At 36.0% G+C, this 60,948-nt stretch overlaps 3 protein-coding genes across 18 annotated transcripts in view; 2 read left to right on the forward strand and 1 right to left on the reverse strand.

Annotated features, from left to right (window-relative positions):
- The window catches only part of LOC110443143, a 36,324-nt gene extending 17,225 nt beyond the window's left edge, over nt 1-19,099 (forward strand). Inside the window, exons 7-19 of one of the 2 annotated variants that reach the window (XM_021487170.1) lie at nt 218-345; nt 1,806-1,895; nt 3,109-3,198; nt 3,717-3,824; nt 4,891-5,104; nt 7,625-8,458; nt 10,868-10,996; nt 14,675-14,730; nt 15,854-15,873; nt 16,094-16,425; nt 17,034-17,166; nt 17,657-17,733; nt 18,338-19,099. In XM_021487170.1, coding sequence (XP_021342845.1) covers nt 218-345; nt 1,806-1,895; nt 3,109-3,198; nt 3,717-3,824; nt 4,891-5,104; nt 7,625-8,458; nt 10,868-10,996; nt 14,675-14,730; nt 15,854-15,873; nt 16,094-16,425; nt 17,034-17,166; nt 17,657-17,733; nt 18,338-18,369 — 2,243 coding nt within the window. In that variant the 3' untranslated portion in view covers nt 18,370-19,099. The remainder of the gene's footprint in view (nt 1-217; nt 346-1,805; nt 1,896-3,108; nt 3,199-3,716; nt 3,825-4,890; nt 5,105-7,624; nt 8,459-10,867; nt 10,997-14,674; nt 14,731-15,853; nt 15,874-16,093; nt 16,426-17,033; nt 17,167-17,656; nt 17,734-18,337) is intronic. The other variant, XM_021487171.1, reaches the window with a different exon arrangement.
- A 4,374-nt stretch (nt 19,100-23,473) lies between these two features.
- Nucleotides 23,474-26,245, reverse strand: LOC110443144. The gene is made up of 2 exons (XM_021487172.1): nt 26,054-26,245; nt 23,474-25,486 (listed from the first exon to the last, which is right to left on the reverse strand). The coding sequence occupies exon 2, from the start codon at nt 25,432-25,434 to the stop codon at nt 24,262-24,264; it is 1,173 nt and encodes a 390-aa protein (XP_021342847.1). The 5' UTR covers nt 25,435-25,486; nt 26,054-26,245; the 3' UTR covers nt 23,474-24,261.
- Nucleotides 26,246-26,456: 211 nt separating this feature from the next.
- On the forward strand, nt 26,457-58,211 carry LOC110443142 (katanin p60 ATPase-containing subunit A-like 2). 15 transcript variants are annotated; one of them, XM_021487152.1, is made up of 20 exons: nt 26,457-26,562; nt 27,133-27,203; nt 28,141-28,307; nt 28,832-28,840; nt 30,752-30,800; nt 31,414-31,428; nt 34,292-34,324; nt 38,513-38,669; nt 39,209-39,325; nt 41,095-41,172; nt 41,670-41,678; nt 42,917-42,994; nt 45,209-45,307; nt 45,518-45,581; nt 46,077-46,195; nt 46,881-46,978; nt 48,166-48,273; nt 49,159-49,327; nt 50,838-50,943; nt 51,841-58,211. In XM_021487152.1, exons 1-20 carry the CDS (start codon nt 26,497-26,499, stop codon nt 51,972-51,974), a joined length of 1,746 nt encoding a protein of 581 aa, XP_021342827.1. In that variant the 5' UTR covers nt 26,457-26,496; the 3' UTR covers nt 51,975-58,211. The 15 variants fall into 15 exon arrangements, with proteins under 15 accessions (XP_021342827.1, XP_021342828.1, XP_021342830.1 ...); XM_021487153.1 differs by having other exon boundaries at nt 30,755-30,800; XM_021487155.1 differs by lacking the exon at nt 41,670-41,678.
- The last annotated feature ends 2,737 nt before the right edge of the window (nt 58,212-60,948 follow it).

Here is a 60,948-nt window from a genome sequence, read left to right on the forward strand (position 1 = left end):
GACCATGATTTGGAGAAACGTTGAAGTCACTTTTAATTAAAGCCAAATACTGTTTTCTATGTTAACACTTTTTATTTATTTTTTATTTGATCGTTTTAAATAATTTAAGCGAGTAACAAGAATGTTGACTTGAGCACAGAATCCATACTTGAGCATGAAAATGGTTTCATGAATTACGGGCCCTGAATTCACATTGATACTGTTGACTTGTTTACAGGTGGCCATATAGATGTGGGCGGCCATGTTGCTAACTCACGTATAATCATCCTGTCTGATGCACAGTTTACAACAAATGACCCCTCTACATCCTTCACTGATGTCCTTGACCCCAGACATGCTGAACAGGTAAAGATGGCTCTCATCAATCTGTTATTTTCGGCTGGTTGATTTCTGATTTTCTGCTAAGGATGGTCTCTATCATGCAAATAAAGTGTGTGGTCATGCAATTATAATTGAATTTTGGACTAAAATATACACTTTTCTTTTTTAGGTTGGTTGGGGAGAGGGAGGGGGTTTGGCAGGGTGAATGGATTCTGCATAGAGTAAACTAAGGCAGCCATCTTGGATTTGATAGTTCCAGTTTGTTATTGCTATTTCTCAAAAAGTACTATACCTGACAGATCTTTCTCATATTTCTAATGTAGGTTCCCTATATTTACCATAGTTGTGCATGTTGTATTTTGAGATGGATTTGAAAAACAAGATGGCCACCAGGCAACCATTTTGGATGTTGACAGACCACTGATTAGTTTGTTTTGTTATTGTCATCATCTCCCAAGAAGTCCTAAACAGATCTTTCTCAATTTGCATATGTACATGTAGGTTCCCCTTAGTACATAGTTGCATGTGCATGCTTTATTTTGAGATGGATTTGAAGAACAAGATGGCCACCAGACAGCCATGTTGTATTTTAACAGATCAAGTTTGTTATTGCTATTTCTCAAGAATGCATAACAGGTCTTTCTCAAATTTCTTATGTAGGCTCCCCTTGGTCCATCATCATGTATGTTTCATTTTGGGACTGATCAGAAAAACGAGTTGGCCACCAGTAACACTTTTAAAGGTTTAAATATTAAAATTCTCCTTTAATACAAAAGAAAAATGAAGTACATATAACAGTTAATTTAATAGTTTAAATACCATACTATACTGATTTTGATGAGTTAAGAAATTAAAAAATACTGAAGTAATCTCAAATTAGCAGGGTTGACTTGTATTTTGACCGTCTTTGATCCTGGCTTCGTTGCCGAAAAGACACTGGTAAAACTTTGCGATACTCAAGTGTAAAAGATGAGGATTAATTAGGTTGCCTTACAAGCGTCAGCTGTAGGGAATTTCCCTTTAGCTTAGCGGTGGAGCATCGGGCTGGAGAGCCAAGGGTTGTGGGTTCGAGCCCCAGCGACGGCACTATCTTTAACACTATTCCTCGTCCTATTACAAATTGGTGCCATTGACCATCCCCGTTCAAGGTAGGAGAACCCTTGGCGGGGAGTCAAAGAACCTGGGTTGGTGTATGAAAAAAGGGGGGAATAGTGTAAAAGATGAGGATAAATTAGGTTGCCTTACAAGCGTCAGCTGTAGGGAATTTCCCTTCAGCTTAGGGGTAGAGCATCGGGCTGGAGAGCCAAGGGTCGCGGGTTCGAGCCCCAGCGACGACACTATCTTTATCAATATTCTTGTCCTATTACACCAGTATGCTGGTTGACTTAAGGAGCAACAATTCATGAAGTACACTGTATGTATAAAAGTTTTAATTTAATGTATTATCATCCTCTTGGATCTATGTCGTTATTGAACTCTTTCAGATGGCTAATGAGGTGTCCCATCTAGCGAATCAAGTGACTAGTTCATCAGGATACCAACTGTTCTTTATACCTGTTGGCAATGCCAATAGTGTAAGTGTTTATATCATATACAACTGTACGGACACGTGATGAATGTAAAATAATTTGAATGGAAAACACATTTGAAAAATAAAAGTTATCTATGACTACAAAAATAAGTACAAGATGTCAAAAGTAATAATAAAGGAATATAAAGTTCACTTATAGTTTTGTTTTTACGAAATACAAGGTAGACATAAATAGAAGAAAAATGATATTCAAAGGACTATTTATGGTTTGGGCCTTTTTTGGCCCCAAAATCCATCAAAATTAAAAATCTGCAATAGAACTTTCAAACGAATGTTTCTTTAATTTTGAATAATTCCCCAATACTGTTATGTAAACATTTATTTGTTTTTTCAATTTTGGCTGCCATGGTAACCAGGTCATATTTGCATAAATTATTGAAATTTGATTATTCAGTCAATTTTGACACTGGTTTTCACCTAGTTTTTCTCTTAGCTACCATAGAGTGCACTCTTGAACCAACTGTATATTTCTCCTAAAGATGTATTACAGGTGCCAACACATTATCCTTTGATATTAAGTTTGTTCAAGCATGCGCTCTATAGTTTCGAGGAGAAAAACTATGCAAAATATCACAATATTCACTGAATATTCAAATCTTTCTAATTTATGCAAATTTGCACTTGTTACCGTGGCAACGATAATTAGAAATATAAATTATATATTTTCATAATAGTATTTGGGAAGTATTCGAAATTAAAGAAACAGTCGACATTTCAAAGTTCATTTAAAGGTTTTGAATTTTGATGGATTCCGCCTGTGCATACGAATGCACTTATGTGCGTATGTTAACTCTATGTCATTGCTCTAGCGACTTCATTCCTCAACAAAATTTCATGAAACTTCATTCAAGTGTTTAGTATGTCAATTCCTTGAACAAGTACGCGTTTCGGGTTTCTATGTTGAATTTCAAGGTCACTGTTACTATTTTTAGAAACCTTGTCATTGCTCTTAGTGACTTCATTTCCTCTTACATATATGTGTCACGATGTGTGAATGCGAGGGGATTTGTATCACTTATGATGCCTTGTTTTTAAGACAATTTAGTAAAAATGTGCAGTGCAATACAAGTATTCTGAAAATTGTCTTGCTCATAATTTCATTAGCATTCTCAAAACTGGAAAATTCAAATTTCATGGGACATTTAGACTAGTGTACTTTTGGTATACCTAAATTTTCACTGGCTCATTTTTTGTAGATCATTATAGACGCTGTGATTGGAGTGACAAATGGACAAACATGTTCTCCTGGTGATGCTAAGTCGCTGAGCAAAGGATACCTACATCATGTAAGTTACTGTCAAGGGTGGGCTTTTTAGGGGTTCCGATTTTAACGATTTTTCACAGTACAATTTTTCAGCAAAATTTATAACCTGAATTACTAGAAGAAATTAAATTTGTCTCTACCATAGAAAAATGTGCATGGTCACTGTATGTGAAATCTACAGAAAAAATAGATAATTCAAAGGATGAATAGGATTTGAAGACACATTTTGTTATCCATCTTGTAGATGTGTTGTAACTGGATGGTATTCCCATCTATTTTTCATTTTCTGTCATGGGATGGAAAGATGTTTTGCAGAAATGCAATGGTTTGCTTTCTGTCAAATTCAGCTCATCAATTTTTATAAAAGGTCATTGACATTTCAGACATGTCAATGGGCCATGGTTTGATAGTAGAAAATTAAAGCGTAAGGGAAGATCAGGGCTTACCAAAATAATATAAGAACAGCTAGCTGTTATAGAATTGTAGTCAGAAGAAAGATTCAAATATTTCTGTTTTCAAATAATTTTGAGTATTTTACAGGTGATTGCAGGATGCGTTTTAACACAGTCACCAGGCATGGTGCCAGATCAAACCATGGTAGCGGCAATAGCTAAAGAAAAATACAGTGGGGTAGAGGATAAAGATATTGTAAGTCTGACCCACTGCTCTCTGTAGAGAAACTAGATCTGTTTGTCTATCTCCAACCTCACCCACCTCTCTGACTACACCTCTATCTCCAACCTCACCCACCTCTCTAACTACACCTCTATCTCCAACCTCACATACCTCTCTGACTACACCTCTATCTCCAACCTCATCCACCTCTCTGACTACACCTCTATCTCCAACCTCACACACCTCTCTGTCTACAACTCTATCTCCAACCTCACGCACCTCTCTAACTACACCTTTATCTCCAACCTCACCCACCTCTCTAACTACACCTCTATCTCCAACCTCACGCACCTCTCTATCTACATCTCAATCTCCAACCTCACCCACCTCTCTGACTACACCTCTATCTCCAACCCCACCCACCTCTCTGACTACACCTCTATCTCCAACCTCACCCACCTCTCTAACTACACCTCTATTTCCAACCTCATCCACCTCTCTATCTCCAACTCTATCTCCAACCTCACCCACCTCTCTGACTAGACTTCTATCTCCAACCACACCCACATCTCTAACTACACCTCTATCTCCAACCTCACGCACCTCTCTATCTACACCTCTATCTCCAACCTCACGCACCTCTCTATCTACACCTCTATCTCCAACCACACACACCTCTCTGACTACACCTCTATCTCCAACCACACCCACCTCTCTGTCTACACCTCTATCTCCAACCTCACACACCTCTCTGTCTACAACTCTATCTCCAACCTCACACACCTCTCTATAACTACACCTCTATCTCCAAACACACCCACCTCTCTAACTACACCTCTATCTCCAATCTCACGCATCTCTCTGTCTACACCTCTATCTTAAACCACACCCACCTCTCTGACTAAACTTTTATAACAAACCACACCCACCTCTCTGACTACACCTCTATCTCAAACCACACCCACCTCTCTAGCCTTACCTTTATTTCAAACCACAATCACTTCTCTTTACCTGTCCACATCCTGAATATCTTCAACTACCATACCCTCATCTTCTATTGTTGTAATAAATTGCATGGCACATTGATTTCTTGCTGCAGGAAGCTGTGATGGGACTAATATTGAAGCACCAGAATCCACAGAGCCAAGGCAAGGGTAGGGGTCAGGGAATGGGCCGGGGTCAGATGATGGGACAGATGCCGGTAATGGGTCGTGGTCAGGGAATGATGCCCACACAGCTACCTAGTCATGGAGGTCCCCCAGGCAGCCTTCCAGCAGGCCTATTTAATGACCCAGGTTCCTCTAGCACACAAGGTAATATCTAATGACCATATAATATTGAGGATAAATACCTCAAAGAACAGCAGATAATTTCGTACTGCCAAGAATAACACTTATCAACAAAGAACGTCAAAGAATGACAAAAGATGAACAAAGAAAAACAAAGATAGACTTAGAATAGCAAATGAGTTGTACTTTTACCAAAAACATTAAAAATACCTTTTATATACACTATAACAAGCAGGTTTATTATGCACTGTATTGTCCATAGTTTTGTTGGTAATAAACTGTATTATATATAGTATTATGTTTGTTTATGAAAGAATTGAACTAATGTTACGTCCTCAGATTGATACTTCATTTTCTTAAAACCAATGAAAGCTCTCAAAACTATCCAGCTACTCAGTCAGTCTTCTTATAATTAACAGAATTGTGCTATATTTAAATTTACGATGAGACATTAAAAATGCCTACTTGTCAGTTTTGGATCAGACATGGTAGTGATGGTACAAATGTTTGCCTGAAGGCCCTGAACAATTAAGTGTTGATGTTATTCTGAATGTTTGGGAATCCATAATGATCGCCATGGCCTCTAATTGGATGACATATTTTCGACTTTTCTCCAGTTCTTGTCAGATTTGGATCAGACTTGGTAAAACTGTTTGTCCTATGACCGTGCACAAGTGCTTTTTGTGTCGCCTGCAATGCGAGGCGACATATAGGTATAACTTTATCGGCGGCGTCGGTTGTGTCGTCCGAAACAAGGTTTTCATGCAATAACTTGAGTACTCTTGAGTTGATTAAACTCAAACTTGGTACACATATTCCATACCAATATAGCCCGGACAATTTCGCATTTCAGCAGTTAACGTGCATTTTTGGTGGAGTTATGCCCCTTTTATTGCCAAATATTGGAAACATAGCTAGGTAATTATTTAAAATCCTTTTTCTTCTGTAGGAATGGTCAAAGGGGAACAAATTTTGTATCATTGGTGTGTCTGACCCCCCAGGGGGCAGAGAGGTGGGGCCCAATAAGGGATAAAGAGGAATAGCTTTAATATCCTTTTTCTTCCATTGGAATGAAGGTATTTTAACCAAATTTGAACAGTAGCATCCTATGGGGAAGGGAAATCAATTTAGTGTAAGTGGTGGGTCTGACCCCCTGTGGCCAGAGGGATGAGGTCCAATAGGGGTAATTTAGTAAATTTAAAAAAAAAATCTTCTTCTGTAGAAATGACAGGGTTTTGTCCATATTTGGTGTAAAGCATCATTTGGTGAAGGGGACTTAATTTTGTACATAAAGGGTGGGTCTGACCCCCCTTGGGGCAGAGAGGTGGTGCCCAATAAGGGATATAGAGAAATAGCTTTACTATCCTTCTTCCTTTGTGATGAAGGTATTTTGACCAAATTTTAACAGTAACATCCAATGGGGAAAGGAAATTAATTGTGTATACCGCGGTAAATGGTGGGTTTGAACCCCCTGGGGGCAGAGGGGAGATGCCAAAAAGGGAAAATAGAAAAATATCTTTAAAATCCTTCTTCTGTAGAAATGACAGGATTTTGTCCATATTTGGTCTAAAGCATCCTTTGGTGAATTGTATCAATGGTGGGTCTGACCCTCTGGGGCAGAGGGGCTGGGCCCAATAGGGGGAAACATAGCAAATTCCTCAAAATCCTCCTTTTCCTGTAGGAATGACAGGATTTTGTCCAATTGCATATAAATATAACCCCTGTCTAACCATGTTAAACATGTTCACTACCAGCAACATCTGGCTATTTCAACTTTAATTTTGCTAACATTTCCAGGTGACCAATACAGGCCCTCTGGGCCTCTTGTTTTCTTTAGTTATACTTGTCAGATTTGAATCAGACTTTTGTCTCATGGCCCTGAACAGTGTTGTGTTATAGCTTGATTAGGAATCAAATATGGCCTTCCTAACATCTGATTAGCCGACACATTTTTACTTCTTCTCCAAATGTACTGCTCAGATTTGGCTTAGACTTGCTAGAGCTGTTTGTCTCATGGCTCAGAACAGGTGTGGCTATTTTGTTGCTTGATTTAGAAGCCAATATGGCTATCATAGCTTCTAAATGGCTGACACATTTTCAACTTATCCAGTTATTCCGGTCAGATTTGGATCAGACATGGTTCAAATGTTTGTCACATAGCCCTGAAGAGGTGTTTGTTATTTTTTCGTCTGCATTATTTAAGGTCACATGTACAGGTGGTCAAATAGGTTATAAACTTCAAACAACTTTTGGATAACCAAGAGGCCAAGGATGATAATATTGGGCTATTAACATGCTGATATGAACGGCTAGTAATTATAAGATTGTTCAAATAAATCACTTTGACGAACTTTCGAGGCAACAGGGATCAAATGTATTCAAACACTTCTAGATAACAGAGAGGCCTCAAAGCAGGGTGATGATATTTATTTTTCAACAGGTGAACGATTCAGGCCCGCTGGGCCTCTTGTTTGACTAATTGTTTATGATCATTTTTCAGTTTTAAGGATCATGTAGTTTAACAGTGTACAATTTTTAACACAGTGAAACCAACTACAACCCTTCCAGGAAACCATGACCAATTGCCATTCATGTCAAAACAATCTCCGTACAATACATCACCTGAATTTTCTGGCCTAGATAAGATGGGAAAACACTTACCAAGTGGGACTGGTGGTTCCGACTATAACCAATTACCAATGAAGACTGCAGAAACTGAAGGTACAGAATTACTGCTGGACCTTAACAGCAAGCTCCCGCCTGGTCTTCCTAGTGCTTTAATAGGAGGGGAGGGTGCAAGAAGAGCTCCTCAGGAGAGAACTCCCGCAGTCATTACAGCTGAAGTTATGAAGACAATGAAAATCCCACCGGAGCTGGAGGAGACTAGAAAGCGGACATGGACACTTTCTGAGGATATCCTTGAGGAGATGAAGAGGGATATGGTAGCTGGAAAAGATGATCCAAAGCCTTGGGATTCTCCGTGTCTTCAAGAATTTCTGCTGATCAGGAAAGACGGGACCAAGATTGAGCAGGATGGTGATGGAAACATTTTAGGTGACGATGAGGAGGCTGTAATACGACGGGAAGAGAAAGCAAAACAGAAATTATTGTTCGAGGAATTGAAAAAAGCTTGTGAGGGTCATCCTGAACTACCAACCCTGTTATCTTTGGATGAGGATGACATCGGAGACTTGACAGAGGAAAGGGTCAATGAGCTATTGGACGATTTTGGGGGAGGTCCACCAAAGATTGAGAACCTTCCCATCATGCCTGTTATTGGATTGAGAGTGAAGCCTGGTCCAGACTGGATGTGGAAATTCAACGGCGTTGGTATCTTTGAGAAGGGCACAGTCATCGGTATTGATGAGGAAGATAAAGGTTTGTATAAAATATTTATTTGAAATGACTTTTGTGTCTTCACTATATGATAAAAAGGCTGCCTTACATAAATGTACATGTAGTTTCACCCATGTCCATCTGTTCATTGTGCAATGTCATTTTGGTACGTAGCACCAAAGGTCAAGGTCGACACTACTGTGAGTAGAAAAATCTTGCCAGCATTTGCTTTAATTAATTTGTGGTTGGATTTCCATAAAACTTTTAACACCAGGTAATAAAACGAGGTTGCATGACGAGATTGCATCTCAAGAAAGTCAAGGTCACTGTTGCATGTACTTTCTTTATACAGAAAAATCTTGTAATTGATCTGGTGCCTTTAGTTGTGGTTAAATTCTATGAAACTAATTTTATATATTGCATCTTACATCTCTCACAGGTATTCTATCTTATATATATAGTTGTGTTGTATTATAAAACACCTTAGTACTAAGATTATAGGTTATTTTTGTGGGAATATATGTATGAAAACTTCGCAGATCAATATTAAAAACTTTCATTGTCTTCTTACTGGCATTTTTGCTTCTTATAATGATTGATGGGCATGACTTTGTGTAACTTTGATATTAGTACATGTAAAGTTGCGACGGATTCGTGTTATTTTGTTACATGATATATACATTTGTTACAGAGTGGTGATGTGTAACTTTGTTATAGGGTGGTGTGGTGTACTTTTGTTATAGGGTGGTGGTCTGTAACTTTGTTATAGAGTTGTGATGTGTAACTTTGTGATAGGGTGGTGATGTGGAACTTTGTTATAGAGAGGGGATGTGTAACTTTGTGATAGGGTGGTGATGTTTAACTTTGTTATAGGCTGGAGATGTGTAACTTTGTTATAAGGTGGTGATGTGTAAATTTGTTACAGAGTGGTGATGTGTAACTTTGTTATAGGGTGGTGATATGTAACTTTGTTATAGGGTGGTGATGTGTTACTTTGTTATAGGGTGGAGATGTGTAACTTTGTTATAGGGTGGAGATGTGTAACTTTGTTATAGGGTGGTGATGTGTAACTTTGTTATAGGGTGGTGATGTGTAACTTTGTTATGGGGTGGTGATGTGTAATTTTGTTATAGGGTGGTGATGTGTAACTTTGTTATAGGGTGGTGATGTGTAACTTTGTTATAGGGTGGTGATGTGTAACTTTGTTACAGGGTGGTGATGTGTAACTTTGTAATAGGGTGTTGATGTGTAACCTTGTTATAGGGTGGTGATGTGTAACTTTGTTACAGGGTGGTGATGTGTAACTTTGTTACAGAGTGGTGATGTGTTACTTTGTTATAGGGTGGTGATGTGTAACTTTGTTATAGGGTGGTGATGTGTATCTTTGCTATAGGGTGGAGATGTGTAACTTTGTTATAGGGTGGTGATGTGTAACTTTGTTACAGGGTGGTGATGTGTAACTTTGTTACAGAGTGGGGATGTGTGACCTTGTTATAGGGTGGTGATGTGTAACTTTGTTACAGGGGGGTGATGTGTAACTTTGTTACAGAGTGGTGATGTGTTACCTTGTTATAGGGTGGTGATGTGTAACTTTGTTACAGGGTGGGGATGTGTAACTTTGTTATAGGGTGGTGATGTGTATGTTTGCTATAGGGTGGAGATGTGTAACTTTGTTATAGGGTGGTGATGTGTATGTTTGCTATAGGGTGGAGATGTGTAACTTTGTTATAGGGTGGGGATGTGTAACTTTGTTATAGGGTGGTGATGTGTAACGTTGTTATAGGGTGGTGATGTGTATCTTTGCTATAGGGTGGAGATGTGTAACTTTGTTATAGGGTGGTGATGTGTAACTTTGTTACAGAGTGGTGATGTGTAACTTTGTTACAGAGTGGTGATGTGCGACTTTGTTATAGGGTGGTGATGTGTAACTTTGATACAGAGTGGTGATGTGTAACTTTGTTACAGAGTGGTGATGTGTAACTTTGTTCCAGAGTGGTGATGTGTAACTTTGTGATAGGGTGGTGATGTGTAACTTTGTTATAGGTTGGTGATGTGTAACTTTGTTATAGGTTGGTGATGGGTAACTTTGTTATAGGGTGGTGATGTGTAACTTTGTTGTAGGGTGGTGATGTGTAACTTTGTTATAGGATGGAGATGTGTAACTTTGTTATAGGGTGGTGGTGTGTAACTTTGTTATAGGGTGGTGATTGTAATTTTGTTATAGGGTGGTGATGTGTAACTTTGATACAGAGTGGTAATGTGTAACTTTGTTACAGAGTGGTGATGTGTAACTTTGTTATAGGGTGGTGATGTGTAACTTTGTTATAGGGTGTTTAATTTTGTTATAGGGTGGTGATGTGTAACTTTGTTATAGGGTGGTGATGTGTAATTTGTTATAAGTTGGTGATGTGTAACTTTGTTATAGGGTGGTGATGTGTTACTTTGTTATAGGGTGGATTCGTGTTAAGTGGGATGAACACAACGGCTTGGTGGAGGACTATCGCTGGGGGCTGGACTACGAATTTGATGTGGAGCCTATCGAAGGGGGCATGGAGGCTGTCTTATGGCCAGAGGGCAAAGGTCAGTACTGATATTCTTTTCGTATGACAAATCTTGCTTTGTGTTTTGCTGATTGTTTCCTTGCTATATGAAGATGATTGTCAAAGTGCACAGGTAAATCAACCTTCATTTAGTGGTTTAGTTTATATTTATGTTTAATTATTAACTTTTAGTGCTATTTTAAATGTGTATTACTGTTATATGTATGAATAGAAACTTTACTTAGTGCTGTATTAAATGTGTTTTACAGTTATATGTATGAATACAAACTTTTTATCCATTTTATATTTGATTTTAGTATCATATCTACAAAATAAGTTGACATTCTTAGTTGAAACGGGCTATAACTAAACTTCAAAGGATTTCCTATATAAACACCTTCCTTTCAATTCTCCAGAGTTGGTGTTCGGGGAATGAACCACTTATATATATAGACAATAGAGGATTAATCCCCTATTGTTAGCTCACCTGGCACGAAGTGCCAAGTGAGCTTATGCCGTGGCGCGGCGTCCGTCGTCCGTCCGTCGTCCGTCTGTCCGTCCGTCCGTCCGTCCGTCCTCGTCCATCAACTTTTCCTTTAAACAACTTCTACTGAAGAACGGACAGGCCTAGAGTCATGATATTTGGCTGAAAGCTTCGTTGGGAGGAGCCCTACAAAGTTTGAGAACGAAAATGACCTTGACCTGTTTTCAAGGTCACAGGGGTCAAATATGTCAAAAACTTCAAACGACTTCTTCTAAAGAACTAAAAGGTATAGAATCTTCATATTTGGCTGATGGCTTCCTGGGATAGAGCCCAACAAAGTTTGAGAATGAAAATGACCTTGACCTACTTTCAAGGTCACAGGGGTCAAATGTGTCAAACACTTCAAACGACTTCTTCTGAAGAACTGAAAGGTATAGAATCTTTATATTTGGCTGGTGGCTTCCTGGGATAGAGACCAACAAAGTTTGAGAATGAAAATTAGTTTGACCTACTTTCAAGGTCACAGGGGTCAAATATGTCAAAAACTTCAAACGACTTCTTCTGAAGAATTAAAAGGTATAGAATCTTCATATTTGGCTGATGGCTTCCTTGGATGGAGCCCAACAAAGTTTGAGAATGAAAATTACCTTGACCTTCTTTCAAGGTCACAGGGGTCAAATGTGTCAAACACTTCAAACGACTTCTTCTGAAGAACTGAAAGGTATATAATCTTTATATTTGGCTGGTGGCTTCCTGGGATAGAGCCCAACAAAGTTTGAGAATGAAAACTAGTTTGACCTACTTTCAAGGTCACAGGGGTCATATATGTCAAAAGCTTCAAATGACTTCTTCTGAAGAACTGAAAGGTATAGAATCTTTATTTTTGATTGATGGCTTCCTTGGATAGAGCCCGACAAAGTTTGAGAATGAAAATGACCTTGACCTTCTTTCAAGGTCACAGGAGTCAAATGTGTCAGACACTTCAAACGACTTCTTCTGAAGAACTGAAAGGTATATAATCTCTATATTTGGCTTGTAGCTTCCTAGGAAAGAGCCGAACAAAGTTTGAGAATGAAAATGACCTTGACCTTCTTTTAAGGTCACATGAGGCAGATATGTCAAACACTTTAAACGACTTCTTCTGAAGAACTGGTAGTTATAAAATCTTAATATTTGGCAGGTGGCTTCCTGGGAAAGAGCCAAACAAAGTTTGCGAATGAAAATGACCTTGACCTACTTTCAAGGTCACAGCGTTCAAATATGTCAAACAGTTCAAACAGCTTCTTCTGAAGAATTAAAAGGCATAAAATTATAATATTTGGCTGGTGACTTCCCGGGATAGAGCTCACCAAAGTTTGCAAATGAAAATGACCTCAACCTACTTTAGAGGTCACAGAGGTCAACAACATTTTAATGGATTTGTTCTTGAGAACTAAAAGGAATGGATTCATAAGATTTGGCTGGTAGCTTTTTGGAATAGAGCTAACCAATTTGAGAAGGAAAATGACATTGACCTACTTACAAGATCACAGGGAAAAGTATGTCAAGCAACTTCTGAAGAAGAATAAAAAAGCATAGAATCTTACAATAATTTTTTGCTGGTAGTTTCAACAGATGGAGCCAACAAAGTTTGCGAGGGAAATAGTTTTAGTGCAATATAATATTTAATGAGAATATTTTGCTATGACTGCTTAAATATTCAGGTGAGCGATACAGGCCCTCTTGGGCCTCTTGTTAAGAGCATATATAGATATTCAAACTGCTGGCAATGGGAAGCCATAGAAAATCATAGTTCGAGGGATGGTTGATATTAGGAGGAAATCCCATATGAAATAGAGGAAAATCTTCAAAAACCTTGGTCCGGATTATTTTTGGACACAAAAAAAGGGTGTTGCCCAGGCAAGTAGGATAATCAACCCCCCTGGGTCCGCCACTGGAGTATCATGAACAATTTTAACTCCAAGAAAGTTCTGAACTTAAATATTCTTTAACATTATATATTCCATCTCAGATGTTCTAGTAATAGATTTTCTGAGATTCATGTCATGTTTTAAATCAAGATGTGAGTTATTAGCATAGATTTTATAAATATTTTACTAATCAATTGACGTTTGAGGAAATATTGCCCTTCAGGATCCCAGCTGTCCCACTGCACAGTGAATTTTTTGTTTTGGATATAACTATAGCATGGTTGGCCACAACTTCGGGAGCCAAGGGTGTTCAATACGATACTCTCCTATTCAGTATTGTATTGAACACCCTTGGCTCGCAAAGTTGGGTTGGCCTGGACATAACCTGAGTTTCCTCTCGCTCTAACAGTAGACTTAGACATTTTGACAGATAGATGTCTGGTGTGGGGCCAGAGTGCACTGCTATATGAAAACTTGGTATTCTTTGACAATGGTTGGTATCGGGGAGTGAGTGATCAACAAAAAGATACAGTCTGGAAATCTTCTAAACAAAAAAAATATTCTGTTTTCGGTCCGGATCAGTACAGTTTGTTGATTAGTCACCCTGTGACCTACAAAAATGGTGTTCGCTCAGGTGGGACATTTTTAACGATTGAAAATTGAAGTCTCTGCTGACGGAATTTAGCAGCTGTTGGTGATAATAAGAGCTTATTGGATCAATAAATAATCCATTTATAGATATATGTGAGGTATGTGTTGTGTCATAGTAGATTTTTGTTGTCAACACCTCATAACTCTCCAATACCAAACGGTGTTGGAGAATTCCACATTTAATGTAGCAGTGCGCTCTGGCCCCACATGTACACCAGACATCTATCTGTCAAAAGGTCTAAGTCTGCTGGTGTCGGGCCAGAGGAAACTCGGGCTAGGCCAATTCTATTGACCAGGTTAACGTTATAGTGTAACAATCCCAAGACCAGGGTTCAAAAACTAACTTAACCGAGCAGATTGTTACACTCTGACTCTGCTGTTGATTATATTTTGTTTATTTGATCTGAAGTCTTTTATCATAAAGTCCCACAAGAAATTGATTTTCTTTTTAGAAATGATAAAGCTGTATAGTAATGCTGAAAAAAAGTTTTCAATGTTTAGGTAGTTTTAGGTTTTGGCAGTGGTTAGCAAATCCTTCAAATGAAGATAATATTTTAAGAAATGAGAAAGTGTATAAGTTCTGTGATTCTTGGGTCTGATCTAAAACAATAAGAAAACAGCACAGTTGAACAATCTGGGCGAAAAATTGATTTACTGTAATTTTCTTTTCTAGTGAGAATAATTAAAACCACAAAGGATATTGCAAATGAGTTTGGACCAAAACAAGTGGTATGTAGACTAAATACACAACTTGCTATAATGTGTGAGCTTTTCTAGGCATTAATTAGCTTTTAGAGTAAGGCCAAATACATATAATGTGTGTTTCATGTTTAGAAAAATATCATACTTCATATCAAATTTTACAATACATTTCAACACGTTACAATCATATTATAGTTTGTCAAGATTAGGGTCAGACTCCTAGAACAGGAAGAAAGTACATTTTGATGGATGGTTGTGAATTTTACATGGCTAATAACTTAATCAAAGTTACAAGAAGGTGATCACATTTTTAGGGTTGACATGAAAAACCTGAAACACACACATTTTTGTTTTTGCCTAAGTTGATCACTGTGTATCTACCAATGTAAGAATCGAACAAATTGTAAACATACACCCATGATAGCCTTTTATCATTTTACACTATTTATGACAGCCTGGATTGCGAGGTCCCTGCCCAAAGTAGCAACTTCATGATCTTCTTTACTGACAGTTTTAACCGGATAAAGATAAAGAGATTTGCAAATCTGTGTAAACCAGACATTGAGATTTACAAACTTGCGTAAATGAGCCATAGATATTTAAACCTGTGTAAACAGAATTCTCGAGATAAACAAACGTTTGTAAACCGTATTGACAAAGATATATAAGCTTGTGTAAACAGAACTCCTGAGATATACAGACCTGTGTACACCATATAGACACAAATATACAAACATGTGAAAACTGTATAGACACAGATAAACAAACTTTTGTAAACCATATAGACACAGTTATATAAGCTTGTGTAAACAAAACGCTTGAGGTATACAAACCTGTGTAAATGAGACATTGAGATTTACAAACTTGTGTAAAAAGTCATGAATACACAAACCTGTGTAAACTACATATACACAAATCTACAAACCTGTGTAATCAAACCTGTTTGAAATAAACAAACCTGTGTAAAGTAGACATTGATATTTACAAACCTAAAAAGGTAGGTTAATATCAGACCCTGAACATCTTTTGCTTAATCCTAGTCCATAAAACTTACCTCAAAATGAAATCTGTGGTCTTCACATAAATGTTAGCTGTCTCGTTTGCACATTATATTGCTCTTACAAATACCTTTTTATTGTTTTCTTTCCAGAAAGAAAAGCTCAGAGCATTGTAAGTTCTTTTAACCATTTTCAATTCAATTTGTGTGAAAGTGTGATTGAAATATTAAAATTTTGAGCATCAATTAATGTTGGTATTTCATTTCAAAATTTATTGAATTTCCTTAAATATCAAAATACATTTTGAGTACTCCAACAAACGAACAATGTCAGATATTATGCTAACTGCCAATTCTATTTTGAAATTTAAAATATTGTCTTATATGTTTTAGGGCAAAGGCCAGAAGGGAAGAAAGACGTAGGGCTGAAACATCTGGTGCTTCGTCTATCAAACCAACGTATAACCCTCCTTCTAACCCTCAGAATGTGAATGATCTCAACCTGCAGAACAATGCACGCAACATACAGGCAGGCTCCCAGCAAACAACAACCGCCACCGTACTCCCAGAAAGGGTTCCCAAGGCAACATCCACAGCAACGTCCACAACAACTGTAACTACGGCAACAACTTCTCAGAAAACAGCAGCCACAACTAAAGAGAGTTCCAAAGACAATGGGCCTTCACAAATAGACAGACCTGCAGCTGTTGAAAAATCAAATGGGAGTATGTACTATATAATTCAATAAATGGTTAAAACAAAAGTTTAAGTAAGCATTTCCATCAATAACAAATACAAGTTAAACAATTCATAATTTAGCTGTATATTGTAGTGAAGCGGAACTGGACTGCTTTGATCGTCATTGACCAGGTAGCTCATTTGGTAGAGTAAAAATCTAGAGTTTGGAGGGTCACAGGTTTGAATCCCTGTCTGGCCATTGCATTTCTCCTGTTAAAAAATTGGCGAGCTTGCAAACCCTTGTTTAAATCACTGGGTGAATGCTTGGCAAGGAGATACTGGGCCGTAAATAGTAAATAAATTCCAGAGAGAAGACCAAGAAAAAGGAGGGAAGATTAATATAACAGAACTAGACTGTAGAACACAATTGTTGGCGCAAGCTCAATTGGTAGAGCGGCTAAAGTTCTGAGGGTCCCAGCTGTTCAATCCTGGACAGGCCATTATATATATAATTACATTTCTCTTCCTTCTGTTACAAAAGTACCACAGTATGTTGACAAGATTATTCTTCAAAAAGGACCATGCAAGTCATAGTTGTTACAACACCGATATGCCCTGCACTGATGACAAGTTATGAACGCTGTTTCTTTTCCAGCTTGCTTTGTATGGCAGTATAATGAACAAGGAACCTGGAAGAATTACCAACTAGACATACAGAAACAACTGGAGGAGACCTACCTCAAACGCAAAGAGAAGGGCACTGTCATTGTCCAGATTGATGGACAGTTGTAAGTGTTGTTTTCCTGTACCACCACAGTAACACAGGGGACAGGCCTACTGATTTGATGTGTCTTTACAAGCTGAAAGTAGTTGACTGCGATGGTTGTGTATCATGATTACTACCTATCATACAGTACATTGTACTCACTTATTAAATGCTGTCGATGTGTAAATAGCTCAATTTGAGTGAGTTTCGCCAGAGTAATCGCTGATAGCAAACATTAATTTCAGTTTTCTGTACTCAAATTTTGTATTTGACAATCCAAAATGTGTTAAAGAAGAGTTTGATCTATTATTTTGTTTCATTGTAAAAAAAAAGATGTTTACGATAGTAGTAATGTAATTGCAGTGTATAACCCTTTCTCCACTATAGACCATAATGGACTTATCCAGATCAATACATGGTAGAGTTTATTAAAGTTACATGTACATAGGGGTGAAAGGGTATAAACAATACTATAAAGACCTGTACATGATGTTTGCCCTTTGTTTTGTCAGTGAACGGGTTGTATTCCAATGTATGGAACAAAGAAACAATGTCAACAAAAAGAAAATAAAGAAAGTCCGTCGAACCGGTAAGTCAGAGCACAATTTTGTTTGCTTTTATAACACACAACGAAAACTGGAGGCCATAAAAGGTCAATAAGGTAAGGACAATTGGTTGAAAACAAAGTGACTGCAATTCTCCTCTGCACTGAAAATGATTGAATAGACTTTGTAGATATGTGTACATTTATGATCACTGGTTATCTTGCATTTCTCACAATCTCGTTGCATTGGTCGTTTTCCCTAAATGTCAAAGTTCAATGCCAGACACCAACTTTATAGTCCTGTATAATGATTGTTTGGGTTCTAATGTGCACAAAAAAATATGGCATTATTATACTAAACCCTTGAATGAAATTGATATCGGGAGAATAAGACCGTTAATAATTTACGCAGTACATTGTAACTGTTGTGGTAGATTTTATTGGAGGGGTGAGACGGGGTTATTAAATCAGCCACTGAATGACAGTTCTAATTTTTCTGCATAATTGATGTATTTAAATGTCATGGCTCCAAAGAGTTTTGAGCTAAACTTCATTCTGAGGCAGAGGAAAAGTATAATTATATTATGTAGAATAATTGCACATAATGTATATTATTTATATACTTCTATAGACATATGATTTCTTGCAGTTACAGTGGCTGATGCAGAGAGTCTTCGGTAGCTCCAGGAAATGTGGGCCAAATAATGTACCAGCATTCCATGTTAAGACACCAAACAGAATATACAGAAGTGTGACTATCTATCTCTATGTCCCAAACTGGAATTGTATAAGAATAGTTTGGATGATATAGACTTTCATTATTTCCAATCCTGCTTGCTGAATCATTCTTTACAAAACTTGTATAACTCCAAAGAAGACAGCAATAACTGGAATCTTCTCCATTGAGAATTAATGTTTAAATGTTTTTTCATGGCGGATAGCACGGCACTAAGCAATTTTAGATTAACCTATTTGAAAGCAATTTATAAAAGTTTAAAGCAAGGGGAAGGAAAAAATAGCATTTGATTGACTTTACAACACTGTTTCAAACAACGTTAGATAGATCTACTGTTGTGAACAAAAAATGTCCTTTCCATTGGTTAGATCATGACGCTTAATTAATTAACATGAAGTTGTAAATATAGTTACCTATGTATTGGAAACATTTGTCAATATGGCCTTCATCCTTTGGACCGACATACTCTTTATAAGTGTCACTACAGATTTCTACCTTGGGAATCGTTTTTAGCTCGCCTATTCGAAGAATAGGGGGGCTAATGTAGTCACCCGGCATCAGCGTCCGGGAACCTTCAGAGGTTTAAGTTTTTTCCAAACAGTGTTGGATCATCACACACAATATACAGTTGTCTATTATGAGTTAAGGTGATTAATATCGAGTGTAAGCAATGTGCTGGACCATATGTTTATATTGTATGGCCCAAAAACAGCTTAATTGGACTTAGTTAAATTTCAGGTTAAAGTTTTTGGGCAAGTTTTTTTGTGAAGTGTTGGACAACGACCATCAATAGGCTGTTGTCTGTTATAAAGTTGAAGTATTTATATGGAGTGATAGCAATGTTCTGGACAATATTTTCATATTTTAGGGGCCAAAAACAGCTTCATTGGACTTGATTAATGTTTAGGGGTAAGCTTGAGGTTAAAGTTTTTGGTGTTGGACCACCACCATCAATAGGCTGTTGTCTATCATAAAGTTGAAGTATTTGTATTGAGTGTAAGCAATGTGTTGAACCATATTTTCATATTTTAGCGTCCAAAAACAGCTTTATTGCACTTTGTTAATTTCTTAACAATCACTTCACATAGATAATTCCACACATTTTACAGTCCTTGAAATATCCTGGTGGTAAGTGAGGTGGCAAATAAAGCGACAGGCACTATATCAACGTTTTACTATACATGTGTTTCTATTGATATTTGCAGTATTATAATAACATACATAGGCAAGCTATGCTGTTCTACGACAGCTCTTGTTAAATATGGCCTCTCCCCAATGAGAATTGTAAAATTTATAAAGAACAGGTTTCAAGATTGATATGTTTCTTTGGTATTGTAGTCATTGAGCTTCTCCGTTTGACATGGTTCCCAATATGAACACCTCTGTGAGGAACTGTTGTCAACGTAGACTTCTATCAGGGTAAACGTTGTCAATTTTGATCTCACTGTTGGGAACAATTTCCGATAAGAGTCCTTCCCTATAGAAGTTGACAACCTTTGTCAATATGCGCTATGTTGTGATAGGAGCTTGCCCAAGAGTGCTATTGTGTCCTCTACACTAGGTGCCGCTCGGGTGCATTTTGTAGAGAAGAATTCTTCTGCTACTCGCGGGTCAGGGTTTCCAATCAATGCTGCAACTCAAGTTGTCTGATTTATCGTAATTTAAACCCTCTGATTATGCTATCTGCGACAGGCAGCTTGACCCTCATCCAGCAAAGCCCAAGATGAGGGAGTCTCTTTGTAGGAAACAGCTGTCAATATATCAACTTCTGTGATCTCTATGATAATGGCATTCCATATCGACCTTTTCTTTGGGAACAGTTTCTAATATGAGCCTCATCTACCCTGGGAAAAGTTTTCAGTATGGTTCTCAACCTTGGGATATATAGCTTGGGTTGATATAAGGATGTCACAAATATATGGCTGGACCTCATCATTGGGAGTATTTGTGGGTATGGACGTTTCCTTGAGAACAATTCTTACAACTGGTCAATCATTGTTTTGGAGAACTTGCTATTGACATCCCATAGGTAGAGTTCTTGTAGTGTCTTAGCTGTTTGAAAAAGTCTTGAATGTGATCCAACTCCTGTGAGTTTCTGACATTGACCTTAGTTCTAAGTTGCTGTGTTTTTGTTAGATGAGATTTTAAATTGTTATATTTTATGCCATTATAAATGGATTTTGTAGTTTTTAGATTGTACTAATGGTGATTTTCCTTGAAAAGCCTTTCCTTTATTAACAATCATTTTATGTTAATTGAACTTTAATCATAATGCAATAAACATTTGTACCCTATTCTTAAGAAACCCAACTTGGGTTGCATGTACCAGTTATTATGTACCATCCATCACCTTTGGAATTTTTTCTGCATAAACAGATCAGGATAACATGTCTGCAACAAGCAGGTTTGTACTGTTCTCATGATCTGTTTTGTCTTTCAAAATATTCATAATAATTGATTGACATTTGACTGCATGATTGAAGTTCAACACAAACATGCTGTGTTGTCATTTTTTCTACGAATTAATGTACAGTATAGTTTTAACACTATTTATTACATACCTGGTACATGTATAAATAAAATTCATTTTCTAAAACATTTATATCTGTATTAAATTTGAATTGAAAAGAAACGTCTGTGTGCATTTTATTTTTCATTCAACTATAGTATTGAAATACAAGGTATGTGTCGGGCATAGCTATTTGACTGGATCAAATTAGTGTACTTGTACATGTTGCATCCACAAAGTGGTGTAATACAAACAAAGAAAGTAAGAGAGCATAGCCCCTAGAATTTTGAGAAAGCAGTCCTAGGAGTTCTATTAGCCGATAATTTGGAGGTGCCCACCTCGAAATTGGATGGCAAAATCCACATTTCACTTTTGCTACAATTTTTCTCACTAATTCATCATACTCTCCAGGCTGAAGGATCGAGGACAAACACAGTAATTTAGTTGAAGGTGGTGTAGAAGTCTTGAAAAGTTCAGAAAAATGTCTCTGACAGTGGAAAACAACAGATTTCAATGGCTTGCTTTTGCCCTTTAAATTTGGACGAGGTAAGCTAAACCAAATAGCAAATCTTGTATTGGTTGTTGATCAAGAAAAAAACAAGATAAAGAAAGATAAACTTTGTATAACAATTGAAATGAGACATTTTGAAAAGTTTTATCCAGTTATATATATTATTCACTCTTGTTGGCCAAGACATTATTGCAGGAGCTCTTACAGGAGGACATTGAGTAGCCAGGAAAACCCATATGGTTTAACTACATGTATATAGACAAATGGATTTAACAAAAGTGATGAAATTTTAAAACATTTTTTTTTTACTTTCTTTCAATGTTTATTCAATATATCATTCACATGTCTAAATGTACTTGCAATTCATACATGTAATTCAATCAAGCCAAGAATGACAAACTAGAGGCCCATGTACACATGCTATTGTTTCTTTAAATTTATATGAAATAGATGTGTCACCCTGGTAAAATACTAGCCGCTTCCTACCACCTCGGCTAGAGATAATTTCTCTTTGGCTCATTCGGTAGAGCATAAGACTAGTAAACCAGAGGTCCCGGGTTCCACTCCTAGCGGAGGCATTAATGCAATGCAATGTACAATAACATTTATGTGATAAACTTGTATGAATGTTCATTTTGCAGAACTAGGTTTTTAATACTTATCACTGAACTTGTCATCCTTAGCTTGTTAGCTATGTACTGCAATTCAAAAATGAGTATATGTTTAATTAATCTCAAAATGTAAGCACTTAAGCTTCTTTATCGGACAATAAATATATACATTAACATCATCAGGATTGTTTTTGCACTCAAGGAAATAAGATTTCATATATATGTACCAATATTCTCCCAATCGGGCCCTGCCCTTGTACCAGCAGGGGAACATGCTCTCTTCTGTTTGCTCAATCCTAATTAAACTTTTCATGGTTCAATGCGAAAATGCTTGAATTTATTAGTAGAACTTGGGCAGGGTGCACAAATTAACCATGTTCCCCATCAGAATCACTATAAAAGTCCTTAACTTCAACAACTTGGGTTATAAATATAAATTCCTAAAAGGAAATGTTTGACTGCACAAAACAACAAAACAATTTAGTTCTACTGTAATTGTCATCTAAATGAATTTGTAATGATCCTCAGCTTTGCCATGAAATGGGCTTCTACATCTAAAATGTCGCTGGAAATATTTAAAGGAAAATGTGCCAACAGAGTATACGTACTAAGGTGTGTTTTATGATACATTTTTTTACATAGATGGTTTTTGCGTTTGTTGATTTTGTAAATCATTTCTAATAATTTGATGAAAAACACAGTCGAGTTGACTGATTCAGTGATTGGTCATGACTGTATAACAAGTGAATGCACTCTCTGAAAATTCAATACAACCATACCATATTACATACAGGTAGCTATAGTGTACGTATAATTATACTGTTTCATACACCTAGATATAACCTGGCACTACCGTATAATATTACACATGTACTATATGTATAAATTGTCAACTAGAAACCATGTGAATGGCCGGTCTAGAACCAATATTCAATATAATACATATATGTGGTACAGTATCTTCACTGAAAGCCTATAGCGAGCCATAATAACAGAACACTGATGAAGGAAGGAGTGAAATAGATACGTATACATGTACATGAAAAAGGGAAGAACAAAGCTAATTACATCTTGTAATTAAAAGGAACAGATTATAGCCAGCTTATCATAAAAGCAGTAAAAAGAGAGCTAATGGCAAGTTTGCAGTGAAATATATATGTTTAAAAGGTGAACTCATACAATGTGTATCTCTAAAAAAAACACGGGCAAATTTAAACCAATACAAAAAATACAAAAAAAATACACCAAAGTTCATATATAGCTGAAAGTATAAATTTTGTATGTGTATGCGTTCATTATCATTTGCATGGTTTTTAAATCAAAATCTGTAAAAAAAAAAAATCATAACAATATTTAACTCATTCACCCCTGAAATGTCATCATGTAATATTCCAATCTTTGAATTGGAAAGGTGCAAATGTGTTTTCAGGGGTGAATGAGTTAATGAATAATATATATTGTATCATGACTACTGGCAATTGAAATATAAAACAACCAACAATTTACAACAACGGCACACATTGATAGGTCATTAAATCGCTCAATATAACAATTGATATTTTTTCAATCTTAAAAATGTTTGATGCATTGTTACAATGATACATTTATGTGTATGTCTATTGTAAAAACTGAAAAGTCCTTAATCATATATAACTAACAAAGATATTCAAGTCTAAAGTTACACGTAAATTCACTTTAAAGACTACAGCTATATAACTATTGCAGCTCTTAGTATATATAGTGCACCGAACAATCTCATGAGTTATGATCATGATCATAATGAAGGAAAACGGAATAAATAAGGCAAAGAAAAAGACACATGCAGTCCGTTGTTTTAATTATACAATACCAATACTTCCTACAATAACGACTCTGAGGTTAACCATGGTACATACAACTGCAATTTATTCTGCATCTAAGCTGTTTTTCCTTATATCAACAGGCTTCACAAAAGCTAGTGATACATGCTACCAAGGGTTATAATTCAAATATCTAGAGCTTCAAAATAATCTAGGGAGAACCTTGTATATATATATACGAGGAAATGAAAATTATAAGGTGATTCAAATTTCATTATTGTTTCCTGTATACGTAGTACATGCATGTACAATTTATTAACATGAAAATATATGTATACACTAGCAATAGAAGGCAGTGAATTGATTACTTGGCTAGCGTTGCTAAAACAATTATTGCACACAATAGGCTATAAAACATCTAGATCCCTCTGAAGGGCCAAGCCCCGGGATGATATTGCCATGGACACAGCCTGGTCAAGAAGGTCAGAACTGGACGCAGATACAGATGTTGCAACTGAAGTTGCAGCAAAAGTTGAGTTCTGATCAAGGATGATGTCCTGTGTGTCTGCCAAACAATTTGGCTGGAAGTGACCTTGAGAGAAAACCATGTCTGATAGGTGTGTTACATGGGAGAGAATTGGTGCTAATCTAGCACCGCACACTGCCTGGTGCTGAGAGATGATGTCCTGACTGTCTAAAGTCTGGTGTTGAGGGATGAGGCCCCGACTCTGTATGGCTTGGGATATTCCAGCATCCTCTACATTACATTTTCCATTGACAAAACTGTCATTATTATTGTCTGGAGAAACCCCCATGTCCTCCAGTGTCTTATTAATGGCGTTGTCTACCACTGCTTTAGCTATATGACTGTTTTGGCGCTTAGCTAGAAAACTGTCGAACTGCAATTCGTTTGAATTTGTTGATGTTGTTGAAGAACGAGGATTGTATGCTCTTCTGCTACTAATCGAAGATATATTTGAGGATAGTCCAACAAATGCACCTCTGCTATCTAAATTTGTGTCAATATCTGACTGATCCGTTGCATGTAATTCAGGTAAAGCAGAACTACTCTCCTTTGTTTGTGTGATCTGAAATGTCTGCAGGGAATTGTTGGATGCTGTCCTGTCACTTACTACCGGGTCAACACAAGCTAAAGTTCCTCTATACTTTGGAGATTCAAAGGTGCCAGCAGGATGTCCATTATACAACGATACATGACTGAAATCTCCACATCTCTGTCCTTTCTCACTTGAAGAAGTGTGGCCTTGTGAAGTGAAATCTGGGTTATTAACATGCTTGATTTCACTTTGGAATGAGGCATTGTTACCAGTTATCAACTTAAGTTTTGTTGAGGCTGCATCCTCCTGAAGCTTGCTGCATGTCACAATGTCCTGTTCTGTCCTGTCAAGACCAAGTTGTACCTCAGTTGTACAATACTTATGAATTTTAGCATCTTTGCTTGACTCGCCCTTTATCTGCCACTCATACCGCGCCTTTTTAAACAAACTAGTTTCATTTGCTTCTTCTTTCTGAGCTTTCCGTTTTGATTCATATGATGCTGAAGAATGTTTCATTTCCATCTTGAAAATCCAGATGGTTGATTCATACTGCTGTTCTCTCCATTTTTTTTAACTACAACAAAACAATAAAAATGCATGTAATTACCAACTGCACAAACAAATCTTGTGTTCAAATGTTATTTTTTAGGAAAAAAAAGAAATATTTTTTTAAATATTTTTCAGGAAAACTGTGAGCCCATATATAACAAATTTCCTGTACAGCTAGGCCTACCTGACTGCCTGATATGTAAATGTAATACACGAACCCAGCTAGCAGTCCGTAATCTTCAAATGATTCAAGGAGGATTGGATAACTAAAGAAGAGATGATATATCTGTATCTTTAGAAATACGTTGGAAAACCACTTCAATTGTTTTCCTCTTACAATCCATCAAATTACCTTCTCGGTGGATATCTAGAAATACAAATGTTGGTTGTTTTCCACCCAGAAGGTAATTTGAGGGATTGCAAGAGGAAACAAATAACGTTGTTTTCCAACATATTTCTACATATACATGTATCTACCTTTACTAGATCCAATAATTTTCGTATAGCTTCCTGTTCTTTTATGAGATATTTTTGTAAAATGCAAAAGACTAAACTGTCAATCACAGATTGGTCCGATGGATTCTGTACTTACCTCAATTTTATTGTGTTACTTTTTGACTAGCTTCTATAGCCTATTGCGTAATGGTTTGACCCACTCCTCGGATATTTCATAGGTAAATCTGAACTATCTGACAGAATTTACATTAAACATCACAACAACAGCATTCAGTTGCAGACCATTTTTTAGTGCTAATCAACGTCACCCAAATGCTTGCTGGGCTCCTTATCCGTCCGGTCAAAGTAAACGTTTTACAGTCATTAAGATTAGTAAATTTAATAATATTTTCCTTAGTTAAAGTTTATTTTGTTCTTCGCTAGCTCTAATAAAAAAATAGTTATCAAACAAATTATAAATCATAAATAAAATTGATTGTTCTAAAATGAAATCATTAACTTTAGACGAGACTCTCACGAGACTTGTCAGCCATATTTGTTTTCTCTAGCGACTGGACCAACATGTATGGGTAAAATGTTATGAATCCTCCGATGACGGAACTAAGTTATCAAGCTATCCGCACAGCCAACCAGGCTCGGGAGGCGGTGGGTATTTTAATTAATGAGCATGGTCATTTGTTATCTATATCACGCATGCCATAATTGTACTGCAAAGGACACGTTGTTACAGAAAAGCCGTTTTCAGATCTGATCATCACATACACAATAACTTCAAATTAGGCTGCCTCTATAGCCTACATGTTACTTAACACAGGAGAGCCCTATATTTAAAATACTGTCACGACACTTTGAGGTTTACAATAGTTGACAAACAGACATAATTCCAGAGAAGCGCTAGCGCTCTATTTTTTTTTTTAGGTTTGACATGGAATGTCTTGAGTGTCATTTAATTTAAATGAAAAAGGGAAGCAGATTTTTTTCCCCTGGATAAAGCCCTGGTATCTATAGGTAAAGGTCATAATTCATGTGTTTAAGATAAGAAAATAATTACATTAGTTTGAGTGATGAAAGGTTAAGAAAAATCTAATGATTGATAATTTAAATAATACAAAACTGTATAACAAGTATTTGTCATATATGAATCTAGTTACAATATGGCACTGTTAAGTTAAATTAATAAGTTTATTTCATTCAAAAGTTTAAATTTCATTCCAGGATGAGCTTAGGACTGATAGCAGAAAAAAGAACTTGCTTATTTTGGTCCTGAATTACATGCATGAGGAAGGGTAAGTATGTTAACTGTGATATATATATATTGCTTAACTCATTCACCACTGAAATTTCATAATGAAGTTCTATTCCGACCTTTGAAATGGAAGAGTTCAAATGTGTCTTCAGGGATGAATGAGTTAATAATCATGCAACGTTTGTGCAATACTTATATATATATAACCTTTACTTTTGAGACAAGTACTAAAAGCTTACAATGATTTCATTACCGATTTACTGAATTTAGTAGTGAAGTCGATGATGGATTATAGTTGAAAACTTATCAATTTTTCATTTTCAAATCTGATTTTTGTTATAAATCAAAAGTGCATACAAATACATGTACAGGAATAATGTAGATAAACAAGGAAAATGCTATTCAAGTTGATTACTGTAAGATTTGAAATACAAACCCTGCAAAATAAAATAGTTTTATAATTTTAGAATGTGAACAGTTTTTTGAATGTGACAAAATTTGCGAATATCAACAAAATGCTGATTCCTTGGGGACAGATTTCCTGACACAGGGAAATTCTCATGAACATTCAGAATCAGTTTTGACTATTGGGTTTTGAAAGACATGCTATTTGACCATTGGGTTTTGACCCAAAAATCTCAAGGGTAAAAACAAAGCAAAACATGGGGGCTAGGTGGTTACGCCCTTCACCACTGGGTAGCGACGCAGTTTCGAGACCTATGTGGGGCAGTTGCCAGGTTTAACTGGCTGTACTGGTCGGTGGTTTTTCTCCAGGACCTACAGCTTTCCTCCTGGCACGTTCTTAAATGACCATAGCTGTTAATAGGACATAAAACACAAACTAACCAAACCAAACTCAAGGAAATGTTATTTCACTTCTGAAATTGCTAATTTAATGGTAAGGTTCAATCGAAAGTGGGGAACATTAATTAGATTACTGATTGTTATGAATGTTTGGAATTTTCATCGTTTTATAGATACCTGGATTCTGCACAGAGTTTAGCCAAGGAGACAAACATAGACCTGAGTAAATATGAGGTCTGTGACAACATCGACCTGGAGACAATCCTCATGGAGTATGAGTCTTACTACTATGTCAAGTTTGCCAAGTATCCAAAGATCACCAAGAAACTCACTCAGAGTGGTAAGTAGAAAAATGGAGTTGGCCTAATACAATTTTACGATCAACCTTGCTTGTGAAAGTTGGTAAGAGTTAGGTAATTTGAATAGTTGATATATTAATAAGGGTGTATGGAGCAGCCTCTTTTTTATGCATGTTGTGAACTTAGTATAGATCTCACATAGATTTTTTCTGTTTCACATAAAATAGTTTTGTTCAAAAATTCTACAGTTCTGTAATAACCTTATAGCAGCCATATTGTGTAAAATGTTATATATCAATGACTTTTACACCGGCTTTTGTAGAAAAAGTGATTTGACTAATTATGATTGATAATGTACTGCTATATATGCTCACCATGGCTATATATTTGTATGCATGGTTCGGTTGAGCTTACATGTTCTTTCAAGCTTTAGAGTTTAAAATTATTATGCATTATGTGTGCTTGTAAGAAATGTACTGTTATATCCATAAGTCCCATGACACACTTACTGCTTTATTATTCCTAAGAGCCTTTCATATAACAGTTACATACATTCTTTTCACAGGACATCCAGGTAGACGTTTCATCATGTGAAACACTGTGTGCCCTGAGTTATCCCCCTTGGTCACTATTAACATGTTTATCCGATATACCAGAAATAATTCTTACAACGAAGAAATTTCAATATTTTTCAATTTGCTGATTTTTGTTTCTTTAATAGATATATGTTGTAACTTGATATTATAGTTAATCATTACAAAATTGATTAACATACATTATTATCATACATGTATCATATGCTAAAACACTTCCAGAAATTATTGTGATTACCGGTAAGATATACAATGTATTATGCCAAAACATCACAAAAACTTTTGCTGTAGGGAAAACATATGACTTTAAAAGAAAATTGTTTCTGGTATTACCTGCTAAGACCTGTGTGATATATTATATACAGTATTATATTATTTGAATTCCTAACATTGGTGCATATTTATTTATTTATTCATCTGGCTCCTTTCAATAAACAATTGGATACATGGGGCAGAAGATAGGAGCTTGCTCATATATACTACATGAAAGACAGTAATATCTTGGCAAACATTTTATGGGGAAATAACTGAGTGCGAGATGAAATCTAAAAAAAACTTCAAATGTTTTTGAATAGAGAGATCTGGCAAGTATTTAGGTGTATTCAAAGTTTCTTTTTTAGTCCTTACATAAACTATATTTCCTCTAAAACATTTTTTTCAACCTTACTTATGATTAAGTTTATCAGTATTATACAATGATAATATCCATCAGATGTTTTTGCAGAATTAATAGTTAAAAATAGTAACTTGTTGTAGAATAAAACTATCCCCAGTATTATGTGTGATTTATGTGAAAGTGTATGATTTGATAACTTACACAAGTGTGAATTTGTATGCATCTACTCATACACATCTCAGGTATTAACACTGTTTCTATCTATTTTGTTGTGTTGGGGAACTTTGGTTTTGTTACTACTTTATTTCAATATTTCTTCATTAAAACAGAAAGATGAATGTAGACATACATTAAAGCTACATTCATAAGTTTATTCTCAATAATACAAAATGTTTAAATATAGAATTTTGTGATTGTATGCATATTCAACTGGTTTGATATAATTAAAAAGGTGAAATATATATATATACATTTGTAATTATCTATTTAGAGGATTAAGTTCATAAACATTTTTTCACACAAAACTTTAAAGGCCAAAAAAAATATGTTTGTTTCAGGTAACATGCCTGAAAAAAATAGAGTAGGTTGGTAGGCAAATAATTTCATGTTAATGTAATATTTTTATTTTCATGAATGAATATTATGCTTTATTTTAAATTTTGCCATGCATTTCCACACATTACCATGGCTATCAATTTGTCAAGAATAAGGTCAGACTCCCACAACAGGAAGAAATTACATTTTAATGAGTGGCTGTGTACTTTGCCTGGCTAATGAATTAATCTTAGATACATTCGTAGGTGATAAAATGTCTAAGGACGGCAGTAAAATCTAGGGTACATATAGGTAGAGATACCTGAAACACAAATATGTTTTTTTGGCCTAACAGTATGGGGTTATTGTATCCCTGTGAATGTTATGGTATATGGAATGTCCGTTACATTTAAGCATTAAAAAAAATAGCAGACTATACTAGCTATAGATTAAGCATTTTGTTAACATGCACTCTAGCTTTGGTAGACTTGTCCATGTATTTTGTTTGGATCATTTAATGGTTCTGTGCACTGACAATCACATGTACATGACCGTATACATTTAGCTGCACTGAAATGTATTGAAAACTGTTGGCTAGTGGAGTTTTTCACCACTGTTATATTTATTCTTTCATTAGCATAATGTAACGAAACAAATAGTTGTCAAAGTCCTTATTGCTAGAGATATTTTGTGTCAGTGTTAGACTGTAAGCATTTATAATCTAACTTTGTGTTATCTCCAGCAGGTGATGGACGAGGTCGGGCTCCACACAAGATGACACGTACAAACAGGTGGGTACGATCAATAAATGTAAACATTTTCAAGGTAACTCTAACCAACTGAAAAATTAGTCCTGAAAACTAGTTTTTCACCATAGCATTAAGAACATCACGTGGATGAATCAAAATGGATACCCTATAGGCTTACTTAACAAAAGGTCATTTCACATACTTAAACCAACATTTAACAGTGTCTGTAAGTTTATGTTGTGCATAACAGCATAATTATGAAACATTTTGTATACACTATAATTTGTGCATTTTGTCAGCCTTAAAATTGAATTATGAAACAGTACATTTATATTGCAGCTACTAGATAACAGTACAACTGCTTATACTAGTAGTAATACTCACAAATTAAGTCAATTGGCCATCCTCAATCCTTAGCAATCAAAGCATAAGGCCACACACATGATTTTTTAGCTTTTTAACTGAACAATTTTGTTCATAAAATTTATCAGATTCAATACTTTTCATTTCCGAGAATCTTGGAATACGTGTTTCATTTCACAAATTTAATTATTTTTATTATCATAATCATGTAACAATGAAGCATTATATACCTGAGATGATTTTCTATTGTACTATTTGTTTAGTAATTTGTGTGTTCTGGTACCTTTTTAAGAAACAATAAAGACAGGTAATACTTGCTGTTTGATTAACTTCCAGTGTAAATAACCCTGTCTTGTGTCCTATGGGTCTGTCTGATAGATTTAGATACCCTATATAAGTATCTATGACAATGATGAATAGGCATTTCAGTTGTCTATACCTACATGTATATATGCCTTTAAAATATTTTACTGAATTTTTCACTTAAGGATCACTGTACCACTGCCAAAACAAAAATGAAACTATTCATTGGAAACTGATTTTTATGTTGTGACTATTCCCTCTTTGCGTATTGCAGAGTTATCTTCTCTTGTGAGCAGGTATTGATTGTTAAGTCATTGGTTTTTGAAAGTAACGTCATCAATTTTTGAGAAAATGACGTAATTTTCTCACACAAACCAATGACGTAACAATCAATACCTGCTCACAAGATAACTCTGCAATACGCAAAGACGGAATAGCTTTGATCAATCTTTATTTGAAAATAAAAGTATACATTGTGAGACTTTTAAGAAAAAACATAATGGAGATGAAATAAACCAAATATAATCAACAAATGGTTCAGAGTGTCAAATATGCTGTGGGGCCAGACCGGGATTCAAACCCTGGACTTCAGATTGTTATACCATCACTGAAAACTGAATGAGCTACGTACCTGGACAATGGAAGTGTACAAACCTAAATGTGCTACAGTTATATACATAGAGAAGTTAATGGGAGGTTGCTGTATATAGCAAAACAGGCAGTGGGACAGGGATCCTTATAATGAAAACAAAACCTGTTTATTGAATTATAAATTTCATTTAACGAATTTTGTTTCTTCTCTAATTAATTATTTTACGTCTTCAGTAATAAGACCTGAAATGCAGATTCATGTTATTCTATAAAAAAATCTTTGTTTGATTCACCATTTGAAAGTGATGAATGTTAACATTTCTGTGGTTGATAAATGACCTCTATCTCACCTGTTTGTTACCTGAGTTTGTTCCTAACCCTGGCGGTGAAGGTTCTCCCACAGAGTGGGTGGGAAGAATCGTTTTCGCCATGCTCAACTCTTGATAACAATACTCCAATCCTGTTGTGTAATATATCTACAGTAGGGGTTTTATCAGTAGAAAACATTTGTATATGAACACTTGCAGTAAAATCATAGCTTAATTATTTTAGAAGTGTAAGCAATAATTACTTACCCTTATTTTTTTATTTATCAGCACGTTCACTGGAAAAACAATACACAGTAGTTAACTAATAACACTGATATAATCATGATTGTGATCAGTGAACCTCTAATGTAATGATACCCTCTCTGTGTACAACTTTGAATTCACTCCCAATACTCTGTGTTGTCCCTAGATGTTCGTTTCACAAATTCTCTCGTCTTCCTATCAGTTACCACAATTAATTCAGATCTCGATTGGTTTTGATTTTCATGGTTCTTATATATGATCCTAAACGAATGTTTGAGTTTTTTTCAGTCAACTTTAAATCCAGTATGGCCACTGTTGTGTATAATTGATTGGGAAAATTAATGTCTATGATAGTGTATGTTAATTGCTTGAATCTGATAAATAAGACAACATGCAGTTGTTTTCATTCAATCATGAACATGGATACATTGGTCATTTTGTGATTATATTCCAGAATTTCAAAATTTTATCAAATGACATATCATTGCCATAAAATTCACATTTTTTCATAATTTTATTATTTTTGAAATAAACCTAACAACAACCTAAAAAAACCACCAGACCCTTCTTGCCTATAAAATAATGCCAGTTTGAATTTTCATCATGATGAATATGACATAATTATTTACAAAATTAGATTTCACGTGCTGTATGTGAATTGTTTTCAGCATTTATGTGTACAGTGTACATATACCTTTAGTCAGCAGTATAGTTAACCATGATGCATACATAGCATTGCAGCAACACTGTACTAACAATTAGAGTTTAATTAGACTTGGTTTGTAGAGTTTGAGAAACATGTAATCTGAGTTGTCCAATTCTGACAGTAGCTAGTTGGTGTACTTGCTTAATTACATGACATTTTGTATAATACTGGTACTGGGACAACATGGGTGAATACATTTAATATGTAGTTTGTAAGCATTAACTGTTAATTCTTTAATTTCTATAAATCTGTAATGCTATATGTGATGAAATATATTTCATGATAATTTGTTTTGGTAATTTAATGGTCAGAAATGTAGTGTCGCACAACCAGACGCTAATCTTCACTCGTGTTTCGATAGAGGCAGTCTCTCTCTCGAGAGAGAGAGAGGGCGAGAGTCTGGGGAAAGCGAGACTATCAGAAATGCTACATGGATTGAGAATTTCCTGATTTTATTATATCTTTCAAGACAATGTCACACAACATAGTGTACTTTGTCTGACTATGGACCATACATGTACAAAATGACAAGTTTATTTTGAAGTGCAGTGTTAACTTCTAGAAGCGTCAGAGTTACTTCCCTTCCCCAATAATTTGTCTAACTTACCCGTAATTAAACCAGAACTTGTTGTACACAAATTTCATTGTTGAGAAATTATTATCATTCAGCCGGTAGGTTTTTGTGTATTATTCTTTTCAGATTCAATTTACGTGGAGTGATATGATTTTTCATCATTTCAAAATTTTAAAAAATGTGTAAAATATTATTACTTAAGATATAAATATATATGCTAACACTTTTTCATCAGCTGAGTATAGATAGTTACATTGTTGTGTTGACTGTGTATCACATGTAAATTCATTTACACTCTTACGCGTACACATAGTTGGAACAACACCTATGCTCATGGTACATGGTTTGTTGTTTGAGATAATATTCGCTAATACTTAGTGAGTAGAGGTGTAGACAACTCTTCATAAACTGTTACATTTTGTAGCATTAGACGCAGAACCGAGTCGGGTCACTCTGGGTATGTATAGCTAGAGCACTGACTTGTTTGCATTGTTTATCTGGCATTACCAATCTGTTTTTGTTTGTTGTATTCCATTTCTTGTTTTCATATATCATACAAAGTTGTGAAAAGAAATTACCAGTATTATATTTTACTATTCTACATAATATTTAATTTGACCGAAGTCCTTACAAAGAAAATACAGAGCATATGTTTTTAAATATGTTCAATAACATACATACTGGGACTGGTACCACATAATGTACACAGGGGACTGGAACATACACTTTGCGAAGGAGACTGATACATATACACTTTGCGAAGGAGACTGATACATATACGCTGTGCAAATTCAGACACTGGTACATATACTGAACACAGTGGACTGGTACAAATACGCTGTGCGAAGGAGACTGATACACACACTGTTCACAGGTGACTGGTACACACACTGTACACAGGGGACTGAAGCATATGCTGTACACAGCTTGGGGATTGGCACACATCTTGTACAGGGGACTGGTATACACACGCTGTATACAGCAGACTCACGGTACACACATTGTGTACAGGAGACTGGTATATACAGTATACATGGGAGACTGGTACATACAAGGTACACAGTGGACTGGTACACACAGTTAATTTGTTCATAAGTAACTGGTAAACATACACTGTACTGTAAACAGGGGACTGCAACACATTCTGTACACAGGGGACTGATATGTGCACTGCACACAGGGGACAGGTACACAGTCTGTTCATAAGTAACTGGTAAACATACACTGTACTGTAAACAGGGGACTGCAACACATTCTGTACACAGGGGACTGTAGCATGATCATTCCATGGGCATTTAAAATGTTGTATGAGAGTATCATACATGTATATACCCTTTTTGTCATGGTCCTGTATATTAAATGTATGTACATCATCTGTACGTCAAGTTTTGTCAAGGATTGTCATTGGTTGACTTGGCTGTTCTGGGTAATGGTTCTGATTTGTTGATTGGTTAACCCAGCTGATAGAATTTTAAAGGGAGACAATTTTTCTTATTTTTGCCAATTTCATATCATTTTCCTTATGGGAAGATTGGCATATTGATTGATCACGAATACATGACAATCTTAAAATTTAATTTTAAACAGGAATCAGAAGTAATGTTATTCTTTCATTTTTATGGTTCCAAGGTTTCAATAACATTGATTAAATTATATAAGTTTAAAATTTCCTTAACTAAATGCAACTATAAGTGGAATTTTTTTTAAACTTCATCAATTAGATCTATAAGCAGGAATTGAGTTTTGCTAAAATTTATAGTCATTATCAATAAATTATGGACACAGTGATGCCTAATGAAGCTACACATTTTTATCTATTATTTTTAATTTCCTGGAGAACATAAGCTTTTTCTAAAAAATATTTTTCTTGGCATCATCAGTTCATCTCGGTCGTCTTACCATAGTTGTAAAGTGGACCTTCACGTGCATGGTCGGTAGGTACTGGGGGCGTGTTGGCAGGATATGGGGTGTGTTGGCGGGGCGGAGCTGGTGGCAGCTTTAAGTATTAATCCTGTGTGGGCAGTGATTGGCTAGGTGTATAGATTTAGTGCTATTTTTGTTCTTGTTGTGTCCATCGCTCTGTACAAGTATAATTGTCTAAATTTTCGCCCTGTTTGACGTTTTTGTGTCAATTGAGTTTGAGAATGTATCAAAGCAAATTATTGTGTCCATATATTATAAAAACATCAGCAGGGCTAGACTGGGATTTGAACACTGGATTGATAGTATGGGGAGGTAATATAACTGTTTATACGAAAAACATACAGTGGGACAGAGATCCTTAAGTATGTTGCTAGGTTATAATGATTGAATGGAAATGACGCGGGTTTTTTAGTTTATTATGATATTATCATAATTTTTGTTTCAGTTTCATTCATGAGTGTACACATCTTATTGAAACGTTTCTATTGATATTCATGGTCCACACTTATTGGTAGCAAACAAATTACTTTTAACTCCCAAACCTGATTCTAGTACATGTATTCATTGGTGTAGAAAGTATTTTTTCATGCTCTAATCTGTTGCACTTTGAACTTTAGAGTTAGATTTAGAGATTAAAACACACATTTGCTGCACTTTGAATTTTGATCAATATCTTTCAGATCGTGATTTATAGCTAATTGATGATCATTGAGATTGTTCTATAAGCTCTTCTGACAGTTTCTTCATTTGATGCAACAAAGCTTATCTATAATATTCACCTTTTGTAATATATTTGAATGTGTGTGGTGTAGTCTGTAGGGGGAACAGAATCAGTTAGCCAATCTGTGTCACTGAGTCCATTCATAAGATTGCGAAATTCTGTTTCACCGAGTCTTTGACTATCACAAAACTGCAGATCTGTTTCACTGAGTGCTTAGATTGCCTTCAATGCATGGTGCACTCTGCAACATATACCTGTAACTAGTAGATATCACAAAAATCAAGTGTTTCTGCTAGATTGATATATAACATTGTCTTCTCTTTTAAAGCAGCATGTCATTATAGAACTGTAACAGCCATTAAGGTATATGAGGGGAAAATACTTCCTTACTGGCAAGCTAGCTTTTTTAGTGATGCAGTATAACCCTGGGACCCGCTCACTAGTTCAGCAACGTCGAGCGTGGTCAGTAATTGGATTAACAGTTTATTTTAATGGGATCCAGTAAGTTGGACTTGGGTACAGTTAGTTTTAGTCGGACTGGGGTACATGTACATTTAAGTCAGGCCAGAAAACTTACAATAATGGGACTTGAGGGCAGTTAGTCGATTTGAGGTCAAGTTTATTGAACTGGGGTACAGTTAGTTAGTCAGATTACAACCAGTTAGTCGGACTGGAAAAGTAGCAATTACCGGTAGTCTGACAGGGATACAGTTATAGTTGGACTGGGGTACAGAGACTGATGTGCAGTTCTACTAATTAGTTGGACTGGGGTCTACATATTGTTGCATGCCAGTAGTAAGACTGGGGTGCAATAAGTTAGTAGTTGTACCACAATTTGACAAAAAATGCATTTCAGGTTAGTCGGACTGGATTACATTTAGTTGGACTGGGGTCAAGTGTTAGTCAGTAAAATGTATGTGTAATTATACCAAATTAACGGCCCAATTACATGACCCATCTGATATGATGTACACGAGTGATTCCAATTCTCTCACTATTAATACTTCCAAACCTGCATAATAAAAAATCATCTTTATTTGATTAGCTGTACATTAATAGTAGAAGAGAATATATTGTGTGAACATTATCTGCAACCACAGACTTGGATAACAATCTAATTCCGTGCTGCAACACTGTATAGCTCTGCTTCAAATATTATGATATAAATTAATTACAGCTTATTATAGTCTTATAAACTTATTTATTTTTAACATTTATGGTTATTAATATCTATTGTATGTGGTGGGGATCAGTTTACCTGTATTTTGATATATATTATAATATATATATATATTATATATATATAATTATACACTGTATTGTCTCAAGTGGTGCTTTAATTGTGTTTCAAAAGATCCGGGATCCATTGGCTTTATAAGGAAAGGGCCATTAGTGAAAGGGACTGTATTGGCAGATTAATTGGAAAAAGTAGTACCTAATAATAATGAATATGAGTGCTAATCAGATGAGGACATTCACAGGGATGACAGATCTAGATTATTGCAGAATTTCTGGAAACAAAAATTTTGACATGATGATTGACAATACAATGTATTTTGGTTGTGGTAGTAGTCAGTAGATATTAATTATAATTGTAATTTGGCCAGGTTCCTAGATCTAAACAATTAACTCACAAGTAGAGTTCAATAGGAAAAGGAAAGCTATTTATTATTAATCTAATTAACTTCATTTAGTAATAAAATAGTGCATGCTTTTTAGGAAATTGTGTACCGATTTTCATTTATATTCTGTTTTTGTCACAAAAATTCCTTTGTTTTCCTCATGAATTTAAGGATATTGAAGAACTTAAATAGATAAAAATAAGCATGTTTTTCTATTTTCAACAGCTAGAGTGTAAGAGACATCGTACAGCCTCCTGACTTCACCGTGCTGGCTGGTATCCATGTGTGAAGACAGCCTTACAAATGTCTTTACAGTTGACACAAATATGCCTCCTTGGTCAATATTTTAATGGAATTTTCAATATTTCCCCTTATACAGTAACAAATCTGCATCAACAACACCGTCCCTTCCCAGAATCCCTCAGAATGCCCGCCCACCAAGTCCTCCAACATCTGGACGTCCGAAGTCGGGAGTAAATCGCCAGAGAGCAGTACAGTCGTCTACAAGGCCGAGGGCAAACGGACATGACAAGGCTGTGAGTCACCCTGTAACACTCTCGTATTGATGATTCTTTATTAATCATTTAACACAAATTTTCACCTCATACTAGGTGTCATCTGATCACTTGTGTCAAGTCCATGGCTATGGGTCAAGCTGATCAAATTTTACTTTAGCACGAATCATTCTATTTTAGGCATTGTATGGCCTCTAAATCTACAGCCTGCTGTGGTATTTATGTGAAGACAGCCAAATGTCTTCACTGTTCACACAAATATCAAATATCATCAGTATCATCAAATGATTAAGACAGTCAATTAAATATATATTTAACATTTCAAATAACATTATTTGTTCAGCTTTCATAAATTGAACATGCATCAAATTATGGAAAATGTAGGGTAATACTTACCATGATATGTTTAGGTAGAAACTTTATTTTTGTAAATTCAGTATTTTAGATGTAATATCACAATATCATTATAAGGTTGATAATTTGCTATAGATTATAAAATACCTCAAAGTTTTATGTCAGATTTTTACAGATAACCTGATAATGAACTGTTTTGTTCCCAGGTTAATGGAATGGCGAATGGAGACATGGGCCTAGCTTTACAGGGCCTTACTGTCCAGGGCTCCAACAGTAACCCCGACAACAGGATTGTCGAAGAACCTTCCAAAAAAGTGCGAGCAGTAAGTTCTCCTTACAAAATTCTTATACACAAGTTTTTAGGTCACCTGAGCTTTAGCTCAAGTGACCTATTGCTATCCGTTTTCGTCCGTCGTCGTCCGTCGTCCGTCGTCCGTCGTCCGTTAACATTTTACATTTCAAACTTAAAGTCAAGTTCTGCTGGGCCGATTGAACTGAAAGTTGGTAGGAATGATCGCCTCATGGTCCTGACAAAGTGTTGTTATTTTTCGGGTCGATCAGAAATCCAATATGGCCGCCACGGCCGCCATTTTGAAAACCTATTTCAAACTTAAAGTCAAGTTCTGCTGGACCGATTGAACTGAAAGTTGGTAGGAATGATCGCCTCATGGTCCTGACAAAGTGTTGTTATTTTTCGGGTCGATCAGAAATCCAATATGGCCACCACGGCTGCCATTTTGAAAAACTATTTCAAACTTAAAGTAAAGATCTACTTGGCCGATTGAACTGAAACTTTGTAGGAATGATCGAATCATGGTCCTGACAAAGTGTTGTTATTTTTCGGGTCAATCAGAAATACAATTTGGCTGCCATGGCCGCTATTTTGCTACTAAGTTCTAATAGGCCGATCTCACTTAAAATTGGTCTAGGAATGATCAGCTCATGGTCCTGACAAAGTTAAGTTAACATTATACTATTTTTTACTCAAATTGGTACATATTTCAACAACAAAAATAAATACTGTAGACTCAGGTGACCGTTTAGGCCCATGGGCCTCTTGTTAATATTAGGCAGTGAGTTAGCTGTCCTACCCAATGTAAGCAAAATGCCTGCCTCTCGGTCATTATGGAGGCAAAATGTCCCACTTTCATTGCATACAGAATGTTCCATTTACCCTCTGCAAGTAGAATGTTTTTCACTTACCTACTTGGGGCAAGTTTTTCCTCTTTCACCGACTGGAGGCAAAATGTCACTAATTTCCTTGACCCAGAATGCATATCAATGACCATGAAATAAAGTGAAATGCCCCTTTCTCTCCCACTGCAGGTCAGAATGTCCTCCTTTCTCTCCCACTGCAGGTCACAATGTCCCCCTTTCTCTCCCACTGCAGGTCAGAATGTCCTCCTTTCTCCCCCACTGCAGGTCACAATGTCCCCCTTTCTCTCCCACTGCAGGTTAGAATGTCCTCCTTTCTCTCCCACTGCAGGTCAGAATGTCCTCCTTTCTCTCCCACTGCAGGTCAGAAAGTCCTCCTTTCTCTCCCACTGCAGGTCACAATGTCCCCCTTTCTCTCCCACTGCAGGTCAGAATGTCCTCCTTTCTGTCCCACTGCAGGTCAGAATGTCCTCCTTTCTGTCCCACTGCAGGTCAGAATGTCCTCCTTTCTCTCCCACTGCAGGTCAGAATGTCCTCCTTTCACTTGCTGGATGCAAACTGTCCCTCCCACATGTACTAAAAATAGAATCTGTCTCATCTGTTGGAAGCAGAATAAAATTCTTGTTTTCCCACTCAAAGCAGAATACCTCTCTGCCATTGAAAGTAGAACGTTTTACTCACCAACAGATGTTATATGTTTAACATTCGCTGTTTGTTTATCCCAACCTCTGAAATTTTGAAACATAATTTGAGTAAATATACTTCATATAAACCATGAGCTATATATATGTATTTTTTAGAAGTAAACAGTTGCCTGCCTTTATTGTGAATCCCAGCAACATCCATTGAATTCAGAAACGTGTGTATTTGGAAACATCTTTCGCTTGATGCCAAAAGCCTGACATGTGTCTACTAAATTATTCCGTTGATATTACAGCCGGGCCAAATTATAGACATCAGGGCAATGATCAATGATGCTACCAGGCTGTCTGCTGAGGAGGGCACTGACCAAAACGTAAGTCACACCAATAATGTCAACAACAATAAGGAGGGCACTGACCAAAACGTAAGTCACACCAATAGTGTCAACAATAAGGCGGGAGGTGACCAGAACATAAGTCACACCAATAGTGTCAACAATAAGGCGGGAGGTGACCAAAACGTAAGTCACCATTAATGTCAAATGTTATTGAACTGCAGTGAGCTGACCAAATTTTCATTTGGCATGTCTGCCAAGGAGGGGACTTAAAAACTGCCAGTAGATGTTGATACTGTATGTTGACACACATTGCTATGTAAATTTACGACACAATTTGTTTATCTCGGGTCAGGTGAAATATTAGAAACTTTATCTGTCAAATATAAACTAGATTTAGGAAAGTTTCATTTACTGAATATAGACCTTTTCACTTTTTTAAATTCAACATTCTTGTTTGATTTCAAACTTTCTAGATTTCTGTTTATAGGATATACGTAACTATTATTAAGCTGAGTTTTTTTCTGGTTTGACAGTCACATAAGGTAAGTTGTGAGGCTGGCGATGACACCGCCATCTGTAGAGTGTGCGCATTACTGAGCTAGAGCTGCGTTATAGTGTTGAGGACTAGGGAAAATCAGAATTATGGAATCTTTGTATACATTCTTTTTTAAGCCGCTCCTTGCGAGAGCTGGGCGGCTTATTAATTCTGTCCAGAGAACGAAATAATAATCCATACTTTAAATAATTGCTGAAAACAAAATGTTCATCTCTGGTGCATTCTACGAGTGTTGTGGTGGTGAAATTCGTGCACTAGGTTTGAGTGTTTTAGCAACTCGGATTGCAGTCTGAGGAGTGTTACGCGTGTGAAACACATATGATACGAGAAAGCACATGTGAAGACTTTCAAACATTGACGCTTTCTGTAGAAGGAAGAAGTAAATGTATATACCTATAAACCGTATGAGTGATGAAGTATAACCTCTATTTTGATGTTTGAAACGGGAACGTAATATGACATATCGTGCTTAGGATGATAACGGTAATGCCTCTGAGACGAGACGATATGTGAACTGTGTACGTTTATCAAAAATTTCTGTTACACAGCATGCTATTTCTTGTGTATTGATTTATGAAAGTGCAACAATTTAAGAACATGACACAACAGCGGCGCCGTGTCAAAAATAGTATCCAATTCGGTGTAAGGGAAATAACTCTTATGTTGTTAAAGTCACATTGAGAAATATAATTCAAATATATTCCAAGAACATTTGTGAAATTTTGTATATTCAATGACGGTAAATATAGTCGCTACATATATTAATAATTATATATTGATATGAATAAAAAATAAATAAAAATAAAATAGTACACCTTAAGCCTTCAAATAAATAGAAAGTTAAACTAGAATTATGTCAATGTGACATTACAGCCGCTCACCACTTTAAATTTAATTGCTTCAGTAACACATTGAGCATCTATATCTACTATAATACCTCAGATATGTGTTCTGTATTCTGCTAATTGAAAATCAGGTCATGTGATGATGTTGCCTTCGGGATTTTCAAAATCAATCGCTTCTTAAATGATGCCTTAAAAACATTTCTCCCTCTCCTCTTTTTTTTCAACTACTGTTGTTGCTATGTAAGCTCATTAATGTATTCCACACACCATACCTTATGTATCAGCTAGCAGGCAACCAATCATATATATGTATATACATGTAGTGATTGCCGATAAATGTTGTTTATGATTTGGATTGATTTTATCTTGCCTATAACAGGACCGACTATTGAAGCCTCTAGCAGGGTATGTAGGTTACAACACGGAATGGAGGGAACTGGCCCAGGTTATAAGTAGGGTAAGTGTTTCAGGTTGTAAATTTCATTAACGAATTCATACTTGTAACAAACATGTACCTATATGATTTTTAGCTCACCTGGTCTGAAGGACCAAGGTGAGCTTATGCCATATCGCAGCGTCCGTCATCCGCGTCCGTCATCCGTCAACTTTACACTACTAGTCATGAACCACTGAGCGGATTTTAACAAAATTTGGTGTGGAGCATCCTTGTATAAATGGTGGGTCTGGCCCTCCAGGGGCCTGAGGGGTGGGGCCAAATAGGGGAAATAAAGCAAATTTTTCTTTAAAATCCTTCTTCTTCTGTAGGAATGAAAGGATTTGTTCCATATTCGGTGTGGAGCATCCTTGTATATATGGTGGGTCTGGCCCTCCAGGGGCCTGGGGGGTGGGGCCAAATAGGGGAAACAAAGCAAATTTTTCTTTAAAATCATTCTTCTTCTGTAGGAATGAAAGGATTTGTTCCAGATTTGGTCTGAAGCATTCTTGGGTGAAGGGGAACAAAGTTTGTATAAATGGTGGTTCTGGCCTCCCTGGGGGCTTAGGGGCGGGGCCCAATAGGCGAAATATAGCAAATTATTCTTTAAAATCCTTCTTCTGTAGGAATGAAAGGATTTGGTCCATATTTGGTCAGAAGCATCCTTGAGGGCAGGGGAACAAAGTTTGTATAAATGGTGGGTCTGGCCCCCCTGGGGGCTGAGGGGCGGGGCCCAATAGGGGAAATATAGCAAATTCTTTAAAATCTTTCTTCTCCTGTAGGAATGAAAGGATTTGTTCCATATTTGGTGTGGAGCATCCTTGGGTAGTTGGGAACCAATTTTGTATAAACAATGGGTCTGGCTCACCAGGGGCCTGAGGGGCGGGGCCCAATAGGGGAAACATAGCAAATTATTCTTTAAAATCCTTCTTCTTCTGTAGGAATGAAAGGATTTGGTCCATATTTGGTCAGAAGCATCCTTGGACGAAGGGGAACAAAGTTTGTTTAAATGGTGGGTCTGGCCCCCCTGGTGCCGAGCCTTGGGGCCCAATAGGGGAAACATAGCAAATTATTCTTTAAAATCCTTCTTCTTCTGTAGGAATGAAAGGATTTGGTCCATATTTGGTGTGGAGCATCATTGGGTAGTGGGAAACCAATTTTGTATAATTGGTGGGTGTGGCCCCCCTGGGACCTGAGGGGTGGGGCCCAATAGGGGAAATAGACGTAAATCTTCAAAATCCTTCTTCTTCGGTAGGAATGGCAGGATTTTTTCCAGATTTGGTCTGAAGCATTCTTGGGTGAAGGGGAACCAATTTTGTATAAACGGTGTGTCTGACCTAGCTGTTGGCAGAGAGGTGGGGCCCAATAGGGAAAATAGAGGTAAAACCTTTAAAATCCTTCTTCTACCATAGGGATTAAGGGATTTTATCCTTGTTTAGTATGGAGCATCCTTGGGTGACGGTGACTCAATTTTGTATAATTGATGGGTATGACCCCCATAGGGGCATAGGGGTGGGGCTCTGTTTGAAGTTTGTTCATCTATATCTCAAGTACTGGATGGATCTTTCTGAAATTTTATATGTACTAACAGCACCTACCATGGAGTGCTATATCTTTACTTCATACCAATTTCTTTAATTATATTCAGGTGAGCGATACAGGCCCTCTGGGCCTCTTGTTATATTATACAAGTTTATTATAATATTCTGCCCATTGCAACATGACAAGTTATTGCTGCAAGCATTATGACTTTGATGTTTTGCCAGAATGACCTCTGGTCATCACTTTTGTGTCTTTGTGGCATGATTATGACCTGGTGCCTCTGTGTAATGGTACAATGACAATTTATATATTGGTATGTGACCAAAGACTATATCTTTGTATGACCTGCCAATTTGACCTTGTGCCTCTGTTTAGCCTGATTATGACCTTGCATCTCTGCATGTAACCATTCGCTATAACCTGGTGTATGAACTGAGAATGATCATTCGGCTCAATGATCTGACACAGGCTTTGCGTCTTTATGTGTGACCTTACCATGACCTTGTTCCTCTTTGTCACCTGACCTTTGCCGTAACCTGATACTTTTTGATGTGACCTGACCTTGACCTTGTGTTTCTGTGTGTGACCTTGTGACCTTGTGCCTCTGTTTGACCAGGTCTTGACCTTGCAATTCTACTGTATATGTCATGTATCATATGTATTCCATATACATTCAGTTTATTTTTATTCATACAGGATATTTACTCACAAGACCCCAATGTAAAATGGGATGACATTATAGGTCTAGATGAAGCTAAGCGATTATCAAAAGAAGCTGTAGTATATCCAATTAAGGTAGGTACTACTACGTTACCATTCCGTCCTGTGAGTTCTGATAACAAACGATGTTGTGAATGACATTCTTGCACACACCTGAATTAAAAACTCTGTCAGGATGATTTTCATTACAAGTTACAAGGTCTAAACTTCAGCATTTAACTCTTTTTTTTCTCTTCGAAGAACTGACTAACTATTGAAAATTAAGTTGATATTGTCTCATTGCAGTACCCACAATTATTCAAAGGAATACTGTCTCCGTGGAAGGGACTTCTACTGTTTGGCCCTCCTGGTAAGTAAACAAGGAAAAGGCACCATGCTCTTTTGTATTGTGGTACACCATTATTATATATAAGACGGAAATAGACTTATCAATAGATATTTCAATTGAAAAAATTGATGAAGTAGAGGTCAATTTTAAAGGTCATTGACCAGGAGTTCATCGTGAGGTTAATGCAAATTGTTTAATTCAAGTAAACTGAAGGTGAATTCAGTTCTGGTCTTTTTGAGTACAGAACAGTTTAGTCTGAGGAGGTTAATTAACACAAGAAAATTATAAACAGTAAATCCAGAGGGCGAAAATGTGAAACTGTGGCAGAAATTTCCTAGTACAGAAATGTATACAGTATAATCGGAAAAAACAGGTTTTGCGATAATGATTTACAAGTGTCTCTCAAATGGTTCACCAGATCAGTAGCATACAAGTATATTTGTACATTCACTGTGAAACCCACACAATAGGTATTAATTATAAAGTGTAATTAACCATTGCATGTGTTACTTCCAGGGACAGGGAAAACATTATTAGCAAAGGCAATAGCCACTGAGTGTAAGACAACATTCTTCAACATATCTGCATCTACTATAGTCAGCAAATGGAGGGGTGACTCAGAGAAACTAGTCAGGGTAAGAAACTTTAATTTTATTTATTTTACATAATAATATTGCAAATTTATCAACTTATATTAATCTCTGTTGTTGGCCTGGATGGTAGAATGCAAGTAGGCCTAATGTAGAGCAAAACCAGGGTACCATACTTGAGATAACTTGGATGGTCAGCCATATGACCCATACCATTGAATGTGAAATCGGGGAGTTAAACCCTAGACTTCCTGATGAAACGAAAATGCACTGTTCACTTGCCACCTGACTTCTAACTTTAATATTATTATCTTACACTTTTAAAGATAAAATCTCCCTATGAGTACATATTGAGGGATTTAATTAACATAGTCATTTAGATATGGTAAACATACTGTACTATAGCTAGTTCTATTTTCATCAGGGCAAAGGTTAACATATATAAGTTCTATTGTCAACAGGGCAGAGGTGGCTCAGAGAAGCTAGTCAGTGTTGATGTAAGGTTAATACAACTTCTTGTGACAAACTTTCATTTTACTCTCCAGTCATTGTTGTCCTTATTGTTAACTTTCAGTATATTTATCTTGTTTTAGTGAACTTCTAATTATTTCAGTTAAATGATTAGTTTAACAGTAGACTACTGTTCTGTTTCTTTAGCTACCTAGTTTTAGCGCCGACTTTGACTTTCAACATCTTTTTTCTAAACAAGTATGTTTTCTTTACAATACAGGTGCTATTTGAAATGGCTAGATACTATGCTCCCTCCACCATATTCCTGGATGAGTTAGAAGCTATAATGAGCCAGAGAGGTTCTAGTGGTGGCGGAGGGTAAGTCTAAACATTGCCTGCATTTTAATTATTATTATTATTATTATTTTTTTAAATCCACACAATCACCATAACTGATATTGATAACAAATTAGAAGGAAGATAACTCTGTAAGCTTTCTGTGATGTAAAGCAATTGTTTCACTTCATTTCACATTTTACTGTTGGTGAATTTGCTAAGAACAACTTCTTGAAGTAAAAATTGCAATCAAGATGTAAGTGGTTTAATCATTATGGTCAATCTGCCTCAGGTCCCTGTGCAAAGTTATGTAGTAATGAAATTAAGACTTCAACATTTTCAGCTTGTTTTATTCAGTACACTAGGTGTGTTAATTAACCTTGCATTAATAACTGTGACTTAATGGTCATTTACATACTGTGTATCTTGCACATGGTGTGATGTTAATTTATACATTCAAAAATCCAAATGACAGACTGATATTATCAAAATGGGGTCAATATAATACCAAGACCTGTTGATAATGGATTCCCTCCCTTTCAAATACACAATATGAGCTGAAAAAGATATAAATTTTCGTTTTTGATGGAATATCATTCACACAGTTGATTTGACATGCATGTATTTGAATACAGAAAGATGTACAACATAAACTTTTTTTTCATAAAATATTTTAAAACTAACATTTTCCTCATGCAAATGTTTATTCAGACCTCGCAAGGCTTTGTCAAGGCTCGGCTGAAAGCAGCATTAGATTACTAGATCCAACCTTATTTCATAAATGAACAACTTTGGTCCAACCGGTTCAACCGTTTGGATTATGACAAACGAAAGCAGCCCTGATTTTACTGAAATTGTAACAGAAGAGGGAGATAACTCTGTAGATTCTATGACTGATTGTTCAATCAGACAGGTAAATACGTTTACCTGTCCGATTAAACACCTCTTTCATTTGAATTAAATTTTTATTTGTATGGGAAAGTTATTCTTACAATAAAATAACACTGTTATGTTTGGCACGTTGATTTTCTTTCATTGTCACAGTTTTAAGAAGTCAAATTTCAGTTTAATAAGAAAATTGTTTAAAAGATTAGATTTCTCATCTACGGACCAGAATTGTTTTTGGAAAAATTCCATATCTTGATCATTCTTAATGGTGAACTGAGTGTCAATTTATTATGTGATGAACCTCAACAATTAGTTATCTTCCAATTATTTATTTCTTCCAGAGAACACGAGGGTAGCAGACGGATGAAAACAGAACTACTGGTGCAAATGGATGGTCTGGCTAAGACAGATGATCTTGTTTTTTTACTAGCAGCCTCCAACTTACCATGGTAAACAGTCATTCAAGGGCATTTTGGTTCATCTTTTAATCAAGCTCTTTAACCACTAAAGTTGTTAACAATTTATTTCTCTCAGCACAAGCCATGTGTTTGCCTGGGATGCTGATGCAGCAATTTTGTTTTTGAAATATGGTAATATTGGAGGTGTTATGACTCGTTTTTGTCTGGAAATTGCAGTATGATTGAAAGGTGTATCTATCGGAGGCCTAACTGTGTAACTGTATTTAGCGTAGGATCATCAGGTTTGGTATAAAACAAGTTCATCATGCATGGTGAGTTGAAGTGTCAGGCATCAAAAGCAGGTCACTTAACTCTTTCACCCCTGAAATTTCATAATGCACTATTCCAACCTTTGAATTGGAAGAGTTTAAATGTGTCTTTAGGGGTGAATGACTTAACCATGTTTTGACTCTAATTGCATTACAAAGTGACCAACAGTTTCACCTTGGACCTCTTTTGTTTGAAGAGCATGTACTACTAATATTGCCAGTAAAGTTCATTCCTAAATGCAAGGAATTTTTCATGAAATGATACCGTTCATCCATTTCCTGGTTATAAATAATTATGAGAAACACTTTAAATAATTCCCCTGTTGCAAGTCAGTGTTCTTTACCAACATATACACAATTGGGGACATAGGCAAAAGGTTGCAAATTTGTTCCAAATCACCATAAGGGAAAGAGGGAAAAACTTATTAAAAACACATACAGGTATCATATAACTATAGGTATTAAAAAAGGTTTCAGAATTGTGTCATAAAATCAATTAAAGCTAATACTGAAACATTGAAAAGAAGATAGAATGTTGTGTAACTTAGTTGATTACAGAAATAAAGTGAAAGTGATATTTTATAAAAATGATTTTCTGTGGCTATAGGGAGTTGGACCAGGCCATGCTGCGGCGACTTGAGAAGAGGATTATTGTAGACCTGCCTACGTTCGAGGCCCGGAAGGCCATGTTTAAGTATTACCTACCACACATAGTGTGCCCTAAGGAAGGCGGGCTAGAACTCCTGTCTCATCTCGACTATGATATGCTGGCAAATGTAAGTAACACCACTTTAGGTCAGATGACCTATAGTCATCGTACTTCATCCGTCGTCGTCGTCGTCGTCGTCGTCGTCGTCGTCCACCGTGCGCCGTCCGTAAACTTTCAACATTTTAAACTTCTTCTCAAGTTCTAACATTGGGATTGAGCTGAAACTTGCCTGAAATGATCCTGAGATGGTCCTGACCAAGTGTTGTTATTTTTCGTGTCAGTGAAAATTCAAGATGGCCACCATGACCGCCATCTTGAAAAACACATTTTAAACTTCTCATCTTCCACCAGTGGGATTGAGGTCAAACTTGCCTGAAATGATCCTTAGATGATCCTGACCAAGCGTTGTTATTTTTCGAGTTGGTCTGATATCCAAGATGGCCGCCATCTTGAAAAACACTTTTTAAACTTCTTCTCCAGTTCCACTGGTGCCATTGAGCTAAATATTGGTGGGGATGTTTCGGGGCCTCGGAAGTGGAACTTAACTATAATTTTGCTTAAAAAGGCTATTCCTCCTTAATGCCTAAATAGATATTGCAACCAAATATGGTCTGAAATATCATAAGTGTGTAGGGGGGGGGGGGGGGGGGGACCATCGTTTCTTGAATAAATGAGGCTGGTTCGACCCCTGAGGGATAGAGAGGGCGGTGCCCCAAGAAAGGAAAGTACCTTCAATCCTGCTTTTAAACACTACTTGTTAATGCCAAAGGTAGATTACAACAATTTCAGTATGAAACATCGTTTAGAAACAATCATTTCTTATATAAATGAGGCAGGTTTAACCACTGTTGACAGCGGGACGGGGCCTTTAAAGGAGAAATCTATTCAGATTTAGGTTTAAATGCTTTCTGATAGCTTTACTGACATATAGTTACCCACTGCTGACCAAAACTACCATCATGGAAAACAAATTCTTAGAATATTTCATTGAAAGTTGAAAAGTTACCATTCTGCCTGCTCAGTCTTTGTAGTCAAATGACCGTTTAGGCCCATGGGCCTCTTGTTATAGTGGTTAACATTTAATTTAATCGTTCATATTTAATTTTTTCCCTGCAGATTTCGAGAATGGCTTTTGTTTCTGTTGTTTTAGAAATCATGTTTTGATATTATCTTTACGCAACAAATTCCTTAAGTTTCACTGTAAACAATAGATATTCTTAAGCATTTTTAGCACACAAAAACCAAGGTTCAGACGTGCAAATACTATGCATAATTGGTGAACACAAACTATGGTCTGATTGGTAGGTTTTACAAATCTTGACACAGGCTTTATTAATTTAGAACGAAATGCAATGACAGATAAATATGTGTTTTTTGCAAGTTTGCATGGCTCTTAGTTATTATAATGCTTTTGAAGGACTTTGCATTCTGTAGACAGAAAATGTAATTGTTGTACTTTTCCCTCAAAATCAATGTGAGATAACGTTGTAGCATGATTTTTATGCAGATTTATGATATTTCATATGGCTGTTTTATGTTAAAGGTGTAGTATTTGAAATATTTTTTTGTCGTTTCAGAAAACAGAGAGCTACTCTGGCTCTGACCTGAGGTTGGTGTGTAAAGAGGCAGCAATGAGGCCAGTTAGAAAAATCTTTGATGCTTTGGAGAAAAACGACAAAGATGGTAAGCATTTCAAATAGCACTTAATGTAGACTACCATTGTTAAGTTGAACCATTTTTGTGTCGCCTACGACGGATGTTGGAAAGACACATAGGGGCTGCTGCTTTTCTGACGGCGATGGCGTCGTCAACAATGTTAAGGTTTTGCATTTAATTTCAAATTTCTGGACTTAGAAAAAAACTCAACGTTAAGGTTTTGTGTTTAGCTCTTACATATTAGGCTGTGTTAAGGTTTTGCATTTAATTTCAAATTTCTGGACTTAAAAAAAAACCCAACGTTAAGGTTTTGTGTTTAGCTCTTACATATTAGGCTGTTTCTGACAAAGTATAAATGCTAGAGCAACCAAACTTGGGTCATAGGTGTATCATGGGATGTATAGCTGAATGTATTACACTCTTTACTAGCATTTCAACGATTTCTATATTTTTTGCTAAAAACCTCAAATTTCTGGACTTAGAAAAAACCTCAACGTTAAGGTTTTGCGTTTAGCTCTTGCATATTAGGCTGTTTCTGACAAAGTATAGATGCTAGACCAACCAAACCTCAAGCATACATGTATCATGGGTAGTAGAGCCTACTACTCTAAAAACATTTCATGGATTTCTGCACTTTTTCGTATAAAAACCTGAAATTTCTGGACTTTGAAAATAATTAATGTTATGATTTTGGGTTTAGGTCTGTTTCCTTATGTACTATGTCAAATGCTTATTATATTGACAAAGCGGGACAGGCGACACATATAATTACGCGTAATTCTTGTCTAATTTTTAATCTAGATCTCATTTACAAATTGTAAGTTAACATTTTATATATTTACCAAAATATCATCACAATTGTAACCTGTTTGTGCTACCATGTGTGGAATCCTGCTTGTACATATGAACTTTTTCTGTTTCCAGCAGACCAGCTCCATTTCCGGTTAGACACAATAACAACCTCTGATGTGCTTAAGGCTATAGATCGGACTAAACCCTCTGCCTCCAAATTAAAGGAGAAATACAGTGCCTGGCAGAGAGAGTATGAATCTGTGTGAAAATGGAACATAGAGCAGAGATGATAATGTTACTGAGAGCAGATGTGTAATCTGCGTGTCTGGTTACAGTCCATCTTCAGCACTGTATCACAACTAATTCAATGCATAAAATCTTGACATTCCGTCCACCTAATATTTCACAGAATGCACACATCTTCTGACCACTCACTTGTCTAGAGCTCTTGGTGGCCATACAAGGACACTTGTGATTCCTGCTTCTGAGTCCACCTTCGATAATATTTGAGGCTTACCTGTAAGTCTCACCTGTGATTATAGGTGAACATTACCTGTGAGACTTCATGTGAGGCTTAATATGCTAGTAAGGCTCAAGTGATGCTTATCTGTAATACCTGTGAAGATTACCTGTAATACTTACCTGTGAGGATTACCTGTGAGATTTACGTGCGAGAGGTAAATTGCTAGTAAAGCTTACCTGTGAAATTATCTGTAATACTTACCTGTGATGATCAACAGTAAGACTTACCTGCATAATTTTCAGAATTATATATGCTATTTATCTGTTATTATTACTTGTCAACTTACCTGGCTGTAAGATGTATTGGAAAGACTTGTCTGTGAATACCTGTTTGACTTACCTTAGTTTAAAGAATTAACTGTACTGATCTTTAAGGAATACCTGTAAGATGTATCTCTAAGACATGTCTGTGATTACCTGTCTTACTTACCTTTAAGACTTACAAGTAAATGGCACCTATCTCTACTGACTTGTAGTTATAGAACGGACTAATGGAAAAATACCACTTAACTTTTCTTAAGCGACTTCAATTTTTTTGCATAGAATTTAAATTATTCAAATTACATTATAATTGGGATTTCATTAAAAAGTTACTTGAACATTAAGGTGATAACTACCAATCCTTTACACTGTTGGGCACCTATCAGGACCAAGACTGATCGTGATCAGAGCTTTGTCTGTCTGAATCCATCAAGGTTCATGTAATTTTCTTTTAGAACAACATATATGTGTAGTTCTGGTATCTGTTATTAGTAAAGCAATTGGCTAGGTGAAATTTTTAAATTCAGTCCCTGTATATTACACACTCTGTTATACTTTTGTTCTATTTTAAGCTCAATGATCAACAACCGGTATATCAGAGTACTCTTCATCAGGTTTTTCCACCAATTTCATTTGTACAAAAATATCAACTGTGTATGCCATTAGCTGATAATGTAGAAATGACTACACCCTTTATCCCATATCTGTGTGAGGTTAGCATTTGTGTATATATACTATGTAAAAATAGTAACGTATATATCTGTAGGCTGTGATTTAATTACGATAATCATTATCATAAGTTGAAATTACCCAGTAGTATAAGGTAACACCTTAATATATAGATGGTGAATAGTTCCCAAACCCAAAACTAGTCAGTAGTAAAAAAAATATCTCAACTTTAGGAACATCTCATTGAAACAATGCTACTTGTAGTTTAAGACTTTTAATCTCACTGAAATGACATTATCTTGAATCTTGATTCATCCAGACTTTCGCCGTTGTCAAATATTTGATACAAGCGTATGATATGTAAGCATGTTTTGGTCAGTTTCCCTGTAGATGGGATACCTGACTATTGGTACATTGTGATAGGTACATTGTGATAGGGATGTTATAGAGAATTGCTGTAGCATTGATATTTATTGTGTTTGTTTACTTTGTTATAACTGTACAGAAACTGCCTGAAATTCCACTTTACAGTCCGTCCAGAAATATTATATTTCAATATCCGTCCACTTCATTATCTTAACTGTTACGAGTTTATTTGTGAGTGTTTAAATATAGATATGGTTATTACAGTATAATCATCTTTGTTCACAAAACACTGTTATATCACGTGTTTATATCTTTGGCTGTGATTATATCGCTGTCTACTGCTGGTACTTCTCTGATATAATTACCAGTCCTTTATCTCTCTACATACTGTATAACATGAAATATTGAGTGTATTTTGGTTGTCGATTGAAGTCATTTAGATGTAATTACGTGATACAAATTTGCATGGATAGAACCCCATATAAACAAACAGTAGTCAAGGATATCAATCAAATTTATTGCACTTATTTCCGTGGTTCCGTAGCAACAATGAAAACCATGAATGTATATACATAACAAACATTTCATGTTATAGAGTAACTCGTGCAACTGAATTAGATTATTATATAGGATCTGAACAATAACTCCGACGTTTTTCTTTGTAAAATAGACATCTTGACATACTAGTAACAGGGGTTGGTGATATGTAAGAAGTTCAAATATATGGTTAAGTTAATTAAAATTCATTTCATAATGAATCGTAGGAATACCCCCTCACAGCATTTTATAAGTCAGTTGAGTTGTATTCACATGATGTTCATAAGTCTTATTGCCTCAGCAGAGATGTAACATAATCTGTGTGTAGTGTGCTAGTGACTTTAACATTGGGGGAGGGCTGGTGACTTTTACCGGTGTGTGATGAGTATAATAACAAGTTGTACAAGGACAGGTGAACTTGTATATTAACGTAAAGTTGACTCTGTGTTCGATCTGTGCTTCAATCTATAAAATTTGTATATCTCTAGCCCAATCATTTTGTAAATTCACTTTAATTATTTTGTATAGATAGGAAAATAATCTTAAATTAGAGTTATCTTTTCTTTTCAACAATCCCTTTGTTTTGAGTTATTGACCTATTTTACCTATGTTTACTTGTAACGGTGTTCACCAGGTATGGTCATGGTCGATACATCAATACTTTAATACACAAAACAATCAATTTTGATGTGGTACTTGTGGAGTGTAAGTAGTTCATTCATTCTTTAAAGCTACGACATTTTTAATCTGGTTAAGTAACCATGCATGGCATTTACGTTTGTATTTTTCATTTAAGGATGATCGATCTCCTGTACCGCTAAGGTTAACCAGCACACATTGAACTTCCTCATCCTCAGATCTTCCTTTACTTTCAAATCTCTAGAGGTTTTGCTTCCTTGCCTGTGTTTTTGTTCAATATATATTTTATTTATATTAAAAACGCTCAAAATGACACTGCTGTATGAACAGTTTTCATTAAGTTTGTGTTCCACCCTAGTACAGGTCAGTGATGCTGAACAAACTCTGTCACTGCATTTGCACATTCAAAACCTCTAAAGAGGTATTTGAATTTCGTTTTAAATTTGTGATAAAAGTAAGATACATGCATTTATTATGGGATAGGTATACAATGTTTATGAAGTTTTCAGGTAATGATTGGGTTATATTTATCTCATGGTGAAATTTGAGGTAAAATGTTTTTCTCAGACACAACTCAATAAAATGTTTTTTCACTGTAGCACAACTATTATGTATCGGGGTAATCTGCTTTTGATACACCTACTGTATAGTTATAATGATGAATTCTGAAAAAGGTAAGTGTATCTTTAGCCAAATGTAAAGGTAGCATACATTCTTGAAAATGGAACACAGTCATTATATATAAACAAAATATTGTTTTGACAATTATCTGATATTTTTTATACATTTCTGGACCATCCTCTCAATGTGTGAGTTGATATCTCAACTATTAGCTACAACTTCAATTTCTGTATCAACTTCTGCAGATTCAAGAATGTGATTTTGATCGGAATGTCATTGTTTCCTGTAGTAGTATTATATTGCAAATATATTGTGATAGTTATATATATAATGTGATAGTTAGGGACAATGTGTAAAATAATGTTAGTAATTTATTTTATATATTTGTAGTAACTGTTATACCCTGTGTTTGCGTTATAGATTGTTTATTGTATATTATTGTGTTGTTTATTGTATATTAATGTGTTTGAATATCTGTCTAACAGATTAAGTTATGTACTTTGAGGCATTTAGATCAACCACTGCTTTCTTGGACAGTGAGACTGACTGTGATAGTGCACCAGGGGAATATTATTGGATGTTCCATATGCTGCATCGGTAAAGACAGCTGCCATTTTTGTGACATACATATTTAATCTAAACATTTTGTTTTGTGGTGAAAGCACAGTTTCCTGACAGAGAACCTGTATCCTACCACAGGAGTACTGATTTATCTGAAAATACAACCACAAGGATTTTATGCTGTATCAATACATATACAAAATGTACATGTATGCCAATTAATCTCTATGAATCATATAGGGTATAAGGACATACTGTATACTGGGAAATGTTTGTAACAATGTAATTCTGCCTTTTCTGCCCTGCAATAATGATGGATGTATCATTACAGCGAAGATTAATTAAATCTGGGCAAATATGGATTATTCTGGCAAAGGGCAATAGTTTGACTGGGCAAGAATTTCCCAGTATACAGTATAATTCTAAACTATCAGAGGATAGCATAGGGAGTATATACTTGTATGGTATAAATATATAGATTTAGAAACTATAATATATATAGATACAACATCAAATTCCTGTGGTATTGATACAATGTTCTATTGGGATACAAGTAGTGTTTTACCTGTATGCAAGTACATACAGTACTGTAATTAGTTTCCCTCCCTTTATAAGCACTGCTCCACATTTTAGGCAGTTATAGAAACGATTGAAGCTCTTCCTTACCCAAACACCCTTCCTAGCTTCCAGTTAACAAACTACGGTACTATGTACCATTTATATCTGACACTACAGTCTTGCAATCTGACAAGACTTTCCCAGTGTTTAAGATAAGCAAACAGTTAATGAAATTCTTCTTGGGAATGTATCCAACAGTTATGTTGCCTTCAGCATCTGACAAAGAACCTATCTTCTGTTATCTTAATAAACATCCCCTCCAGCCAAGTTTTGGTCTACGTGTGTCAAATACGTACGGTAAAACTACAGTTTTCTGTCAAGGGAGATGAGTACAGTTTTGCCTATTCACAAGCTTATATACAAGAGTTACTACACTTTTTTTTCTGTCAGGAGACGTATTTCTTTATAGGACTACTGTTAGCTGTTAGATATAACTATATATATGTACATACATGTACGTGGTGTGTGTCACTGAACGGTTATACACTTGTCCTGAGGTGTACCGTTACCTGTTCTGATGACGTTTGACGTCAATGTTCCCAATACATCACTACGAAACCACACACTCATTCTCAATAAATAGTCGCCGACAGTTAAAGAATGTCTGTTTTATTTAAATGGATACACTTTTTTGCTCTTTTAGTCTTTATATATACTCTCCCCCCACAATTTACCTACAAACGTCTTTCGGGACTTGGCACATGGTTATAATGAATTAATCATCAACCACAAACCACAGCTTCTGTTTTAGATCAATTTTACAACAATAAACTTTTGTGTTATATTGATATACACGATGTATCTCACATTCCAATTTACATTTCATTAACTGATTTACAAACTGGGAGTAAGATAAACAAGCATGTTTATCATTATAATGGAGATGTTTGTGGTTCTGAAAATAGATGGAAGAAAATCAAATGTTTTATGTTGAGTGTAAGTTTGGGAAGTGCTGCGGTACTGTGGTTGTGAAACTGAGATTAAAATAACTGTATGGTACGAAACAGTAGATTTTTGTCGGTGCAGTAAAGTATGCTAACATACTACATAATTGTACAGTATTAAATTTGTTCTAGGGTTGGGGACAAGGTTTAAAACATACTACAAGGTACCTGTAACTGCCAAAAACGACATATTTTTATGACAATAGAAGCTTGGGCATGATGTGTAGTCGATCGTTCTGTCCAAACTACATCCTAGTTTCGATTTAGCTCCATGAATAATAGCAGACCAGTGGAGTCATCATACTGAATATGTGGGTACTTTGCAAGGAATTATACACAAATATGTCAAATTCCGGTCACTGTAGCCATTATTCCCCTTCACCGAGTTTGGTTAGACTGTATTTTGCTCCATTTTCAAAGATTTTCTTTTTAGTTATATGCAGCAAAGCACATTTACGATGAACCAAAAAAAGGCTGAAGAAACAGTGTTTACTGAATCAAACTTTACTTCTGGTCGTTAAAATCAAATGCGTTCTTGTTTTACTGTTGGTTGCCATGTCAGTGAAGCGACACTAGTAGTAATACCATTGTCTTTTGGGGGTAGGGCTAGTCTGTCGATCATTTTTCACTGATCAATGGTCTTTATTTTGAATTTCTCTAATTGGGAGGGGCTTGACGTGTCATATTTCCGATATATTTTATGTTAATTTCAAATGCACAAAATGGAGAATGAAATATATAAACAAAATAAAAATAAAATCGATGAAACAATCTTTTCTATTGTTGTTTGTTAAAGCACCAGTAGATAGCGGTAAAGAGATAAGAAGGACCTTGAGAATTTTTCAAGATAATGGAATCTAAACGTGTTGAACTATTCCAACATTTCCCATCAACCATCTTGTATGTAAGTGCTATCAGCTTTGTTGAAGCACGGGATCTATAATTCCGCGGTTGAAGTAAACATGAACGCACTTTGAAGTCTTCAAGCGACTTTAATAAACCATGCTGTATAGAAGGACATAATTAAACGGCTAATTACTTGCTCGAATATTGTGCTCACAGGAGTATTCACACAAACCTCACCGAATAACTTTTAATGACGCAGGAATAAGGTGTTTTAGAACTTCAAATTACTTTTTGAAAAACCATGATACACATAATTATGGTATTTAACCCATATCTTGCTAGGATAAAGTCCTGTCGGATTTGTTAAAATGGATGATCTAATATGAATCAGAATTATTCAAATTTTCCAACAAATTTTACTGATGAGTCCTGATGCCACGAGTGATGACTTGTGGTGTGTCACCTATATATAAGGTATTAGGAATATGTCACTGTTCTCGGCTTGTGATAATTCAATATAGATTGCATTTTTGGAAAGACGTATCTCGGGCCGTATCGAAGCAAATTAATTGTGGATTAGTAAATTTAAAAAATCTCGGCATGATTGTATGAAAATACTAAGAATGGACAGTTCACAGTCGTGTAGTCATAATCTTATCAAAGTTTTGTAGCGAGATAACGGAAACGAGTTTTGCGTGCTCAATTTCAACTGCTATGTGTAACAGGATGCTTAAAGTTCTCGAAATCAGATGCAACATGTAAGAATCAAACATGTGTTTTCTTCCTTCTTAAATAACATCGTTGCTCAATATACAAACTTCCACTCTTGTTACCATTTAATCAGGGATGCAGTCGTGTTGTGAAAATGTAAACAGGAGAAGTGGAATTAATGAAATGTGGATTTTGAAGTATTCATAAAACCTTTTGATAGATCTCGAACATCCATGCCTTAAAAATTTACTTCTATCAAAACGTTTGCCTTTTCGACTATTTACACTACCATACGATATAAATGTCTGATTATAAAGCATTTTAGAGTACATTTAAAACACACACACACACACACACACACACACACACACACACACTCACACACACAGAAAGGGCCAAAATGAAATATACTGACGATATAATTGTTAGAATGATGAAGTTCCTGGTTGACAATACCTTTGTTGGTTCGATGGCAATATTTTCAAGCACACTGGAAGCATTCCTGAGAAAATATTTATGACCTACTTGTTTTAATGAGGCTGAATTATCCGGACTGACAGCAAAAACATATCCAATTTCACGTTCAGTTATATCAACAATGACATGTTTTTAAATAACAATTATTTGATTGACCACGTCCATCATTATTATATTATATACCTTCATGGGCTGGAAATCAACGACACCATATACGTTTCTACATAGCCGCTTCCGGCTTACTACCGATCTTGTACTTTTACCTTTCTTGAGAGTAACATCCCTATCCACAACCTACGATGATTTCATACCGTATTTTATTCGAATTCAAGAGTTTGCACCGAATATAAGGACTTTCGTCATATATATTGTTTGCTAAAATACAAAGGACAAACACAATTTTCTGGTAGGCATCATGATTTCATCGGAATATGCATTGTGTTTTTTTGTGTACGATATGAAGGTCGCTGTTTTTGATTGTGCTCACTAGTGTGCCTTGTTTGTTTTGTTCTCCACTTCTCTGGCTTTCACTGTTTTCCACCGAAACACCTGGTTGTATTCATCTTAAAAAATGTCTACCACCGCCATTTCAATCTTTCTGTTGTCCATATTTTGGCATAATTTATTGATTTTGAGTTCTAATTACGGTTCTTTTGACACTGATCTGTTTTACTCTACCCTGTTTTTAACCAGATCCTCTAGAAATGGTGCACATTTTTATTTTTTTATTTTTCATACTGGTAGTCTGTTGGTATAATCTGCCGCTTTATTTGCCGCTAAATTCCTCAACAAAAATGGCGATAAAAAATGTATCTTTCGGATATCATACTTTGTTGTGTATGCTCTGTTCTTTCCAGCAATGTAATATTTAACTAAATAGCTTTCGTTTCTATTGACAATATGATAGGTGTATCTGCATTTGCCATTTATAAATAGAAATACTCAATATGCCAAATAGTTTAGACATGATTTAGTTTACCAAGAGAATGAGTGAAATAAATCTTGAGTAATCTTAACAGACGTTATCAAGTTTCCCTAATCGTTCTTTAAATGTATTCTTTAACAGCAACGACAAGAAAAAGACCGGTGTTTTAACCTTCATCACCTTCCTGAATCTAGACACAAGTTGTGATGTAAGACGTTACAGATAAGAAGACTTTAACAAAGCATTGCGCTATTGTCGTCATAATCAGATTCTATTATTATCTGCTTTTGACAAAAAAAGGTACCCCGTGCGACAATCACTATGTTTCGATCATGAGTCATATATTTTCCTGATAGATTATTAAAATATCTTTGCAAAGTCATGACCACAATTATACAAGATAATAAATGTATACGCAATTATAAAAAGCGTGAAGTGTACTGACGTGACAGCTTTGCTATCCCGATCGATTAGTTTTCTTTTCCTCAGTAATAACATATACCAGTCTTCCTGACTAGAAATTCACTGTGCACAATTGATTCA

The sequence above is a fragment of the Mizuhopecten yessoensis genome, unplaced genomic scaffold, assembly GCF_002113885.1.
Source record: "Mizuhopecten yessoensis strain PY_sf001 unplaced genomic scaffold, ASM211388v2 scaffold716329, whole genome shotgun sequence".
Taxonomy (NCBI): Eukaryota; Metazoa; Mollusca; class Bivalvia; order Pectinida; family Pectinidae; genus Mizuhopecten; species Mizuhopecten yessoensis.

Bases quoted from the DNA above. Each gene is read 5' to 3' on its own strand.
- LOC110443144 (XM_021487172.1), bottom strand. From the start codon at position 25,434: ATGGAAATGAAACATTCTTCAGCATCATATGAATCAAAACGGAAAGCT.
- LOC110443142 (XM_021487152.1), top strand. From the start codon at position 26,497: ATGAATCCTCCGATGACGGAACTAAGTTATCAAGCTATCCGCACAGCC. The intron at 45,308-45,517 runs GTAGGTACTACT...GTCTCATTGCAG, and splicing joins CTGTAGTATATCCAATTAAG to TACCCACAATTATTCAAAGG. The intron at 45,582-46,076 runs GTAAGTAAACAA...TGTTACTTCCAG, and splicing joins TCTACTGTTTGGCCCTCCTG to GGACAGGGAAAACATTATTA.